Here is a 72089-nt window from a genome sequence, read left to right as displayed (position 1 = left end):
GGAACATCTGCCTCTTCAACACATACATGTGGGAACATCTGACCCTTCAACACATACATGTGGGAACATCGGACCCTTCAACACATACATGTGGGAACATCGGACTCTTCAGCTCATACATGTGGGAACATCTGACTCTTCAACACATACATGTGGGAACATCCGACTCTTCAACACATACATGTGGGAACATCTGACTCTTCAACACATACATGTGGGAACATCTGACTCTTCAACACATACATGTGGAAACATCTGACCCTTCAACACATACATGTTGGAACATCTGACTCTTCAACACATACATGTTGGAACATCTGACTCTTCAACACATACATGTTGGAACATCTGACTCTTCAACACATACATGTGGGAACATCTGACCATTCAACACATACATGTTGGAACATCTGACTCTTCAACACATACATGTGGGAACATCTGACCCTTCAACACATACATGTTGGAACATCTGACTCTTCAACACATACATGTGGGAACATCTGACTCTTCAACACATACATGTTGGAACATCTGACTCTTCAACACATACATGTGGGAACATCTGACCCTTCAACACATACATGTTGGAACATCTGACTCTTCAACACATACATGTTGGAACATCTGACTCTTCAACACATACATGTGGGAACATCTGACCCTTCAACACATACATGTTGGAACATCTGACCCTTCAACACATACATGTTGGAACATCTGACTCTTCAACACATACATGTTGGAACATCTGACTCTTCAACACATGCATGTGGGAACATCTGAAACTTCAACACATACATGTTGGAACATCTGACCCTTCAACACATACATGTGGGAACATCTGACTCTTCAACACATACATGTGGGAACATCCGACTCTTCAACACATACATGTGGGAACATCTGACCATTCACGCATACATGTGGGAACATCTGACCCTTCAACACATACATGTGGGAACATCTGACCCTTCAACACATACATGTGGGAACATCTGACTCTTCAACACATACATGTGGGAACATCTGACTCTTCAACAAATACATGTGGGAACATCTGACCCTTCAACACATACATGTGGGAACATCTGACTCTTCAACACATACATGTTGGAACATCTGACTCTTCAACACATACATGTTGGAACATCTGACCCTTCAACACATACATGTGGGAACATCTGGCTCTTCAACACATACATGTGGGAACATCTGACCCTTCAACACATACATGTGGGAACATCGGACTCTTCAGCTCATACATGTGGGAACATCTGACTCTTCAACACATACATGTGGGAACATCCGACTCTTCAACACATACATGTGGGAACATCTGACCATTCACGCATACATGTGGGAACATCTGACCCTTCAACACATACATGTGGGAACATCTGACCCTTCAACACATACATGTGGGAACATCTGACTCTTCAACACATACATGTGGGAACATCTGACTCTTCAACAAATACATGTGGGAACATCTGACCCTTCAACACATACATGTGGGAACATCTGACTCTTCAACACATACATGTTGGAACATCTGACCCTTCAACACATACATGTTGGAACATCTGACCCTTCAACACATACATGTGGGAACATCTGACCCTTCAACACATACATGTGGGAACATCTGACCCTTCAACACATACATGTGGGAACATATGACCCTTCAACACATACATGTGGGAACATCTGACTCTTCAACACATACATGTGGGAACATCTGACCCTTCAACACATACATGTGGGAACATCTGACCCTTCAACACATACATGTGGGAACATCTGACCCTTCAACACATACATGTGGGAACATCTGCCTCTTCAACACATACATGTGGGAACATCTGACCCTTCAACACATACATGTGGGAACATCGGACCCTTCAACACATACATGTGGGAACATCGGACTCTTCAGCTCATACATGTGGGAACATCTGACTCTTCAACACATACATGTGGGAACATCCGACTCTTCAACACATACATGTGGGAACATCTGACTCTTCAACACATACATGTGGGAACATCTGACTCTTCAACACATACATGTGGAAACATCTGACCCTTCAACACATACATGTTGGAACATCTGACTCTTCAACACATACATGTTGGAACATCTGACTCTTCAACACATACATGTTGGAACATCTGACTCTTCAACACATACATGTGGGAACATCTGACCATTCAACACATACATGTTGGAACATCTGACTCTTCAACACATACATGTGGGAACATCTGACCCTTCAACACATACATGTTGGAACATCTGACTCTTCAACACATACATGTGGGAACATCTGACTCTTCAACACATACATGTTGGAACATCTGACTCTTCAACACATACATGTGGGAACATCTGACCCTTCAACACATACATGTTGGAACATCTGACTCTTCAACACATACATGTTGGAACATCTGACTCTTCAACACATACATGTGGGAACATCTGACCCTTCAACACATACATGTTGGAACATCTGACCCTTCAACACATACATGTTGGAACATCTGACTCTTCAACACATACATGTTGGAACATCTGACTCTTCAACACATACATGTTGGAACATCTGACTCTTCAATACATACATGTGGGAACATCTGAAACTTCAACACATACATGTTGGAACATCTGACTCTTCAACACATACATGTTGGAACATCTGACTCTTCAACACATACATGTTGGAACATCTGACCCTTCAACACATACATGTTGGAACATCCGACTCTTCAACACATACATGTTGGAACATCTGACTCTTCAACACATACATGTTGGAACATCTGACTCTTCAACACATACATGTGGGAACATCTGACCCTTCAACACATGCATGTTGGAACATCTGACTCTTCAACACATACATGTTGGAACATCCGACTCTTCAACACATACATGTGGGAACATCTGACCCTTCAACACATACATGTTGGAACATCTGACTCTTCAACACATACATGTTGGAACATCTGACTCTTCAACACATACATGTGGGAACATCTGACCCTTCAACACATACATGTGGGAACATCTGACCCTTCAACACATACATGTGGGAACATCTGACCCTTCAACACATACATGTGGGAACATCTGACCCTTCAACACATACATGTTGGAACATCTGACTCTTCAGCTCATTGTTGCTACAAAGTTCTCAGTCACGTGTGGAATAACTTCACTTTGACTGTCACTACTTTACTTTTACTTCACTTTGACTGTCACTACTTTACTTGTACTTCACTTCTACTGTCACTACTTTACTTTTACTTCACTTTGACTGTCACTACTTTACTTTTACTTCACTTTGACTGTCACTACTTTACTTTTACTTCACTTCTACTGTCACTACTTTAATTTAACTTCACTTCTACTGTCACTACTTTACTTTTACTTCACTTTGACTGTCACTACTTAACTTGTACTTCCCTTCTACTATAACTACTTTAATTTAACTTCACTTCTACTGTCACTACTTTACTTTTACTTCACTTTGACTGTCACTACTTTACTTGTACTTCACTTTGACTGTCACTACTTTACTTGTACTTCCCTTCTACTATAACAACTTTAATTTAACTTAACTTCTACTGACACTACTTTACTTTTACTTCACTTCTACTGTCACTACTTTACTTTTACTTCACTTTGACTGTCACTACTTTACTTTTACTTCACTTTGACTGTCACTACTTTACTTTTACTTCACTTTGACTGTCACTACTTTACTTTTACTTCACTTCTACTGTCACTACTTTAATTTAACTTCACTTCTACTGTCACTACTTTACTTTTACTTCACTTCTACTGTCACTACTTTAATTTAACTTCACTTCTACTGTCACTACTTTACTTTTACTTCACTTTGACTGTCACTACTTTACTTGTACTTCCCTTCTACTATAACTACTTTAATTTAACTTCACTTCTACTGTCACTACTTTACTTTTACTTCACTTTGACTGTCACTACTTTACTTGTACTTCACTTTGACTGTCACTACTTTACTTGTACTTCCCTTCTACTATAACAACTTTAATTTAACTTAACTTCTACTGTCACTACTTTACTTTTACTTCACTTCTACTGTCACTACTTTACTTTTACTTCACTTTGACTGTCACTACTTTACTTTTACTTCACTTTGACTGTCACTACTTTACTTTTACTTCACTTTGACTGTCACTACTTTACTTTTACTTCACTTCTACTGTCACTACTTTAGTTTAACTTCACTTCTACTGTCACTACTTTAATTTAACTTCACTTCTACTGTCACTACTTTAATTTAACTTCACTTCTACTGTCACTACTTTACTTTAACTTCACTTCTACTGTCACTACTTTACTTTAACTTCACTTCTACTGTCACTACTTTACTTTTACTTCACTTTGACTGTCACTACTTTACTTGTACTTCCCTTCTACTATAACTACTTTAATTTAACTTCACTTCTACTGTCACTACTTTACTTTTACTTTACTTCTAATGTCACTACTTTACTTTTACTTCACTTCTACTGTCACTACTTTACTTTTACTCCACTTTGACTGTCACTACTTTACTTTTACTTCACTTTGACTGTCACTACTTCACTTTTACTGTCACTACTTTAATTTAACTTCACTTCTACTGTCACTACTTTACTTTAACTTCACTTCTACTGTCACTACTTTACTTTTACTTCACTTCTACTGTCACTACTTTACTTTTGCTTCACTTTTACTGTCATTACTTTATTTTTACCTCACTTCTACTGTCACTACTTTACTTTAACTTCACTTCTACTGTCACTACTTTACTTTAACTTCACTTCTACTGTCACTACTTTACTTTAACTTCACTTCTACTGTCACTACTTTACTTTAACTTCACTTCTACTGTCACTACTTTACTTTAACTTCACTTCTACTGTCACTACTTTACTTTTAACTTCACTTCTACTGTCACTACTTTACTTTAACTTCACTTCTACTGTCACTAGTTTACTTTAACTTCACTTCTACTGTCACTACTTTACTTTAACTTCACTTCTACTGTCACTACTTTACTTTAACTTCACTTCTACTGTCACTACTTTAATTTAACTTCACTTCTACTGTCACTACTTTACTTTAACTTCACTTCTACTGTCACTACTTTACTTTAACTTCACTTCTACTGTCACTACTTTACTTTAACTTCACTTCTACTGTCATTACTTTATTTTTACCTCACTTCTACTGTCACTACTTTACTTTAACTTCACTTCTACTGTCACTACTTTACTTTAACTTCACTTCTACTGTCACTACTTTACTTTAACTTCACTTCTACTGTCACTACTTTACTTTAACTTCACTTCTACTGTCACTACTTTACTTTAACTTCACTTCTACTGTCACTACTTTACTTTAACTTCACTTCTACTGTCACTACTTTACTTTAACTTCACTTCTACTGTCACTACTTTACTTTAACTTCACTTCTACTGTCACTACTTTACTTTAACTTCACTTCTACTGTCACTACTTTAGTTTAACTTCACTTCTACTGTCACTACTTTACTTTAACTTCACTTCTACTGTCACTACTTTAGTTTAACTTCACTTCTACTGTCACTACTTTACTTTAACTTCACTTCTACTGTCACTACTTTACTTTTACTTCACTTCTACCGTCACTACTTTAGTTTTGAAGAGCCATCCATCATCTCAATGGAAGAATAACAAGCGTGATGTGCGAGCGAGTCACTCACTGGTCTTGGGGTCGGGGTAGGCACAGCTGGTGAGTTTGCGGAGATCCGGAGACTCAAATTTCTTCCTGATGGGATCCAGAAGTTGGTTGAGAGCGACTTCCACGGAGGCCTTCAGGTCTCCAGGATGGATGGACTGTGAGAGAAGACAAGTGAGTCCAAACACGTGTCTTCTACACATGTTTGCTGATGACATCCAGCTCTACTGTTGATCAACTGATCAGAGGCTGAACTTAGTCAATTGTTGCTAGAAATCAAACAATGAGTGAAACCACTTTGAAGCTAAATGTGGACAAAACTGAAACTCTGGTGATTGTTGATGATAAAGTTCAGGGTTGAGTTCATACAAAACTCTGAATTCTGAGCCGCTCTAGTAGAAGAACTCACATTTCTCCTTCAAACTCTTCACTAGTTTCTTTCAGGATCATTTTAAAATTCTGATTCTTACTTTCAGATCTTTTCATGGTCAGACCTTCATGATCTGATCCAGACCTACAACATCTGTGTTTGATGATCTACTGACTCCTTCAAGAAACATCTGTGTTTGATGATCTACTGACTCCTTCAAGAAACATCTGTGTTTGATGATCTACTGACTCCTACAAGAAACATCTGTGTTTGATGATCTACTGACTCCTTCAAGAAACATCTGTGTTTGATGATCTACTCACTCCTTTAAGAAACATCTGTGTTTGATGATCTACTGACTCCTTCAAGAAACATGTGTGTTTGATGATCTACTGACTCCTTCAAGAAACATCTGTGTTTGATGATCTACTGACTCCTTCAAGAAACATCTGTGTTTGATGATCTACTGACTCCTACAAGAAACATCTGTGTTTGATGATCTACTGACTCCTTCAAGAAACATCTGTGTTTGATGATCTACTGACTCCTTCAAGAAACATCTGTGTTTGATGATCTACTGACTCCTTCAAGAAACATGTGTGTTTGATGATCTACTGACTCCTTCAAGAAACATCTGTGTTTGATGATCTATTGACTCCTTCAAGAAACATCTGTGTTTGATGATCTACTGACTCCTTCAAGAAACATCTGTGTTTGATGATCTACTGACTCCTTCAAGAAACATCTGTGTTTGATGATCTTCTGACTCCTACAAGAAACATCTGTGTTTGATGATCTACTGACTCCTTCAAGAAACATCTGTGTTTGATGATCTACTGACTCCTTCAAGAAACATGTGTGTTTGATGATCTACTGACTCCTTCAAGAAACATGTGTGTTTGATGATCTACTGACTCCTTTAAGAAACATCTCAACACACTTTGATTATTTTTCTTGATTCTCTGAGACTCATGTGTTGTTCTCTGTTTTGACCTCTAAAGTTTATATTCTATTGTGTATTGTTTTGATTGTTTAAGTGTTTGTGACCCTGGTCTATAAATATTTCTTACTTACCTCCTCAGCAAAGTCTTTCTCCACCTCCTCAAACACAGTGTAGACCTTCTCTCCGCCCCACTTAGCGTCTCTCTTGACACAGAACTCTGGAACACATCAGTGCTTTATTGAGACTCACTTGGACCATCAAGACATTTAGTTGTTGACTCAGCACTTTCTACTGATGTTCTCAGCATGAGTTTACTGTGGTTGACTGTGGTTTACTGTGGTTGACTGTGGTTTACTGTGGTTTACTGTGGTTTACTGTGGTTTACTCTGGTGTACTGTGGTTTACTGTGGTTGACTGTGGTTGACTGTGGTTTACTGTGGTTAACTGTGGTTTACTGTGGTTTATAGAATAGAATAGAAAAGCTTTATTAACTGTGGTTTACTGTGGTTAACTGTGGTTAACTGTGGTTAACTGTGGTTTACTGTGGTTTACTGTGGTTTACTGTGGTTTACTGTGGTTTACTGTGGTTTACTGTGGTTTACTGTGGTTTACTGTGGTTTACTGTGGTTTACTGTGGTTAACTGTGGTTTACTGTGGTTTACTGTGGTTTACTGTGGTTTACTGTGGTTAACTGTGGTTAACTGTGGTTAACTGTGGTTTACTGTGGTTAATAGAATAGAATAGAAAAGCTTTATTAACTGCGATTTACTGTGGTTAACTGTGGTTTACTGTGGTTTACTGTGGTTAACTGTGGTTAACTGTGGTTTACTGTGGTTTACTGTGGTTTACTGTGGTTAACTGTGGTTAACTGTGGTTAACTGTGGTTTACTGTGGTTTACTGTGGTTTACTGTGGTTTACTGTGGTTTACTGTGGTTAACTGTGGTTAACTGTGGTTTACTGTGGTTTACTGTGGTTAACTGTGGTTAACTGTGGTTTACTGTGGTTTACTGTGGTTAACTGTGGTTAACTGTGGTTAACTGTGGTTAACTGTGGTTTACTGTGGTTTACTGTGGTTTACTGTGGTTTACTGTGGTTTACTGTGGTTAACTGTGGTTAACTGTGGTTTACTGTGGTTTACTGTGGTTAACTGTGGTTTACTGTGGTTTACTGTGGTTTACTGTGGTTTACTGTGGTTAACTGTGGTTAACTGTGGTTAACTGTGGTTTACTGTGGTTTACTGTGGTTAATAGAATAGAATAGAAAAGCTTTATTAACTGTGGTTTACTGTGGTTAACTGTGGTTAACTGTGGTTTACTGTGGTTTACTGTGGTTAATAGAATAGAAAAGCTTTATTAACTGTGGTTTACTGTGGTTAACTGTGGTTTACTGTGGTTTACTGTGGTTTACTGTGGTTTACTGTGGTTTACTGTGGTTAACTGTGGTTAACTGTGGTTTACTGTGGTTTACTGTGGTTTACTGTGGTTTACTGTGGTTTACTGTGGTTTACTGTGGTTTACTGTGGTTTACTGTGGTTTACTGTGGTTTACTGTGGTTAACTGTGGTTAACTGTGGTTAACTGTGGTTTACTGTGGTTTACTGTGGTTTACTGTGGTTTACTGTGGTTTACTGTGGTTTACTGTGGTTTACTGTGGTTTACTGTGGTTTACTGTGGTTTACTGTGGTTTACTGTGGTTTACTGTGGTTTACTGTGGTTTACTGTGGTTTACTGTGGTTTACTGTGGTTAACTGTGGTTTACTGTGGTTTACTGTGGTTTACTGTGGTTTACTGTGGTTTACTGTGGTTTACTGTGGTTTACTGTGGTTTACTGTGGTTAACTGTGGTTAACTGTGGTTTACTGTGGTTTACTGTGGTTTACTGTGGTTTACTGTGGTTTACTGTGGTTTACTGTGGTTTACTGTGGTTTACTGTGGTTTACTGTGGTTAACTGTGGTTTACTGTGGTTTACTGTGGTTTACTGTGGTTTACTGTGGTTTACTGTGGTTAACTGTGGTTTACTGTGGTTTACTGTGGTTTACTGTGGTTTACTGTGGTTAACTGTGGTTAACTGTGGTTTACTGTGGTTTACTGTGGTTTACTGTGGTTAACTGTGGTTAACTGTGGTTTACTGTGGTTTACTGTGGTTTACTGTGGTTAACTGTGGTTTACTGTGGTTTACTGTGGTTTACTGTGGTTAACTGTGGTTTACTGTGGTTTACTGTGGTTTACTGTGGTTTACTGTGGTTTACTGTGGTTTACTGTGGTTTACTGTGGTTTACTGTGGTTTACTGTGGTTTACTGTGGTTAACTGTGGTTAACTGTGGTTAACTGTGGTTAACTGTGGTTTACTGTGGTTTACTGTGGTTTACTGTGGTTTACTGTGGTTTACTGTGGTTTACTGTGGTTTACTGTGGTTAACTGTGGTTTACTGTGGTTTACTGTGGTTTACTGTGGTTTACTGTGGTTTACTGTGGTTAACTGTGGTTTACTGTGGTTTACTGTGGTTTACTGTGGTTAACTGTGGTTAACTGTGGTTAACTGTGGTTAACTGTGGTTTACTGTGGTTTACTGTGGTTTACTGTGGTTAACTGTGGTTAACTGTGGTTTACTGTGGTTAACTGTGGTTTACTGTGGTTAACTGTGGTTTACTGTGGTTTACTGTGGTTAACTGTGGTTTACTGTGGTTTACTGTGGTTTACTGTGGTTAACTGTGGTTTACTGTGGTTTACTGTGGTTTACTGTGGTTTACTGTGGTTTACTGTGGTTAACTGTGGTTTACTGTGGTTTACTGTGGTTTACTGTGGTTTACTCTGGTGTACTCTGGTGTACTCTGGTGTACTCTGGTGTACTCTGGTGTACTCTGGTGTACTCTGGTGTACTCTGGTGTACTCTGGTTTACTCTGTAGTACTCTGTAGTACTCTGTAGTACTCTGGTGTACTCTGGTGTACTCTGGTGTACTGTGGTGTACTGTGGTGTACTCTGGTGTACTCTGGTGTACTCTGGTGTACTCTGGTGTACTCTGGTGTACTCTGGTGTACTGTGGTGTACTCTGGTGTACTCTGGTTTACTCTGGTTTACTCTGGTGTACTCTGGTGTACTCTGGTGTACTCTGGTGTACTCTGGTGTACTCTGGTGTACTGTGGTTTACTGTGGTTTACTGTGGTTTACTGTGGTGTACTGTGGTTTACTCTGGTTTACTCTGGTTTACTCTGGTTTACTCTGGTTAACTCTGGTTAACTCTGGTTAACTCTGGTTTCCTCCCACAGTCAAGTGTCGGGCAGAAGAATGTTTGAGTCGACATCGAGATATAAAGTTTGAAATCGAAGCTTACGCTGACCTGCCAGCAGGGGGCGACACAAACAAAATAATATTTAAAAGGGTTTCATTCAAAGTAAATATTTCTTCTTGACAAAAGGTTTTCATTTGATGTCATGTTTTCATATTTACTTTTATATTTATTGTAAATCTCATGTATAACTTATATAACTATAATACTGTCAGGTGTTTTTATTGTAAATCTCATGTATAACTTATAGAACTATAATACTGTCAGGTGTTTTTATTGTAAATCTCATGTATAACTTATAGAACTATAATACTGTCAGGTGTTTTTATTGTAAATCTCATGTATAACTTATAGAACTATAATACTGTCCAGGTGTTTTTATTGTAAATCTCATGTATAACTTATAGAACTATAATACTGTCAGGTGTTTTTATTGTAAATCTCATGTATAACTTATAGAACTATAATACTGTCAGGTGTTTTTATTGTAAATCTCATGTATAACCTATAGAACTATAATACTGTCCAGGTGTTTTTATTGTAAATCTCATGTATAACTTATAGAACTATAATACTGTCCAGGTGTTTTTATTGTAAATCTCATGTATAACTTATAGAACTATAATACTGTCCAGGTGTTTTTATTGTAAATCTCATGTATAACCTATAGAACTATAATACTGTCCAGGTGTTTTTATTGTAAATCTCATGTATAACTTATAGAACTATAATACTGTCCAGGTGTTTTTATTGTAAATCTCATGTATAACTTATAGAACTATAATACTGTCAGGTGTTTTTATTGTAAATCTCATGTATAACTTATAGAACTATAATACTGTCAGGTGTTTTTATTGTAAATCTCATGTATAACTTATATAACTATAATACTGTCAGGTGTTTTTATTGTAAATCTCATGTATAACTTATATAACTATAATACTGTCAGGTGTTTTTATTGTAAATCTCATGTATAACTTATAGAACTATAATACTGTCCAGGTGTTTTTATTGTAAATCTCATGTATAACTTATAGAACTATAATACTGTCCAGGTATTTTTATTGTAAATCTCATGTATAACTTATAGAACTATAATACTGTCAGGTGTTTTTATTGTAAATCTCATGTATAACTTATAGAACTATAATACTGTCAGGTGTTTTTATTGTAAATCTCATGTATAACTTATAGAACTATAATACTGTCAGGTGTTTTTATTGTAAATCTCATGTATAACTTATAGAACTATAATACTGTCAGGTGTTTTTATTGTAAATCTCATGTATAACTTATAGAACTATAATACTGTCAGGTGTTTTTATTGTAAATCTCATGTATAACTTATAGAACTATAATACTGTCAGGTGTTTTTATTGTAAATCTCATGTATAACTTATAGAACTATAATACTGTCAGGTGTTTTTATTGTAAATCTCATGTATAACTTATAGAACTATAATACTGTCAGGTGTTTTTATTGTAAATCTCATGTATAACTTATAGAACTATAATACTGTCAGGTGTTTTTATTGTAAATCTCATGTATAACTTATAGAACTATAATACTGTCAGGTGTTTTTATTGTAAATCTCATGTATAACTTATAGAACTATAATACTGTCAGGTGTTTTTATTGTAAATCTCATGTATAACTTATAGAACTATAATACTTTCCAGGTGTTTTTATTGTAAATCTCATGTATAACTTATAGAACTATAATACTGTCCAGGTGTTTTTATTGTAAATCTCATGTATAACTTATAGAACTATAATACTGTCAGGTGTTTTTATTGTAAATCTCATGTATAACTTATAGAACTATAATACTGTCAGGTGTTTTTATTGTAAATCTCATGTATAACTTATAGAACTATAATACCGTCAGGTGTTTTTATTGTAAATCTCATGTATAACTTATAGAACTATAATACCGTCAGGTGTTTTTATTGTAAATCTCATGTATAACTTATAGAACTATAATACTGTCCAGGTGTTTTTATTGTAAATCTCATGTATAACTTATAGAACTATAATACTGTCAGGTGTTTTTATTGTAAATCTCATGTATAACTTATAGAACTATAATACTGTCAGGTGTTTTTATTGTAAATCTCATGTATAACTTATAGAACTATAATACTGTCAGGTGTTTTTATTGTAAATCTCATGTATAACTTATAGAACTATAATACTGTCAGGTGTTTTTATTGTAAATCTCATGTATAACTTATAGAACTATAATACTGTCCAGGTGTTTTTATTGTAAATCTCATGTATAACTTATAGAACTATAATACTGTCCAGGTGTTTTTATTGTAAATCTCATGTATAACTTATAGAACTATAATACCGTCAGGTGTTTTTATTGTAAATCTCATGTATAACTTATAGAACTATAATACTGTCAGGTGTTTTTATTGTAAATCTCATGTATAACTTATAGAACTATAATACTGTCCAGGTGTTTTTATTGTAAATCTCATGTATAACTTATAGAACTATAATACTGTCAGGTGTTTTTATTGTAAATCTCATGTATAACTTATAGAACTATAATACTGTCAGGTGTTTTTATTGTAAATCTCATGTATAACTTATAGAACTATAATACTGTCAGGTGTTTTTATTGTAAATCTCATGTATAACTTATAGAACTATAATACTGTCCAGGTGTTTTTATTGTAAATCTCATGTATAACTTATAGAACTATAATACTGTCAGGTGTTTTTATTGTAAATCTCATGTATAACTTATAGAACTATAATACTGTCAGGTGTTTTTATTGTAAATCTCATGTATAACTTATAGAACTATAATACTGTCAGGTGTTTTTATTGTAAATCTCATGTATAACTTATAGAACTATAATACTGTCAGGTGTTTTTATTGTAAATCTCATGTATAACTTATAGAACTATAATACTGTCAGGTGTTTTTATTGTAAATCTCATGTATAACTTATAGAACTATAATACTGTCAGGTGTTTTTATTGTAAATCTCATGTATAACTTATAGAACTATAATACTGTCAGGTGTTTTTATTGTAAATCTCATGTATAACTTATAGAACTATAATACTGTCAGGTGTTTTTATTGTAAATCTCATGTATAACTTATATAACTATAATACTGTCAGGTGTTTTTATTGTAAATCTCATGTATAACTTATATAACTATAATACTGTCAGGTGTTTTTATTGTAAATCTCATGTATAACTTATATAATTATAATACTGTCAGGTGTTTTTATTGTAAATCTCATGTATAACTTATATAACTATAATACTGTCAGGTGTTTTTATTGTAAATCTCATGTATAACTTATATAACTATAATACTGTCCTGGTGTTTTTATTGTAAATCTCATGTATAACTTATAGAACTATAATACTGTCAGGTGTTTTTATTGTAAATCTCATGTATAACTTATAGAACTATAATACTGTCAGGTGTTTTTATTGTAAATCTCATGTATAACTTATAGAACTATAATACTGTCCAGGTGTTTTTATTGTAAATCTCATGTATAACTTATAGAACTATAATACTGTCCAGGTGTTTTTATTATAAATCTCATGTATAACTTATAGAACTATAATACTGTCAGGTGTTTTTATTATAAATCTCATGTATAACTTATAGAACTATAATACTGTCCAGGTGTTTTTATTGTAAATCTCATGTATAACTTATAGAACTATAATACCGTCAGGTGTTTTTATTGTAAATCTCATGTATAACTTATAGAACTATAATACTGTCCAGGTGTTTTTATTGTAAATCTCATGTATAACTTATAGAACTATAATACTGTCCAGGTGTTTTTATTATAAATCTCATGTATAACTTATAGAACTATAATACTGTCCAGGTGTTTTTATTGTAAATCTCATGTATAACTTATAGAACTATAATACTGTCAGGTGTTTTTATTATAAATCTCATGTATAACTTATAGAACTATAATACTGTCCAGGTGTTTTTATTATAAATCTCATGTATAACTTATAGAACTATAATACTGTCCAGGTGTTTTTATTGTAAATCTCATGTATAACTTATAGAACTATAATACTGTCAGGTGTTTTTATTGTAAATCTCATGTATAACTTATATAACTATAATACTGTCAGGTGTTTTTATTATAAATCTCATGTTTAACTTATAGAACTATAATACTGTCCAGGTGTTTTTATTGTAAATCTCATGTATAACTTATAGAACTATAATACTGTCAGGTGTTTTTATTATAAATCTCATGTATAACTTATAGAACTATAATACTGTCAGGTGTTTTTATTATAAATCTCATGTATAACTTATAGAACTATAATACTGTCAGGTGTTTTTATTATAAATCTCATGTATAACTTATAGAACTATAATACTGTCCAGGTGTTTTTATTATAAATCTCATGTATAACTTATAGAACTATAATACTGTCCAGGTGTTTTTATTGTAAATCTCATGTATAACTTATAGAACTATAATACTGTCAGGTGTTTTTATTGTAAATCTCATGTATAACTTATAGAACTATAATACTGTCAGGTGTTTTTATTATAAATCTCATGTATAACTTATAGAACTATAATACTGTCAGGTGTTTTTATTGTAAATCTCATGTATAACTTATAGAACTATAATACTGTCAGGTGTTTTTATTGTAAATCTCATGTATAACTTATAGAACTATAATACTGTCAGGTGTTTTTATTGTAAATCTCATGTATAACTTATAGAACTATAATACTGTCAGGTGTTTTTATTGTAAATCTCATGTATAACTTATAGAACTATAATACTGTCAGGTGTTTTTATTGTAAATCTCATGTATAACTTATAGAACTATAATACTGTCAGGTGTTTTTATTGTAAATCTCATGTATAACTTATAGAACTATAATACTGTCAGGTGTTTTTATTGTAAATCTCATGTATAACTTATAGAACTATAATACTGTCAGGTGTTTTTATTGTAAATCTCATGTATAACTTATAGAACTATAATACTGTCCAGGTGTTTTTATTGTAAATCTCATGTATAACTTATAGAACTATAATACTGTCAGGAGTTTTTATTGTAAATCTCATGTATAACTTGTATAACTATAATACTGTCAGGTGTTTTTATTGTAAATCTCATGTATAACTTATAGAACTATAATACTGTCAGGTGTTTTTATTGTAAATCTCATGTATAACTTATAGAACTATAATACTGTCCAGGTGTTTTTATTGTAAATCTCATGTATAACTTATAGAACTATAATACTGTCAGGTGTTTTTATTGTAAATCTCATGTATAACTTATATAACTATAATACTGTCAGGTGTTTTTATTGTAAATCTCATGTATAACTTATATAACTATAATACTGTCAGGTGTTTTTTTTGTAAATCTCATGTATAACTTATAGAACTATAATACTGTCAGGTGTTTTTATTGTAAATCTCATGTATAACTTATAGAACTATAATACTGTCAGGTGTTTTTATTGTAAATCTCATGTATAACTTATATAACTATAATACTGTCAGGTGTTTTTATTGTAAATCTCATGTATAACTTATAGAACTATAATACTGTCCAGGTGTTTTTATTGTAAATCTCATGTATAACTTATAGAACTATAATACTGTCAGGTGTTTTTATTGTAAATCTCATGTATAACTTATAGAACTATAATACTGTCCAGGTGTTTTTATTGTAAATTTCATGTATAACTTATAGAACTATAATACTGTCAGGTGTTTTTTTTGTAAATCTCATGTATAACTTATAGAACTATAATACTGTCAGGTGTTTTTATTGTAAATCTCATGTATAACTTATAGAACTATAATACTGTCAGGTGTTTTTATTGTAAATCTCATGTATAACTTATAGAACTATAATACTGTCAGGTGTTTTTATTGTAAATCTCATGTATAACTTATAGAACTATAATACTGTCAGGTGTTTTTATTATAAATCTCATGTATAACTTATAGAACTATAATACTGTCAGGTGTTTTTATTGTAAATCTCATGTATAACTTATAGAACTATAATACTGTCAGGTGTTTTTATTGTAAATCTCATGTATAACTTATATAACTATAATACTGTCAGGTGTTTTTATTGTAAATCTCATGTATAACTTATAGAACTATAATACTGTCAGGTGTTTTTATTATAAATCTCATGTATAACTTATAGAACTATAATACTGTCAGGTGTTTTTATTGTAAATCTCATGTATAACGTATAGAACTATAATACTGTCAGGTGTTTTTATTGTAAATCTCATGTATAACTTATAGAACTATAATACTGTCAGGTGTTTTTATTGTAAATCTCATGTATAACTTATAGAACTATAATACTGTCCAGGTGTTTTTATTGTAAATCTCATGTATAACTTATAGAACTATAATACTGTCAGGTGTTTTTATTGTAAATCTCATGTATAACTTATAGAACTATAATACTGTCAGGTTTTTTTATTGTAAATCTCATGTATAACTTATAGAACTATAATACTGTCCAGGTGTTTTTATTGTAAATCTCATGTATAACTTATAGAACTATAATACTGTCAGGTGTTTTTATTGTAAATCTCATGTATAACTTATAGAACTATAATACTGTCCAGGTGTTTTTATTGTAAATCTCATGTATAACTTATAGAACTATAATACTGTCCAGGTGTTTTTATTGTAAATCTCATGTATAACTTATAGAACTATAATACTGTCAGGTGTTTTTATTGTAAATCTCATGTATAACTTATAGAACTATAATACTGTCCAGGTGTTTTTATTATAAATCTCATGTATAACTTATAGAACTATAATACTGTCAGGTGTTTTTATTGTAAATCTCATGTATAACTTATAGAACTATAATACTGTCCAGGTGTTTTTATTATAAATCTCATGTATAACTTATAGAACTATAATACTGTCAGGTGTTTTTATTGTAAATCTCATGTATAACTTATAGAACTATAATACTGTCAGGTGTTTTTATTATAAATCTCATGTATAACTTATAGAACTATAATACTGTCAGGTGTTTTTATTGTAAATCTCATGTATAACTTATAGAACTATAATACTGTCAGGTGTTTTTATTATAAATCTCATGTATAACTTATAGAACTATAATACTGTCAGGTGTTTTTATTGTAAATCTCATGTATAACTTATAGAACTATAATACTGTCAGGTGTTTTTATTGTAAATCTCATGTATAACTTATAGAACTATAATACTGTCAGGTGTTTTTATTGTAAATCTCATGTATAACTTATAGAACTATAATACTGTCAGGTGTTTTTATTGTAAATCTAATGTATAACTTATAGAACTATAATACTGTCAGGTGTTTTTATTGTAAATCTCATGTATAACTTATAGAACTATAATACTGTCAGGTGTTTTTATTGTAAATCTCATGTATAACTTATAGAACTATAATACTGTCAGGTGTTTTTATTGTAAATCTCATGTATAACTTATAGAACTATAATACTGTCAGGAGTTTTTATTGTAAATCTCATGTATAACTTGTATAACTATAATACTGTCAGGTGTTTTTATTGTAAATCTCATGTATAACTTATAGAACTATAATACTGTCAGGTGTTTTTATTGTAAATCTCATGTATAACTTATAGAACTATAATACTGTCCAGGTGTTTTTATTGTAAATCTCATGTATAACTTATAGAACTATAATACTGTCAGGTGTTTTTATTGTAAATCTCATGTATAACTTATAGAACTATAATACTGTCAGGTGTTTTTATTATAAATCTCATGTATAACTTATAGAACTATAATACTGTCAGGTGTTTTTATTGTAAATCTCATGTATAACTTATAGAACTATAATACTGTCAGGTGTTTTTATTGTAAATCTCATGTATAACTTATATAACTATAATACTGTCAGGTGTTTTTATTGTAAATCTCATGTATAACTTATAGAACTATAATACTGTCAGGTGTTTTTTTTGTAAATCTCATGTATAACTTATAGAACTATAATACTGTCAGGTGTTTTTATTGTAAATCTCATGTATAACTTATAGAACTATAATACTGTCAGGTGTTTTTATTGTAAATCTCATGTATAACTTATAGAACTATAATACTGTCAGGTGTTTTTATTGTAAATCTCATGTATAACTTATAGAACTATAATACTGTCCAGGTGTTTTTATTGTAAATCTCATGTATAACTTATAGAACTATAATACTGTCAGGTGTTTTTTTTGTAAATCTCATGTATAACTTATAGAACTATAATACTGTCAGGTGTTTTTATTGTAAATCTCATGTATAACTTATAGAACTATAATACTGTCAGGTGTTTTTATTGTAAATCTCATGTATAACTTATAGAACTATAATACTGTCAGGTGTTTTTATTGTAAATCTCATGTATAACTTATAGAACTATAATACTGTCAGGTGTTTTTATTATAAATCTCATGTATAACTTATAGAACTATAATACTGTCAGGTGTTTTTATTGTAAATCTCATGTATAACTTATAGAACTATAATACTGTCAGGTGTTTTTATTGTAAATCTCATGTATAACTTATAGAACTATAATACTGTCAGGTGTTTTTATTGTAAATCTCATGTATAACTTATAGAACTATAATACTGTCAGGTGTTTTTATTGTAAATCTCATGTATAACTTATAGAACTATAATACTGTCAGGTGTTTTTATTGTAAATCTCATGTATAACGTATAGAACTATAATACTGTCAGGTGTTTTTATTGTAAATCTCATGTATAACTTATAGAACTATAATACTGTCAGGTGTTTTTATTGTAAATCTCATGTATAACTTATAGAACTATAATACTGTCCAGGTGTTTTTATTGTAAATCTCATGTATAACTTATAGAACTATAATACTGTCAGGTGTTTTTATTGTAAATCTCATGTATAACTTATAGAACTATAATACTGTCAGGTGTTTTTATTGTAAATCTCATGTATAACTTATAGAACTATAATACTGTCCAGGTGTTTTTATTGTAAATCTCATGTATAACTTATAGAACTATAATACTGTCAGGTGTTTTTATTGTAAATCTCATGTATAACTTATAGAACTATAATACTGTCCAGGTGTTTTTATTGTAAATCTCATGTATAACTTATAGAACTATAATACTGTCCAGGTGTTTTTATTGTAAATCTCATGTATAACTTATAGAACTATAATACTGTCAGGTGTTTTTATTGTAAATCTCATGTATAACTTATAGAACTATAATACTGTCCAGGTGTTTTTATTATAAATCTCATGTATAACTTATAGAACTATAATACTGTCAGGTGTTTTTATTGTAAATCTCATGTATAACTTATAGAACTATAATACTGTCCAGGTGTTTTTATTATAAATCTCATGTATAACTTATAGAACTATAATACTGTCAGGTGTTTTTATTGTAAATCTCATGTATAACTTATAGAACTATAATACTGTCAGGTGTTTTTATTATAAATCTCATGTATAACTTATAGAACTATAATACTGTCAGGTGTTTTTATTGTAAATCTCATGTATAACTTATAGAACTATAATACTGTCAGGTGTTTTTATTGTAAATCTCATGTATAACTTATAGAACTATAATACTGTCAGGTGTTTTTATTGTAAATCTCATGTATAACTTATAGAACTATAATACTGTCAGGTGTTTTTATTATAAATCTCATGTATAACTTATAGAACTATAATACTGTCAGGTGTTTTTACTATAAATCTCATGTATAACTTATAGAACTATAATACTGTCCAGGTGTTTTTATTGTAAATCTCATGTATAACTTATAGAACTATAATACTGTCAGGTGTTTTTATTTGTACAGTTCAGCATCAGGGGTCAAAGGTCAGATTCAATCAGAGGAATTAAACGCTATTTTCTTCAAACCATTATTTTTGTCAGCAAATACTTTCTTATACTGTGGGAGTAATAATATGTCCTTTTTGTAACCAGGTACTCATTTAAATACTGCTTAACCATCCATGACATCATTGATTAATAAAGTATTGATCATTAACCATCCATGACATCATTGATTAATAAAGTATTGATCATTAACCATCCATGACATCATTGATTAATAAAGTATTGATCATTAACCATCCATGACATCATTAATTAATAAAGTAGTTGATCATTAACCATCCATGACATCATTGATTAATAAAGTATTGATCATTAACCATCCATGACATCATTAATTAATAAAGTAGTTGATCATTAACCATCCATGACATCATTGATTAATAAAGTATTGATCATTAACCATCCATGACATCATTAATTAATAAAGTAGTTGATCATTAACCATCCATGACATCATTGATTAATAAAGTATTGATCATTAACCATCCATGACATCATTGATTAATAAAGTATTGATCATTAACCATCCATGACATCATTGATTAATAAAGTATTGATCATTAACCATCCATGACATCATTGATTAATAAAGTATTGATCATTAACAATCCATGACATCATTGTTTAATAAAGTATTGATCATTAACCATCCATGACATCATTGATTAATAAAGTATTGATCATTAACCATCCATGACATCATTGATTAATAAAGTATTGATCATTAACCATCCATGACATCATTGATTAATAAAGTATTGATCATTAACCATCCATGACATCATTGATTAATAAAGTATTGATCATTAACCATCCATGACATCATTGATTAATAAAGTATTGATCATTAACCATCCATGACATCATTGATTAATAAAGTATTGATCATTAACCATCCATGACATCATTGATTAATAAAGTATTGATCATTAACCATCCATGACATCATTGATTAATAAAGTATTAATCATTAACCATCCATGACATCATTGATTAATAAAGTATTGATCATTAACCATCCATGACATCATTGATTAATAAAGTATTGATCATTAACCATCCATGACATCATTGATTAATAAAGTATTGATCATTAACCATCCATGACATCATTGATTAATAAAGTATTGATCATTAACCATCCGTGACATCATTGATTAATAAAGTATTGATCATTAACCATCCATGACATCATTGTTTAATAAAGTATTGATCATTAACCATCCATGACATCATTGATTAATAAAGTATTGATCATTAACCATCCATGACATCATTGATTAATAAAGTATTGATCATTAACCATCCGTGACATCATTGATTAATAAAGTATTGATCATTAACCATCCGTGACATCATTGATTAATAAAGTATTGATCATTAACCATCCATGACATCATTGTTTAATAAAGTATTGATCATTAACCATCCATGACATCGTTGTTTAATAAAGTATTGATCATTAACCATCCATGACATCATTGATTAATAAAGTATTGATCATTAACCATCCATGACATCATTGATTAATAAAGTATTGATCATTAACCATCCATGACATCATTGATTAATAAAGTATTGATCATTAACCATCCATGACATCATTGATTAATAAAGTATTGATCATTAACCATCCATGACATCATTGATTAATAAAGTATTGATCATTAACCATCCATGACATCATTGATTAATAAAGTATTGATCATTAACCATCCATGACATCATTGATTAATAAAGTATTGATCATTAACCATCCATGACATCATTGATTAACAAAGTATTGATCATTAACCATCCATGACATCATTGATTAATAAAGTATTGATCATTAACCATCCATGACATCATTGATTAATAAAGTATTGATCATTAACCATCCATGACATCATTGATTAATAAAGTATCGATCATTAACCATCCATGACATCATTGATTAATAAAGTATCGATCATTAACCATCCATGACATCATTGATTAATAAAGTATTGATCATTAACCATCCATGAAATCATTGATTAATAAAGTATTTGATCATGACATCATTGATTAATAAAGTATTAATCATTAATCATTAATCATCCATGACATCATTGATTAATAAAGTATTGATCATTAACCATCCATGACATCATTGATTAATAAAGTATTGATCATTAACCATCCATGACATCATTGATTAATAAAGTATCGATCATTAACCATCCATGACATCATTGATTTATCTAACAATCCATGACATCATTGATTAATAAAGTATTTATCATTAACCATCCATGACATCATTGATTAATAAAGTATTGATCATTAACCATCCATGACATCATTGATTAATAAAGTATTAATCATTAACCATCCATGACATCATTGATTAATAAAGTATTGATCATTAACCATCCATGACATCATTGATTAATAAAGTATTGATCATTAACAATCCATGACATCATTGATTAATAAAGTATTGATCATTAACCATCCATGACATCATTGATTAATAAAGTATTGATCATTAATTAATAAAGTAGTTGATCATTAACCATCCATGACATCATTGATTAATAAAGTATTAATCATTAACCATCCATGACATCATTGATTAATAAAGTATTTGATCATTAACCATCCATGACATCATTGATTAATAAAGTATTGATCATTAACCATCCATGACATCATTGATTAATAAAGTATTGATCATTAACCATCCATGACATCATTGATTAATAAAGTATTGATCATTAACCATCCATGACATCATTGATTAATAAAGTATTAATCATTAACCATCCATGACATCATTGATTAATAAAGTATTGATCATTAACCATCCATGACATCATTGATTAATAAAGTATTGATCATTAACCATCCATGACATCATTGATTAATAAAGTATTGATCATTAACAATCCATGACATCATTGATTAATAAAGTATTGATCATTAACCATCCATGACATCATTGATTAATAAAGTATTGATCATTAACCATCCATGACATCATTGATTAATAAAGTATTGATCATTAACCATCCATGACATCATTGATTGATAAAGTATTAATCATTAACCATCCATGACATCATTGATTAATAAAGTATTGATCATTAACCATCCATGACATCATTGATTGATAAAGTATAATAACATCATAATCAAGGATAATAACATCATAATAACATCATAATCAAGGATTATAACATCATAATAACATCATTATCAAGGATAATAACATCATTATCAAGGATAATAACATGATAATAACACCAACTCACCTCCTCGCAGTGGGAACAGCACGTACTGCACGAAGGACAAGACTCCGTTGTTCTGGACGTTTCCAGGCTCACAGAACGCTTTCTTCAGCTTCTTCTTCACGTCCTCTCTGGAGTCCAGCAGGTCGATCTTGGACTCCTGTGGGAGAGGTCAGTAGGTCAGGTTAGGTTAGTTGAGGTTATGTTAGGTCAGTAGGTCAGGTTAGGTTAGCTTATGTTAGTTGAGGTTATGTTAGGTTGGGTTAGGTCATGTCAGGTCGGGTCAGGTCGGGTGAGGTTGGGTTGTGTTGGGTTAGGTGAGGTTGGGTGAGGTCGTTTTAGGTGAGGTTGGGTGAGGTCGGGTCGGGTCAGATCGGGTCAGGTCGGGTCGGGTCGGGGCAGGTCGGGTCAGGTCAGGTCGGGTCGGGTTAGGTTAGGTTGGGTTGGGTTGGGTTAGGTTAAGTAGGTTAAGTAGGGTAGGTTAAGTAGGGTAGGTTAAGTAGGTTAGGTTAGGTCAGGTCAGGTCAGGTTAGGTTAGGTCAGGTTAATTAGGTTAGGTTAGGTGAGGTCAGGTTAGATCAGGTTATGTTAGGTTAGGTCAGGTTAAGTAGGTTAGGTGAGGTTAAGTTAGGTCAGGTCAGGGTAGATCAGGTTATGTTAGGGCAGGTCAGGTTAAGTAGGTTAGGTGAGATTAGGTTAGGTGAGGTTAGGTCATGTCAGGTCAGGTTAGGTTATGTTAGGTTAGGTTATGTTAGGTTAGGTTAGGTCAGGTTAGGTGAGGTTAGGTTATGTCAGGTCGGGTCGGGTCGGGTCATGTTATGTTATGTTAGGTTAGGTTGGGTCAGGTTAGGTGAGGTTAGGTGAGGTTAGGTGAGGTTAGGTCAGGTTAGGTGAGGTTAGGTGAGGTTAGGTGAGGTTAGGTGAGGTTAGGTGAGGTTAGGTGAGGTTAGGTGAGGTGAGGTAGATCTTTACTGACAACAGTAGAAGAAGAGACTGAGGTTCAGACTCACTTCCTCAGACGAGCTCATCTTGGCTCCGGTCAGTCCCGGAACCATGGGGTTCATCAGATGCGATCGTTTGTTGTAGCCCAGAGACGGAAGGTACTGGAGCAGAGAGAACGTCACACGAGAAGATCAACATGTTCACCAGAAGGTACCTTCTCTGCCAGCGTGAAGATCTTCCTCTGGTCCACTCCTCCAAACTGAGCGTCCACCTTCAGGTACTCCTCGTCCAGAGCCTTCAAACCATCCAGTTACTTCCGTCCAAACATCTTCCACAGGTGAGTCGTACCTGCAGGCCTGGGTACAGCAGACCGCTCAGCAGCGGGTGGTCCACCTGCTTGACCACTTCGGCTCCAGCCTTCTTCGCGTCGTGTTCCGTGACCATGGAGGAGAGTCGGTACACGTCCAATGTGTACTCTCTGAGGGCAGAGGTCAAAGTTCAACTCGTGACCTCACAGGTGCCCAGGTGGAGCGCGAGACCTGCTCAGCTGATAATCCGTTCCTTTGACGAACTTGAGCTTGTCCAGCGGCACGGAGATGCTCTCCAGCATGGCCTTGATCACCTGCTCGTAGTACTTCACCCGCAGCTCCAGCAGCTCCCAGGGAGCCTTCATGTTGTCCAGGTAAGCATGAAGGTCTGCGAACAGAATGGTCACCTGGAAATAAAGTGACTTAATATCAGCGCCAGTCGAACCGTCGCCAGTAAACAAACCCGGGACTCCAGACGTAAAGAGTTGATGTAACACATGACGGAAGCGTTACACACCAGATCCTCTCTATCGCAGTCGCTCCATGTCACCACTAGAGGGTTCTGTCAAACGCCTTCAATCCCATTACATCAAAGCCCTTCCTGTAGTTATCAGACACAACCGTGTAGACAAACTTCAAATCAAAGTCAACAGTTGAACCTGAAGAATGTTGTCGTATCTTTTACAATCGTTTGTGTGACACAACTTGAAACTTTATCAACACAACCCTCATCACGTGACACACAGTGAGAGAAGAACATCTGAAATGCCAATCAAAACGTACATGATGTTGATCCGTCAAAACAGTGACATTGAAGAAGGTTTCATGTCAACAAACTGCAGGAGAAACGACTTCAATCTTTTGTCAAACAAACTAAAACCTCAAAGACTTTTGTTCAAAACAAACATTTAACAGTTAAAAACATAATGTTTGTACGTTTGACTGCATGTCACCTTGTCGTCGCTATAGCAACCACTGCGAGGAGAACACACAGTGTGTAGTTGCACACACAGTTGTACACACAGTTGTACACACAGTTGTACACACAGTTGTACACACAGTTGTACACACAGTTGTACACACAGTTGTACACACACCTCACACCCAGCCTTGAGGAAGTCTGCAATCTTGGACATGGGCACGAAGTAGGCGACGTGAGGCTTCCCGGTGGTGGCCGTCCCCCAGTAGACCTTCACCTCTCGCTCCTGGAGAACCTGCTTCAGCTTCTCCTCTCCAAGCACCTCCTGGAGACACAAGCAAGACTCGTGATCGTGTCAGGAGACGTCACCTGAGCTGTCAATCACCTGGAGGTTCCTTGTGATGAGGTGGAACTTCTCCTCTGGACTCTGAGCTTTCATGGCACACATGAGTCTGAACACAACATTATTATAGTTAATTATAGTTAAAACAAACATTATTATAGTTAATTATAGTTAAAACAAACATTATTATAGTTAATTAGAGTTAAAACAAACATTATTATAGTTAATTATATTTATAACAAATCATTATATAGTTATAGTTGTAATGAAGGGTTTGTTAAATAAACACAAACTAATAATTATTATAGTTATAGTCATGATGAAGTGTTTGTTAAATAAACACAAACTAATAATTATTATAGTTATATTATAGTTATAGTCGTGATGAAGTGTTTGTTAAATAAACACAAACTAATAATTATTATAGTTATATTAAAGTTATAGTCGTGATGAAGTGTTTGTTAAATAAACACAAACTAATAATTATTATAGTTATATTATAGTTATAGTCGTGATGAAGTGTTTGTTAAATAAACACAAACTAATAATTATTATAGTTATATTATAGTTATAGTCGTGATGAAGTGTTTGTTAAATAAACACAAACTAATAATTATTATAGTTATATTATAGTTATAGTCGTGATGAAGTGTTTGTTAAATAAACACAAACTAATAATTATTATAGTTATATTATAGTTATAGTCGTGATGAAGTGTTTGTTAAATAAACACAAACTAATAATTATTATAGTTATATTATAGTTATAGTCGTGATGAAGTGTTTGTTAAATAAACACAAACTAATAATTATTATAGTTATATTATAGTTATAGTCGTGATGAAGTGTTTGTTAAATAAACACAAACTAATAATTATTATAGTTATATTATAGTTATAGTCGTGATGAAGTGTTTGTTAAATAAACATAAACACACGTTAAGAAGCTTCTGTTGGTTCATCTTCATTTAGATTTGCTTCATATAATAAACACATTTATAAACAGATAATAAACACAAAAGTTAAAACTAAACGCGATGAATGAAGAGAATGAACGTGACGTCAGTGAACGAGGCGTGTTAGCATGTTAGCATGTTAGCATGTCGGCTTCAGGCTCAGAAAGTCAACATAGTTGATCAAAAATCGTCATTTGTTCACAGTTCGAGTCAAACCTTCGCTGAGAATCTGTCGAGAGTCTAGAGTTGAACCTACTGTAGTGGTTAGTGTTGAGTTAGGGTTACTAGTTACTAGTGAGTCAACGTTTCTTTACCTGCTGCAGTGACGCGAGTGTCAGCGACGTCGTTGCATCAGCACTGGTCAGACTGAAGCAATCGAACACGAGCTCAGGATCGACTGGGCAGACTGAAGCAATCGAACACGAGCTCAGGATCGACTGGTCAGACTGAAGCAATCAAACACGAGATCATTGATCGACTAGTCTGCCTGAGGCAATCGAACACGAGCTCAGGATCGACTGTTCAGACTGAAGCAATCGAATACGAGCTCAGGATTGACTGGTCAGACTGAAGCAATCGAACACACAAGCTCAGGATCGACTGGTCAGACTGAAGCAATCGAACACATGAGCTCAGGATCGACTGGTCAGACTGAAGCAATCGAACACGAGCTCAGGATCGACTGGTCAGACTGAAGCAATCGAACACATGAGCTCAGGATCGACTAGTCAGACTGAAGCAATCGAATACACAAGCTCAGGGATCGACTAGTCAGACTGAAGCAATCGAACATGAGCTCAGAGATCGACTAGTCAGACTGAAGCAATCGAACACATGAGCTCAGGGATCGACTAGCCAGACTGAAGCAATCGAACACATGAGCTCAGGGATCGACAAGTCAGACTGTAGCAATCAAACACATGAGCTCAGGGATCGACTAGTCAGACTGAAGCAATCGAACACATGAGCTCAAGTATCGACTGGTCAGACTGAAGCAATCGAACACATGAGTTCAGGATCGACTGGGCAGATTGAAGCGATCGAACACGAGCTCAGGATCGACTGGTCAGACTGAAGCAATCGAACATGAGCTCAGGGATCGACTAGTCAGACTGAAGCAATCGAACACATGACCTCAGGGATCGACTAGCCAGACTGAAGCAATCGAACACATGAGCTCAGGGATCGACTAGTCAGACTGAAGCAATCGAACACATGAGCTCAGGGATCGACTAGTTAGACTGAAGCAATCGAACACATGAGCTCAGGGATCGAAGAGTCAGACTGAAGCAATCGAACATGAGCTCAGGGATCGACTAGTCAGATTGAAGCAATCGAACATGAGCTCAGGGATCGACTAGTCAGACTAAAGCAATCGAACACATGAGCTCAGGGATCGACTAGTCAGACTAAAGCAATCGAACATGAGCTCAGGGATCGACTAGTCAGACTAAAGCAATCGAACACATGACCTCAGGGATCGACTAGTCAGACTGAAGCAATCGAACACATGAGTTCAGGATCGACTGGGCAGACTGAAGCAATCGAACACGAGTTCAGGATCGACTGGGCAGACTGAAGCAATCGAACACGAGCTCAGGATCGACTGGGCAGACTGAAGCAATCGAACACGAGTTCAGGATCGACTGGGCAGACTGAAGCAATCGAACACGAGCTCAGGGATCGACTAGTCAGACTAAAGCAATCGAACATGAGCTCAGGGATCGACTAGTCAGACTAAAGCAATCGAACACATGACCTCAGGGATCGACAGTCAGACTGAAGCAATCGAACACATGAGCTCAGGGATCGACTGGTCAGACTGAAGCAATCGAACACATGAGCTCAGGGATCGACTAGTCAGACTGAAGCAATCGAACACATGAGTTCAGGATCGACTGGGCAGACTGAAGCAATCGAACACATGAGCTCAGAGATCGACTAGTCAGACTAAAGCAATCGAACACATGACCTCAGGGATCGACTGGGCAGACTGAAGCAATCGAACACATGAGCTCAGGGATCGACTAGTCAGACTAAAGCAATCGAACACATGACCTCAGGGATCGACTAGCCAGACTGAAGCAATCGAACACATGAGCTCAGGGATCGACTAGTCAGACTGAAGCAATCGAACACATGAGCTCAGGGATCGACTAGTCAGACTGAAGCAATCGAACACATGAGTTCAGGATCGACTGGTCAGACTGAAGCAATCAAACACGAGCTCAGGATCGACTGGTCAGACTGAAGCAATCAAACATGAGCTCAGGATCGACTAGTCAGACTGAAGCAATTGAACACATGAGTTCAGGGATCGAAGAGTCAGACTGAAGCAATCGAACACATGAGCTCAAGGATCGACTGGTCAGACTGAAGCAATCGAACACATGAGTTCAGGATCGACTGGTCAGACTGAAGCAATCAAACACGAGCTCAGGATCGACTGGTCAGACTGAAGCAATCGAACATGAGCTCAGGATCGACTGGTCAGACTGAAGCAATCGAACACATGAGTTCAGTATCGACTGGTCAGACTGAAGCAATCAAACACGAGCTCAGGATCGACTGGTCAGACTGAAGCAATCGAACATGAGCTCAGGATCGACTAGTCAGACTGAAGCAATTGAACATGAGCTCAGGAATCGACTAGTCAGACTGAAGCAATCGAACATGAGCTCAGGGATCGACTAGACAGACTAAAGCAATCGAACACATGACCTCAGGGATCAACTAGCCAGACTGAAGCAATCGAACACATGAGCTCAGGGATCGACTAGTCAGACTGAAGCAATCAAACACATGAGCTCAGGGATCGACTAGTCAGACTGAAGCAATCGAACACATGAGCTCAGGGATCGACTAGTCAGACTGAAGCAATCGAACACATGAGCTCAGGGATCGACTGGTCAGACTGAAGCAATCGAACACATGAGCTCAGGGATCGACTAGTCAGACTGAAGCAATCGAACACATGAGCTCAAGGATCGACTGGTCAGACTGAAGCAATCGAACTCATGAGTTCAGGATCGACTGGGCAGACTGAAGCAATCGAACACAAGCTCAGGATCGACTGGTCAGACTGAAGCAATCGAACACGAGCTCAGGGATCGACTAGTCAGACTGAAGCAATCGAACACATGAGTTCAGGATCGACTGGGCAGACTGAAGCAATCGAACACGAGTTCAGGATCGACTGGGCAGACTGAAGCAATCGAACACGAGCTCAGGATCGACTGGGCAGACTGAAGCAATCGAACACGAGTTCAGGATCGACTGGGCAGACTGAAGCAATCGAACACGAGCTCAGGGATGGACTAGTCAGACTAAAGCAATCGAACATGAGCTCAGGGATCGACTAGTCAGACTAAAGCAATCGAACACATGACCTCAGGGATCGACAGTCAGACTGAAGCAATCGAACACATGAGCTCAGGGATCGACTGGTCAGACTGAAGCAATCGAACACATGAGCTCAGGGATCGACTAGTCAGACTGAAGCAATCGAACACATGAGTTCAGGATCGACTGGGCAGACTGAAGCAATCGAACACATGAGCTCAGGGATCGACTAGTCAGACTAAAGCAATCGAACACATGACCTCAGGGATCGACTAGCCAGACTGAAGCAATCGAACACATGAGCTCAGGGATCGACTAGTCAGACTGAAGCAATCGAACACATGAGCTCAGGGATCGACTAGTCAGACTGAAGCAATCGAACACATGAGCTCAAGGATCGACTGGTCAGACTGAAGCAATCGAACACATGAGTTCAGGATCGACTGGTCAGACTGAAGCAATCAAACACGAGCTCAGGATCGACTGGTCAGACTGAAGCAATCGAACATGAGCTCAGGATCGACTAGTCAGACTGAAGCAATTGAACACATGAGTTCAGGGATCGAAGAGTCAGACTGAAGCAATCGAACACATGAGCTCAAGGATCAACTGGTCAGACTGAAGCAATCGAACACATGAGTTCAGGATCGACTGGTCAGACTGAAGCAATCAAACACGAGCTCAGGATCGACTGGTCAGACTGAAGCAATCGAACATGAGCTCAGGATCGACTGGTCAGACTGAAGCAATCGAACACATGAGTTCAGTATCGACTGGTCAGACTGAAGCAATCAAACACGAGCTCAGGATCGACTGGTCAGACTGAAGCAATCGAACATGAGCTCAGGATCGACTAGTCAGACTGAAGCAATTGAACATGAGCTCAGGAATCGACTAGTTAGACTGAAGCAATCGAACATGAGCTCAGGGATCGACTAGACAGACTAAAGCAATCGAACACATGACCTCAGGGATCGACTAGCCAGACTGAAGCAATCGAACACATGAGCTCAGGGATCGACTGGTCAGACTGAAGCAATCAAACACATGAGCTCAGGGATCGACTAGTCAGACTGAAGCAATCGAACACATGAGCTCAGGGATCGACTAGTCAGACTGAAGCAATCGAACACATGAGCTCAGGGATCGACTAGTCAGACTGAAGCAATCGAACACATGAGCTCAGGGATCGACTAGTCAGACTGAAGCAATCGAACACATGAGCTCAGGATCGACTGGTCAGACTGAAGCAATCGAACACATGAGCTCAGGATCGACTAGTCAGACTGAAGCAATCGAACACATGAGCTCAGGATCGACTAGTCAGACTGAAGCAATCGAACACATGAGCTCAGGGATCGACTAGTCAGACTGAAGCAATCGAACACATGAGCTCAAGGATTGACTAGTCAGACTGAAGCAATCGAACACATGAGCTCAGAATCGACTGGTTAAAAAAAGATTCTTGAATCTTTGTTTCATTAACTGACAAGAAATAAAAGTGTGAATTAATTAACACCAGCCCCACCCCCTCCTACTGAACTCAGCTTTGCACCATTCTTAGAACCTGAGGTTATGAAGCCAATGACTCGGAGGTTCTCAGGTAGCAGAAGTCTGCTCACAACCAGACGTTTACAGCACTGACACAGCTGGAGGTGAAGCAGGAAGTCATGAAACTGCAGGTGTAGGTCTGACCCGGGCTCCTCCCCAGCCTGTCCGTGAACATTTAGTGAGAACACATGCCTGAGGTCCAACTGAGGTGGTCCAGAGACTCTCAGAGGTCCAACTGAGGTGGTCCAGAGACTCCCAGAGGTCCAACTGAGGTGGTCCAGAGACTCTCAGAGGTCCAACTGAGGTGGTCCAGAGACTCTCAGAGGTCCAACTGAGGTGGTCCAGAGACTCCCAGAGGTCCAACTGAGGTGGTCCAGAGACTCCCAGAGGTCCAGCTGAGGTGGTCCAGAGACTCCCAGAGGTCCAGCTGAGGTGGTCCAGAGACTCCCAGAGGTCCAACTGAGGTGGTCCAGAGACTCTGAGAGGTCCAGCTGAGGTGGTCCAGAGACTCTCAGAGGTCCAACTGAGGTGGTCCAGAGACTCTCAGAGGTCATACTGAGGTGGTCCAGAGACTCTCAGAGGTCCAACTGAGGTGGTCCAGAGACTCTGAGAGGTCCAGCTGAGGTGGTCCAGAGACTCTCAGAGGTCCAACTGAGGTGGTCCAGAGACTCTCAGAGGTCATACTGAGGTGGTCCAGAGACTCTCAGAGGTCCAACTGAGGTGGTCCAGAGACTCTCAGAGGTCCAACTGAGGTGGTCCAGAGACTCTCAGAGGTCCAACTGAGGTGGTCCAGAGACTCTGAGGTCCAACTGAGGTGGTCCAGAGACTCTCAGAGGTCCAACTGAGGTGGTCCAGAGACTCTCAGAGGTCCAACTGAGGTGGTCCAGAGACTCTGAGGTCCAACTGAGGTGGTCCAGAGACTCTCAGAGGTCCAACTGAGGTGGTCCGGAGACTCTGAGGTCCAACTGAGGTGGTCCAGAGACTCTCAGAGGTCCAACTGAGGTGGTCCAGAGACTCTGAGGTCCAACTGAGGTGGTCCAGAGACTCTCAGAGGTCCAACTGAGGTGGTCCAGAGACTCCCTCCTTTCATCACAATAAAGACGACGAACATCAAGAAGACATTTTTATTTGACGATTATCCTCCGACTAGAGAATAGATTCACAGTATTTGTGTGAATTAACTTTGACGAAGTTTCATTTCATCTCATCTGATGTTTCAAGACATTATAACTAGTCCTAGTTAGTCCTAGTTAGTCCTAGTCTTGTTTATATGTTTATAAACTCGTGTCGACCTCTGAAGCTGCTTCGGTTTCATTTTGTGTCGTTTTTAGTTGAAGCTGCTTCTTCTCAGGAAGTAAAGGTCACCAGGACATGGAGGCTAAAGGTCGTGACCCCACCATCACTCAGGACTGAGATCCAAACGGACCAGAACACAAGAATCTTTCTGGTCTGGATCTTATTCTTTCATTACTTATGTGGTTTTCTGTCGACAGCAATGAAACGACAATGAAAGCAGAAAAAAGGAAACAATACGTCAGGAAACATACAGTCGATCAATGATTCAATCATTATTTATACAGTCGATCAATGATTGAATGATTAGTTCTTTATTATTCAATCATTTTGTTTCCAAATACTTTATTTTTGATTGAATAAAAAATAAATCCTTCATTAAATGAAACGTGACGTCAAAGTCATGAAAAACACTTTCAGTTAGAATTTATTAACAATCAGCTGTTTCTCCTTAAATAACCAGACACACGCTTTCACCTCAACACCAGCAATATTTACACACGTATGTACAAGGGAACACGCATGTACAAGTGAACACGCATGTACAAGGGAACACGCATGTACAAGGGAACACGCATGTACAAGTGAACACGCATGTACAAGTGAACACGCATGTACAAGTGAACACGTATGTACAAGTGAACATGTATGTACAAGTGAACACGCATGTACAAGTGAACACGCATGTACAAGTGAACACGTATGTACAAGTGAACACGTATGTACAAGTGAACACGCATGTACAAGTGAACACGCATGTACAAGTGAACACGTATGTACAAGTGAACACGTATGTACAAGTGAACACGTATGTACAAGTGAACATGTATGTACAAGTGAACACGTATGTACAAGTGAACACGTCACAGTCGTCAATTCAAGTTGGTTTTTCTCTCTCCTCGGAAAATAAAGTCAAAAAACAATTTACAGGACGAAGGTTTGTCGTGGCACAGACGCACACAGACGCACACAGACACACACATGTAGTAAAGGTTTGTCGTGGCACAGACGCACACAGACGCACACAGACACACACATGTAGTAAAGGTTTGTCGTGGCACAGACGCACACAGACACACACATGTAGTAAAGGTTTGTCGTGGCACAGACGCACACAGACGCACACATGTAGTAAAGGTTTGTCGTGGCACAGACGCACACAGACGCACACAGACACACACATGTAGTAAAGGTTTGTCGTGGCACAGACACACACGTAGTAAAGGTTTGTCGTGGCACAGACGCACACAGACACACACATGTAGTAAAGGTTTGTCGTGGCACAGACACACACAGACACACACAGGTGGTCAAAAGGGTGAAATAAAAAAGTTAATCTGATGTTGTAGCAACAACACGTGAACACGTATGTATAACATAAGATGTTTCCATATCAACAGATATCAACAGATATCAACAGGTATGAACAGGTATGAACAGGTATGAACAGATATCAACAGGTATGAACAGATATCAACAGGTATGAACAGGTCGAACCAGTCACCAGTCTTTCAGAATCAAGCGTAAACTTTCAGAATCAAGCGTAAACTTTCAGAATCAAGCGTAAACTTTCAGAATCAAGCGTAAACTTTCAGAATCAAGCGTAAACCCTCACCTGGTTTAAACTCACGTGTTTCCCTTTAAGACGAACAAAGACAAACATTAACAGAAGAACCGAAGCAATGACGTGAAAATCTCTTTCGAAACAGAAACGGATGACAAACATGTTTAGGATCAAACAACTTGACTCATGTTGAGGTCAACTGAAGGTCAACTGAAGGTCGACTGAAGCTCGGCTGAAGGTCGACTGAAGCTCGGCTGAAGGTCGACTGAAGCTCGGCTGAAGGTCGACTGAAGCTCGGCTGAAGGTCGGCTGAAGGTCGGCTGAAGGTCGACTGAAGGTCGACTGAAGGTCGACTGAAGGTCGACTGAAGGTCAACTGTTGCTCTTCGTACCTTCAGGGTTTGTTCTCTGGTCGTTTCGCTCCAAAAACGTTGGTTTAAAAGAATAAAAAGAATAAATAGTTAAATATTCGTGACTCGTTGTCGCACCACTGCAGAGGGCCACATGGTGGCGCCAGACTTAAGGCAAAGTGCAGGTTCAAGTAGAGCGGTCCTAGAGGTCAGGGCTGGTGACCTTCAGAGGTGAAGAAGCACCAGGAGAGACTCGTGGAGCAGCAGAGACTCAAGGATCAGATCCTTCCAGTGCAAAACATCCTGGATCACCCGAGGCTGGTTCTAGACCATGTTCTAGACCATGTTCTTCATCTCGCTGGAGTCGGAGTCAGAGTCCGGGTCGTCCCTGCAACACAACACGTGGTCAGCCCTGAGAACGTCCGAGTCCACCTGCAGACTCACCTCTGGTCCTCCAGGAACTTGCGGTTCTGCTGCCGCCGCTCCTCGTCCACGGGGTACGAGGTGAGCAGGAGCAGACCCACGATGATGAGGAGCACAGGAGCCGCCGACACCAGGACCTTCAGCGTCACGTTCACCGCCTCGGGCTGAGAGCAGCCTCTGGAGATGTAGCCGGCGAAACTGCAAGAAGATCCACGTTAGAGTGAGTGAGAAGATGTTTAAGAGTTCTTTAAGATCTTCGAGTCAGGACTCGTTTGTTCTTCTACAGCTTAAGTCTTAGATTCTCGTCCTTCTCTAGATGTTCATCTCCTGTTTAAACACGTTCTTCTCCCAAAGCTTGAAGATCCTTGAAGACAAACTCTTGGCTGCGATCCCCAGCGTCAGCAGCAGGGGGCGTCATTAGCAAGTACACGAAAGTCATTCTGACGTGAACCACGTGATTCTCGACATATAGTCTTTGATGCCAGATTTATGGGATTAGGATTATCCTCATTAGTGGTTCATGTTTCTGTGGGAGCATGTGGAGGAGATCACATGATCTCACCTGTGGACCTGCCAGAGATCACATGATCACACCTGTGGACCTGCCAGAGATCACATGATCTCACCTGTGGACGTGCCAGAGATCACATGATCACACCTGTGGACCTGCCAGAGATCATATGATCACACCTGTGGACCTGCCAGAGATCACACCTGTGGACCTGCCAGAGATCACATGATCACACCTGTGGACCTGCCAGAGATCATATGATCACACCTGTGGACCTGCCAGAGATCACATGATCACACCTGTGGACCTGCCAGAGATCACACCTGTGGACCTGCCAGAGATCACATGATCACACCTGTGGACCTGCCAGAGATCACACCTGTGGACCTGCCAGAGATCACACCTGTGGACCTGCCAGAGATCCCATGATCTCACCTGTGGAACTACCTTCTAGTTTCTCTTGACGTCTCATTTCTTGCTTGTGACTAGATTTGAAAAACGGACTCAACAACGTTTGTCTGACACTTGTTGTTGTCGTTGTCGTGTCATGTGTTAAGACGAAGCTACAGCAACAGGCGCTTCTTCTCAGCGAGCTTCAGAGACTCACTCGAGGCTGAGCGTGGAGATGCCCAGAGAGATGCCAGAAGCAAACTTGGTGAAGAAGACGAAGAAGGAATAGAAGAGAGCTTCGTGGCCGGTGGACTTCAGGTTGTTGACTTGGAAGTCGTCCACCACGTCGGGCAGCATGGACCTGCAGGAGAGTCAGGGTTAGGTTAGGTAGAACTTTATTGATCCCTCAGGAGGCTCAGAGACTCCGAGGACAACCTTCTCACCAGGGCAGCAGGAAGGCAGAGGCCACACCCACTCCAGCAGCGAAGGAGGTGATGTAGGTGACGATCAAGTTGCTCTTCACACAGACCACCATGATCATGAAGGGAACCACGGACTGAGGAGACAAACACAAGTTCAGGATCTACAGGTGGAACATTTGATCCAAGTCAGAAGTAGAACATGAAGCGACATCATGTCGTCGTGAAGGTCAGAGGTGTGTGTGACTTCATGTTCCTCACCAGGCTGCCGACATAAACCGCCGTAGCAATCGAACATGAGCTCAGGGATCGACTAGTCAGATTGAAGCAATCGAACATGAGCTCAGGGATCGACTAGTCAGACTAAAGCAATCGAACACATGAGCTCAGGGATCGACTAGTCAGACTAAAGCAATCGAACATGAGCTCAGGGATCGACTAGTCAGACTAAAGCAATCGAACACATGACCTCAGGGATCGACTAGTCAGACTGAAGCAATCGAACACATGAGTTCAGGATCGACTGGGCAGACTGAAGCAATCGAACACGAGTTCAGGATCGACTGGGCAGACTGAAGCAATCGAACACGAGCTCAGGATCGACTGGGCAGACTGAAGCAATCGAACACGAGTTCAGGATCGACTGGGCAGACTGAAGCAATCGAACACGAGCTCAGGGATCGACTAGTCAGACTAAAGCAATCGAACATGAGCTCAGGGATCGACTAGTCAGACTAAAGCAATCGAACACATGACCTCAGGGATCGACAGTCAGACTGAAGCAATCGAACACATGAGCTCAGGGATCGACTGGTCAGACTGAAGCAATCGAACACATGAGCTCAGGGATCGACTAGTCAGACTGAAGCAATCGAACACATGAGTTCAGGATCGACTGGGCAGACTGAAGCAATCGAACACATGAGCTCAGAGATCGACTAGTCAGACTAAAGCAATCGAACACATGACCTCAGGGATCGACTGGGCAGACTGAAGCAATCGAACACATGAGCTCAGGGATCGACTAGTCAGACTAAAGCAATCGAACACATGACCTCAGGGATCGACTAGCCAGACTGAAGCAATCGAACACATGAGCTCAGGGATCGACTAGTCAGACTGAAGCAATCGAACACATGAGCTCAGGGATCGACTAGTCAGACTGAAGCAATCGAACACATGAGTTCAGGATCGACTGGTCAGACTGAAGCAATCAAACACGAGCTCAGGATCGACTGGTCAGACTGAAGCAATCAAACATGAGCTCAGGATCGACTAGTCAGACTGAAGCAATTGAACACATGAGTTCAGGGATCGAAGAGTCAGACTGAAGCAATCGAACACATGAGCTCAAGGATCGACTGGTCAGACTGAAGCAATCGAACACATGAGTTCAGGATCGACTGGTCAGACTGAAGCAATCAAACATGAGCTCAGGATCGACTGGTCAGACTGAAGCAATCGAACATGAGCTCAGGATCGACTGGTCAGACTGAAGCAATCGAACACATGAGTTCAGTATCGACTGGTCAGACTGAAGCAATCAAACACGAGCTCAGGATCGACTGGTCAGACTGAAGCAATCGAACATGAGCTCAGGATCGACTAGTCAGACTGAAGCAATTGAACATGAGCTCAGGAATCGACTAGTCAGACTGAAGCAATCGAACATGAGCTCAGGGATCGACTAGACAGACTAAAGCAATCGAACACATGACCTCAGGGATCAACTAGCCAGACTGAAGCAATCGAACACATGAGCTCAGGGATCGACTAGTCAGACTGAAGCAATCAAACACATGAGCTCAGGGATCGACTAGTCAGACTGAAGCAATCGAACACATGAGCTCAGGGATCGACTAGTCAGACTGAAGCAATCGAACACATGAGCTCAGGGATCGACTGGTCAGACTGAAGCAATCGAACACATGAGCTCAGGGATCGACTAGTCAGACTGAAGCAATCGAACACATGAGCTCAAGGATCGACTGGTCAGACTGAAGCAATCGAACTCATGAGTTCAGGATCGACTGGGCAGACTGAAGCAATCGAACACAAGCTCAGGATCGACTGGTCAGACTGAAGCAATCGAACACGAGCTCAGGGATCGACTAGTCAGACTGAAGCAATCGAACACATGAGTTCAGGATCGACTGGGCAGACTGAAGCAATCGAACACGAGTTCAGGATCGACTGGGCAGACTGAAGCAATCGAACACGAGCTCAGGATCGACTGGGCAGACTGAAGCAATCGAACACGAGTTCAGGATCGACTGGGCAGACTGAAGCAATCGAACACGAGCTCAGGGATGGACTAGTCAGACTAAAGCAATCGAACATGAGCTCAGGGATCGACTAGTCAGACTAAAGCAATCGAACACATGACCTCAGGGATCGACAGTCAGACTGAAGCAATCGAACACATGAGCTCAGGGATCGACTGGTCAGACTGAAGCAATCGAACACATGAGCTCAGGGATCGACTAGTCAGACTGAAGCAATCGAACACATGAGTTCAGGATCGACTGGGCAGACTGAAGCAATCGAACACATGAGCTCAGGGATCGACTAGTCAGACTAAAGCAATCGAACACATGACCTCAGGGATCGACTAGCCAGACTGAAGCAATCGAACACATGAGCTCAGGGATCGACTAGTCAGACTGAAGCAATCGAACACATGAGCTCAGGGATCGACTAGTCAGACTGAAGCAATCGAACACATGAGCTCAAGGATCGACTGGTCAGACTGAAGCAATCGGACACATGAGTTCAGGATCGACTGGTCAGACTGAAGCAATCAAACACGAGCTCAGGATCGACTGGTCAGACTGAAGCAATCGAACATGAGCTCAGGATCGACTAGTCAGACTGAAGCAATTGAACACATGAGTTCAGGGATCGAAGAGTCAGACTGAAGCAATCGAACACATGAGCTCAAGGATCAACTGGTCAGACTGAAGCAATCGAACACATGAGTTCAGGATCGACTGGTCAGACTGAAGCAATCAAACACGAGCTCAGGATCGACTGGTCAGACTGAAGCAATCGAACATGAGCTCAGGATCGACTGGTCAGACTGAAGCAATCGAACACATGAGTTCAGTATCGACTGGTCAGACTGAAGCAATCAAACACGAGCTCAGGATCGACTGGTCAGACTGAAGCAATCGAACATGAGCTCAGGATCGACTAGTCAGACTGAAGCAATTGAACATGAGCTCAGGAATCGACTAGTTAGACTGAAGCAATCGAACATGAGCTCAGGGATCGACTAGACAGACTAAAGCAATCGAACACATGACCTCAGGGATCGACTAGCCAGACTGAAGCAATCGAACACATGAGCTCAGGGATCGACTGGTCAGACTGAAGCAATCAAACACATGAGCTCAGGGATCGACTAGTCAGACTGAAGCAATCGAACACATGAGCTCAGGGATCGACTAGTCAGACTGAAGCAATCGAACACATGAGCTCAGGGATCGACTAGTCAGACTGAAGCAATCGAACACATGAGCTCAGGGATCGACTAGTCAGACTGAAGCAATCGAACACATGAGCTCAGGATCGACTGGTCAGACTGAAGCAATCGAACACATGAGCTCAGGATCGACTAGTCAGACTGAAGCAATCGAACACATGAGCTCAGGATCGACTAGTCAGACTGAAGCAATCGAACACATGAGCTCAGGGATCGACTAGTCAGACTGAAGCAATCGAACACATGAGCTCAAGGATTGACTAGTCAGACTGAAGCAATCGAACACATGAGCTCAGAATCGACTGGTTAAAAAAAGATTCTTGAATCTTTGTTTCATTAACTGACAAGAAATAAAAGTGTGAATTAATTAACACCAGCCCCACCCCCTCCTACTGAACTCAGCTTTGCACCATTCTTAGAACCTGAGGTTATGAAGCCAATGACTCGGAGGTTCTCAGGTAGCAGAAGTCTGCTCACAACCAGACGTTTACAGCACTGACACAGCTGGAGGTGAAGCAGGAAGTCATGAAACTGCAGGTGTAGGTCTGACCCGGGCTCCTCCCCAGCCTGTCCGTGAACATTTAGTGAGAACACATGCCTGAGGTCCAACTGAGGTGGTCCAGAGACTCTCAGAGGTCCAACTGAGGTGGTCCAGAGACTCCCAGAGGTCCAACTGAGGTGGTCCAGAGACTCTCAGAGGTCCAACTGAGGTGGTCCAGAGACTCTCAGAGGTCCAACTGAGGTGGTCCAGAGACTCCCAGAGGTCCAACTGAGGTGGTCCAGAGACTCCCAGAGGTCCAGCTGAGGTGGTCCAGAGACTCCCAGAGGTCCAGCTGAGGTGGTCCAGAGACTCCCAGAGGTCCAACTGAGGTGGTCCAGAGACTCTGAGAGGTCCAGCTGAGGTGGTCCAGAGACTCTCAGAGGTCCAACTGAGGTGGTCCAGAGACTCTCAGAGGTCATACTGAGGTGGTCCAGAGACTCTCAGAGGTCCAACTGAGGTGGTCCAGAGACTCTGAGAGGTCCAGCTGAGGTGGTCCAGAGACTCTCAGAGGTCCAACTGAGGTGGTCCAGAGACTCTCAGAGGTCATACTGAGGTGGTCCAGAGACTCTCAGAGGTCCAACTGAGGTGGTCCAGAGACTCTCAGAGGTCCAACTGAGGTGGTCCAGAGACTCTCAGAGGTCCAACTGAGGTGGTCCAGAGACTCTGAGGTCCAACTGAGGTGGTCCAGAGACTCTCAGAGGTCCAACTGAGGTGGTCCAGAGACTCTCAGAGGTCCAACTGAGGTGGTCCAGAGACTCTGAGGTCCAACTGAGGTGGTCCAGAGACTCTCAGAGGTCCAACTGAGGTGGTCCGGAGACTCTGAGGTCCAACTGAGGTGGTCCAGAGACTCTCAGAGGTCCAACTGAGGTGGTCCAGAGACTCTGAGGTCCAACTGAGGTGGTCCAGAGACTCCCTCCTTTCATCACAATAAAGACGACGAACATCAAGAAGACATTTTTATTTGACGATTATCCTCCGACTAGAGAATAGATTCACAGTATTTGTGTGAATTAACTTTGACGAAGTTTCATTTCATCTCATCTGATGTTTCAAGACATTATAACTAGTCCTAGTTAGTCCTAGTTAGTCCTAGTCTTGTTTATATGTTTATAAACTCGTGTCGACCTCTGAAGCTGCTTCGGTTTCATTTTGTGTCGTTTTTAGTTGAAGCTGCTTCTTCTCAGGAAGTAAAGGTCACCAGGACATGGAGGCTAAAGGTCGTGACCCCACCATCACTCAGGACTGAGATCCAAACGGACCAGAACACAAGAATCTTTCTGGTCTGGATCTTATTCTTTCATTACTTATGTGGTTTTCTGTCGACAGCAATGAAACGACAATGAAAGCAGAAAAAAGGAAACAATACGTCAGGAAACATACAGTCGATCAATGATTCAATCATTATTTATACAGTCGATCAATGATTGAATGATTAGTTCTTTATTATTCAATCATTTTGTTTCCAAATACTTTATTTTTGATTGAATAAAAAATAAATCCTTCATTAAATGAAACGTGACGTCAAAGTCATGAAAAACACTTTCAGTTAGAATTTATTAACAATCAGCTGTTTCTCCTTAAATAACCAGACACACGCTTTCACCTCAACACCAGCAATATTTACACACGTATGTACAAGTGAACACGCATGTACAAGTGAACATGTATGTACAAGTGAACACGCATGTACAAGTGAACATGTATGTACAAGTGAACACGTATGTACAAGTGAACACGCATGTACAAGTGAACACGCATGTACAAGTGAACACGTATGTACAAGTGAACACGTATGTACAAGTGAACACGCATGTACAAGTGAACACGCATGTACAAGTGAACACGTATGTACAAGTGAACACGTATGTACAAGTGAACACGTATGTACAAGTGAACATGTATGTACAAGTGAACACGTATGTACAAGTGAACACGTCACAGTCGTCAATTCAAGTTGGTTTTTCTCTCTCCTCGGAAAATAAAGTCAAAAAACAATTTACAGGACGAAGGTTTGTCGTGGCACAGACGCACACAGACGCACACAGACACACACATGTAGTAAAGGTTTGTCGTGGCACAGACGCACACAGACGCACACAGACACACACATGTAGTAAAGGTTTGTCGTGGCACAGACGCACACAGACACACACATGTAGTAAAGGTTTGTCGTGGCACAGACGCACACAGACGCACACATGTAGTAAAGGTTTGTCGTGGCACAGACGCACACAGACGCACACAGACACACACATGTAGTAAAGGTTTGTCGTGGCACAGACACACACGTAGTAAAGGTTTGTCGTGGCACAGACGCACACAGACACACACATGTAGTAAAGGTTTGTCGTGGCACAGACACACACAGACACACACAGGTGGTCAAAAGGGTGAAATAAAAAAGTTAATCTGATGTTGTAGCAACAACACGTGAACACGTATGTATAACATAAGATGTTTCCATATCAACAGATATCAACAGATATCAACAGGTATGAACAGGTATGAACAGGTATGAACAGATATCAACAGGTATGAACAGATATCAACAGGTATGAACAGGTCGAACCAGTCACCAGTCTTTCAGAATCAAGCGTAAACTTTCAGAATCAAGCGTAAACTTTCAGAATCAAGCGTAAACTTTCAGAATCAAGCGTAAACTTTCAGAATCAAGCGTAAACTTTCAGAATCAAGCGTAAACTTTCAGAATCAAGCGTAAACCCTCACCTGGTTTAAACTCACGTGTTTCCCTTTAAGACGAACAAAGACAAACATTAACAGAAGAACCGAAGCAATGACGTGAAAATCTCTTTCGAAACAGAAACGGATGACAAACATGTTTAGGATCAAACAACTTGACTCATGTTGAGGTCAACTGAAGGTCAACTGAAGGTCGACTGAAGCTCGGCTGAAGGTCGACTGAAGCTCGGCTGAAGGTCGACTGAAGCTCGGCTGAAGGTCGACTGAAGCTCGGCTGAAGGTCGACTGAAGCTCGGCTGAAGGTCGGCTGAAGGTCGGCTGAAGGTCGACTGAAGGTCGACTGAAGGTCGACTGAAGGTCGACTGAAGGTCAACTGTTGCTCTTCGTACCTTCAGGGTTTGTTCTCTGGTCGTTTCGCTCCAAAAACGTTGGTTTAAAAGAATAAAAAGAATAAATAGTTAAATATTCGTGACTCGTTGTCGCACCACTGCAGAGGGCCACATGGTGGCGCCAGACTTAAGGCAAAGTGCAGGTTCAAGTAGAGCGGTCCTAGAGGTCAGGGCTGGTGACCTTCAGAGGTGAAGAAGCACCAGGAGAGACTCGTGGAGCAGCAGAGACTCAAGGATCAGATCCTTCCAGTGCAAAACATCCTGGATCACCCGAGGCTGGTTCTAGACCATGTTCTAGACCATGTTCTTCATCTCGCTGGAGTCGGAGTCAGAGTCCGGGTCGTCCCTGCAACACAACACGTGGTCAGCCCTGAGAACGTCCGAGTCCACCTGCAGACTCACCTCTGGTCCTCCAGGAACTTGCGGTTCTGCTGCCGCCGCTCCTCGTCCACGGGGTACGAGGTGAGCAGGAGCAGACCCACGATGATGAGGAGCACAGGAGCCGCCGACACCAGGACCTTCAGCGTCACGTTCACCGCCTCGGGCTGAGAGCAGCCTCTGGAGATGTAGCCGGCGAAACTGCAAGAAGATCCACGTTAGAGTGAGTGAGAAGATGTTTAAGAGTTCTTTAAGATCTTCGAGTCAGGACTCGTTTGTTCTTCTACAGCTTAAGTCTTAGATTCTCGTCCTTCTCTAGATGTTCATCTCCTGTTTAAACACGTTCTTCTCCCAAAGCTTGAAGATCCTTGAAGACAAACTCTTGGCTGCGATCCCCAGCGTCAGCAGCAGGGGGCGTCATTAGCAAGTACACGAAAGTCATTCTGACGTGAACCACGTGATTCTCGACATATAGTCTTTGATGCCAGATTTATGGGAATAGGATTATCCTCATTAGTGGTTCATGTTTCTGTGGGAGCATGTGGAGGAGATCACATGATCTCACCTGTGGACCTGCCAGAGATCACATGATCACACCTGTGGACCTGCCAGAGATCACATGATCTCACCTGTGGACGTGCCAGAGATCACATGATCACACCTGTGGACCTGCCAGAGATCATATGATCACACCTGTGGACCTGCCAGAGATCACACCTGTGGACCTGCCAGAGATCACATGATCACACCTGTGGACCTGCCAGAGATCATATGATCACACCTGTGGACCTGCCAGAGATCACATGATCACACCTGTGGACCTGCCAGAGATCACACCTGTGGACCTGCCAGAGATCACATGATCACACCTGTGGACCTGCCAGAGATCACACCTGTGGACCTGCCAGAGATCACACCTGTGGACCTGCCAGAGATCCCATGATCTCACCTGTGGAACTACCTTCTAGTTTCTCTTGACGTCTCATTTCTTGCTTGTGACTAGATTTGAAAAACGGACTCAACAACGTTTGTCTGACACTTGTTGTTGTCGTTGTCGTGTCATGTGTTAAGACGAAGCTACAGCAACAGGCGCTTCTTCTCAGCGAGCTTCAGAGACTCACTCGAGGCTGAGCGTGGAGATGCCCAGAGAGATGCCAGAAGCAAACTTGGTGAAGAAGACGAAGAAGGAATAGAAGAGAGCTTCGTGGCCGGTGGACTTCAGGTTGTTGACTTGGAAGTCGTCCACCACGTCGGGCAGCATGGACCTGCAGGAGAGTCAGGGTTAGGTTAGGTAGAACTTTATTGATCCCTCAGGAGGCTCAGAGACTCCGAGGACAACCTTCTCACCAGGGCAGCAGGAAGGCAGAGGCCACACCCACTCCAGCAGCGAAGGAGGTGATGTAGGTGACGATCAAGTTGCTCTTCACACAGACCACCATGATCATGAAGGGAACCACGGACTGAGGAGACAAACACAAGTTCAGGATCTACAGGTGGAACATTTGATCCAAGTCAGAAGTAGAACATGAAGCGACATCATGTCGTCGTGAAGGTCAGAGGTGTGTGTGACTTCATGTTCCTCACCAGGCTGCCGACATAAACCGCCGTCTTCTTGCCGAAGCGGTTGAGGAACCACTGCCAGAAGGGAATGGCCAACGTGGCGGAGAGCTGAGGACACAACAACACACATGTCAATCACAAGTTAACACAAAGGTTTTCTTCGTTTGTGTGTGACTCGGCTGATGAACCTGATGTTCAGGACTAGTTCAGTGTGACTGATGGTCAGGTGACACCAGCCTGAAGCGACTCAGCTCCACTAATCCTCTCCATGATGTGGAGGATCATAAGATAATCTCTTGAGTCCAACTGTACTTCAGGTGAGTTATGGTCCTCAGACGTGTGTGAGAACACACTGACATTAGAAGAACACGTCGACCACACAAGTCTTTGAGGAACAAAGAAGTGGAGACATTCATGGGTTCACCAAGATGGAGCGCTTGTGTCTATAGCAACGCTTGACCTTCCAGTGTGTGTGTTTGTGTGTGTGTGTAAGTAAGTAAGTAATTTTTATTTGTATAGAGCTTTTTCAGACCAGGGTCACAAAGAACTTAAACAATCAAAACAATATTCAATAAAGTATATATTTTAAAGTTCAAGATAAAACTGAGAACACAACAGGAGTTCCAGAAAATCAAGGAAAAGCCTAAACAAAGTTTTAAGTTTTAAGGATCGGAGAAATGTGAGTTCTTCTACTAGAGCGGCTCAGAGTTCTGAATCAACTGCAGACGAGACGATCCTTCTCGTTAAGACATGAAAACAAACTGTTACAATAGTCCAGACGAGAAGAAACAAACACATGGATTATAAGATCCAGATCATGTTCCGACAACATTTTCCTAAGTTTAGAGATTTTTCTCAGTAGAAGGAAACAGTTTTTGGTCAGTTTTCTACAGTGTCGAACAAGAGACATGTCTTTATCAGGCTCAGTTTGACAGACTGACCTAAGTCACTCAAGTACTGACTCAACCCTGAACTTTATCATCAACAATCACCAGAGTTTGACTTTTGCCCACATTTAGCTTCAAAGTGTTTTCACTCATTGTTTGATTTCTAGCAACAATTGACAAGTTCAGCCTCTGGGGCTCAGTTGGATCAACAGTAGAGCTGGATTTCATCAGCAAACATGTGATAAGAAACATCAGGAAATCTCTGAATGATTTTACCGAGGGGAATCAAGTACAAACAATAAAGGACCCAGAACAGAACCTTGAGGGACTCCACACAACAGATCTGCCGATTCAGACCTCATTTGATTGACAGATACACTAAAACTGCGCCCAGAAAGGTATGATGAGAACCATTCTAACACAGACCCAGACAGTCTTCATCCCTCAGTCTTCAGGATCTGGTTCAACTGTGTCAAAGGCTGACGACAGATCCAACAGAACCAGAACATCATGATGTCACTGGACACTTTCAGTAAGACTGTCTCCGTAGATGTTTGTGGAAGCCAGACTGAAACTTCTCATGGATGTCGCTCTGATCCAGGAACAGCTGCTCAGACACAACCTTCTCCAAGATCTTGAACAAGAAAGGGAGCTTAGAAATAGGCCTGAAATTACTGAGGTCAGTTGGGTCTAAGACTGGCTTTTTGAGCAGAGGCTCCACAATGGTTTAAATGCATTGTTAAAAACCCCTGTGGAAAGGGAGAGGTTCACCATATTGGTAACTCAGGGGCCAATTACATCAAATACTTTGATAAAATGCCTACAAGGAAGGACGTCATCTGAGCAAGAGGAGGGTTTCATCTTGTTCACTAGTGCCAAAATATCACCCAAAGATACAGCAGTGAAGGAAGACCAAGAGGAGGAGAGGGGCTCAGAGACAGTAGGGGTTCCACACAAAAGTGAGATTTTTTCTTTGATCAATTTAATTTTGTCAGTAAAAACCTCAACAATGCATTGCTGTCAGCTTCACAGAAGACACGCGTGATTTGAGGAGCAGGAGAGTGTGTGCGTGTGCGTGTGCGTGTGCGTGTGCGTGTGCGTGTGCGTGTGCGTGTGGGTGCGTACCATGATGACAAGAAGAATGTTCTGGAAGTCGTTTCTAAAGCCCAGTGTGTAGGTGCAGAAGAGAGCGAAGTTGCCTTCCAGTAGCTGAGGAGTAGAAACAACAAGTGTTGGTGAATCTTCTTCTACACAACAGACCAGTTGTTTGTGACGCACCATAAAAGCCAGGGAGGTGAAGAGAAAGACTCCGATGAGTTTGGCGTATGGTTTGTATCCGAGCACCAGCTTGATGCCTCCGAAGAAGGACATGGGCTGAGAGGCTGGACAGCATGACTCTAGAAGAAGAAGACCTGGTTAACTGAGGAGACTCGTTCAAGGACAACACGTATGAAGTAACTTAACAAAACACTTTGAATCAAAGTCAAACGTTGAACATGTGTCCATATGATCCAACCTTTGTGTTCCTTCACACCGAAGAACAGCACGACCGCACACAACACGTAGATGGCGCTGATGACTCCCGAGGCGATCATGTATGCAGCTCTCTGTTGGAGGAGACCACAGGTCAGTGCCGGTGCTGGTCTGGAGGACGCTCAGATGTTACCGTGTGGTCCAGTGAGATGGGAGAGAAGGTCTGGTTCACTGCAGGGAGGCTGATGTTGCTCCAGTTCCCCAGCAGGTCTTCAGTTCGGGGCACGCAGGGGGCCGTGGCCATGCCCACGATCTGACCCTGGATGGCGGTTCCAATCAGAGTTCCCAGAACCTCCACCGTCATCCCTGAGTGAGGAGGAGGAACGTTAGGGAGGTGGAGAAGAACCTCAGGACCTCGTGAAGAAACACCGACTGTAAGCTGTTGCCGAGTCTCTCTCCTTCTGATCCGAGCTGATGAACATGGTCAGAGCCGAGTAAGGGACGTGGAAACACTGAGGGTAGAAGAAACATGTTGAAGAACCTGAGAAGATCAGAGACCGGTAGAAGTTTGTTCACAAGACGTCAAGCAGGCGAAAACAAAAGTCGACACAAAGAGCTACAACATGAACATCTGACCTAAAATAACAAATACGTTATAAACACAAAGATAAAACAAATCAAACGATGCTGTTAATGACATCATTTGTGTCGGGTTCAGGTGAAAGCAGGTGTGAAAGCAGGTGTGAAAGCAGGTGTTCTACTCACGGTCTGCAGTGACTGGAACAGGCAGTAGAACAGCAGGTACCAAACCACTTTGCCGCTGCTGAACGGCGGCACATACCAGATGAGGAAGTAGGAAATGACAGCCAGTGGAGTCGAGATCAGGATCCTTCAGGAAGAACAGATTAGAAAACGTTAGAAAAACACTCATGAGCGAGAAAGATGTCGAGTTAATGTCAATGAATCTATTGTGTCATTCCATCTGAGCTCCAGTGATCAGCTGCACATGTGTCGCATCAGAATGTTTACAGTAACGTTGACACTAACACGTCACTTCCTGAAACCATCAGAATGTTTACAGTAACGTTGACACTAACACGTCACTTCCTGAAACCATCAGAATGTTCACAGTAACGTTGACACTAACACGTCACTTCCTGAAACCATCAGAATGTTCACAGTAACGTTGACACTAACACGTCACTTCCTGAAACCATCAGAATGTTTACAGTAACGTTGACACTAACACGTCACTTCCTGAAACCATCAGAATGTTCACAGTAACGTTGACACTAACACGTCACTTCCTGAAACCATCATAGTTTTTACAGTAACGTTGACACTAACGCGTCACTTCCTGAAACCATCAGAATGTTCACAGTAACGTTGACACTAACACGTCACTTCCTGAAACCATCAGAGTTTTTACAGTAACGTTGACACTAACACGTCACTTCCTGAAACCATCAGAATGTTTACAGTAACGTTGACACTAACACGTCACTTCCTGAAACCATCAGAGTTTTTACAGTAACGTTGACACTAACACGTCACTTCCTGAAACCATCAGAATGTTTACAGTAACGTTGACACTAACACGTCACTTCCTGAAACCATCAGAATGTTTACAGTAACGTTGACATTAACACGTCACTTCCTGAAACCATCAGAATGTTCACAGTAACGTTGACACTAACACGTCACTTCCTGAAACCATCAGAATGTTCACAGTAACGTTGACACTAACACGTCACTTCCTGAAACCAGAGTTTTTACAGTAACGTTGACACTAACACGTCACTTCCTGAAACCATCAGAGTTTTTACAGTAACGTTGACACTAACACGTCACTTCCTGAAACCATCAGAATGTTTACAGAAAGTTGACACTAACACGTCACTTCCTGAAACCATCAGAATGTTTACAGTAACGTTGACACTAACACGTCACTTCCTGAAACCATCAGAATGTTTACAGTAACGTTGACACTAACACGTCACTTCCTGAAACCATCAGAATGTTTACAGTAACGTTGACACTAACACGTCACTTCCTGAAACCATCAGAATGTTTACAGTAACGTTGACATTAACACGTCACTTCCTGAAACCATCAGAATGTTTACAGTAACGTTGACACTAACAGGTCACTTCCTGAAACCATCAGAATGTTTACAGTAATGTTGACACTAACACGTCACTTCCTGAAACCATCAGAATGTTTACAGTAATGTTGACACTAACACGTCACTTCCTGAAACCATCAGAATGTTTACAGTAATGTTGACACTAACACGTCACTTCCTGCAACCAACAGAATGTTTACAGTAACGTTGACATTAACACGTCACTTCCTGAAACCATCAGAATGTTTACAGTAACGTTGACATTAACACGTCACTTCCTGAAACCATCAGAATGTTCACAGTAACGTTGACACTAACACGTCACTTCCTGAAACCATCAGAGTTTTTACAGTAACGTTGACACTAACACGTCACTTCCTGAAACCATCAGAATGTTTACAGTAACGTTGACATTAACACGTCACTTCCTGAAAACATCAGAATGTTTACAGTAACGTTGACACTAACACGTCACTTCCTGAAACCATCAGAATGTTTACAGTAACGTTGACACTAACATGTCACTTCCTGAAACAATCAGAATGTTTACAGTAACGTTGACACTAACACGTCACTTCCTGAAACCATCAGAATGTTTACAGTAACGTTGACACTAACACGTCACTTCCTGAAACCATCAGAATGTTTACAGTAATGTTGACATTAACACGTCACTTCCTGAAACCATCAGAATGTTAACAGTAATGTTGACACTAACACGTCACTTCCTGAAACCATCAGAATGTTTACAGTAATGTTGACACTAACACGTCACTTCCTGAAACCATCAGAATGTTTACAGTAATGTTGACACTAACACGTCACTTCCTGAAACCATCAGAATTTTTACAGTAATGTTGACACTAACACGTCACTTCCTGAAACCATCAGAATGTTCACAGTAACGTTGACACTAACACGTCACTTCCTGAAACCATCAGAATGTTCACAGTAACGTTGACACTAACACGTCACTTCCTGAAACCATCAGAATGTTTACAGTAACGTTGACACTAACATGTCACTTCCTGAAACCATCAGAATGTTTACAGTAACGTTGACATTAACACGTCACTTCCTGAAACCATCAGAATGTTTACAGTAACGTTGACACTTACACGTCACTTCCTGAAACCATCAGAATGTTTACAGTAACGTTGACATTAACACATCACTTCCTGAAACCATCAGAATGTTTACAGTAATGTTGACACTAACACGTCACTTCCTGAAACCATCAGAATGTTTACAGTAATGTTGACACTAACACGTCACTTCCTGAAACCATCAGAATGTTTACAGTAACGTTGACACTAACACGTCACTTCCTGAAACCATCAGAATGTTTACAGTAACGTTGACATTAACACGTCACTTCCTGAAACCATCAGAATGTTCACAGTAACGTTGACACTAACACGTCACTTCCTGAAACCATCAGAGTTTTTACAGTAACGTTGACACTAACACGTCACTTCCTGAAACCATCAGAGTTTTTACAGTAACGTTGACACTAACACGTCACTTCCTGAAACCATCAGAATGTTTACAGTAACGTTGACACTAACACGTCACTTCCTGAAACCATCAGAATGTTTAAGGTAACGTTGACACTAACACGTCACTTCCTGAAACCATCAGAATGTTTACAGTAATGTTGACACTAACACGTCACTTCCTGAAACCATCAGAATGTTTACAGTAACGTTGACACTAACATGCCACTTCCTGAAACCAACAGAATGTTTACAGTAACGTTGACATTAACACGTCACTTCCTGAAACCATCAGAATGTTTACAGTAACGTTGACACTAACACGTCACTTCCTGAAACCATCAGAATGTTTACAGTAACGTTGACACTAACACGTCACTTCCTGAAACCAACAGAATGTTTACAGCAACGTTGACAATAACACGTCACTTCCTGAAACCATCAGAGTGTTTACAGTAACGTTGACACTAACACTTCACTTCCTGAAACCATCAGAATGTTTACACTAACGTTGACATTAACACTTCACTTCCTGAAACCATCAGAATGTTTACAGTAACGTTGACATTAACACTTCACTTCCTGAAACCATCAGAATGTTTACAGTAACGTTGAGACTAACACGTCACTTCCTGAAACCATCAGAATGTTTACAGTAACGTTGACACTAACACTTCACTTCCTGAAACCATCAGAATGTTTACACTAACGTTGACATTAACACTTCACTTCCTGAAACCATCAGAATGTTTACAGTAACGTTGACATTAACACTTCACTTCCTGAAACCATCAGAATGTTTACAGTAACGTTGAGACTAACACGTCACTTCCTGAAACCATCAGAATGTTCACAGTAACGTTGACATTAACATGTCACTTCCTGAAACCATCAGAATGTTTACAGTAACGTTGACACTAACATGTCACTTCCTGAAACCATCAGAATGTTTACAGTAACGTTGACATTAACAAGTCACTTCCTGAAATCATCAGAATGTTTACAGTAACGTTGACACTAACACGTCACTTCCTGAAAACATCAGAATGTTTACAGTAACGTTGACATTAACACGTCACTTCCTGAAACCAACAGAATGTTTACAGTAACGTTGACACTTACACGTCACTTCCTGAAACCATCAGAATGTTTACAGTAACGTTGACATTAACACATCACTTCCTGAAACCATCAGAATGTTCACAGTAACGTTGACACTAACACGTCACTTCCTGAAACCATCAGAGTTTTTACAGTAACGTTGACACTAACACGTCACTTCCTGAAACCATCAGAGTTTTTACAGTAACGTTGACACTAACACGTCACTTCCTGAAACCATCAGAATGTTTACAGTAACGTTGACACTAACACGTCACTTCCTGAAACCATCAGAATGTTTAAGGTAACGTTGACACTAACACGTCACTTCCTGAAACCATCAGAATGTTTACAGTAATGTTGACACTAACACGTCACTTCCTGAAACCATCAGAATGTTTACAGTAACGTTGACACTAACATGCCACTTCCTGAAACCAACAGAATGTTTACAGTAACGTTGACATTAACACGTCACTTCCTGAAACCATCAGAATGTTTACAGTAACGTTGACACTAACACGTCACTTCCTGAAACCATCAGAATGTTTACAGTAACGTTGACACTAACACGTCACTTCCTGAAACCAACAGAATGTTTACAGCAACGTTGACAATAACACGTCACTTCCTGAAACCATCAGAGTGTTTACAGTAACGTTGACACTAACATGCCACTTCCTGAAACCAACAGAATGTTTACAGTAACGTTGACATTAACACTTCACTTCCTGAAACCATCAGAATGTTTACAGTAACGTTGACACTAACACGTCACTTCCTGAAACCATCAGAATGTTTACAGTAACGTTGACACTAACATGTCACTTCCTGAAACCATCAGAATGTTTACAGTAACGTTGACACTAACACGTCACTTCCTGAAACCATCAGAATGTTTACAGTAACGTTGACACTAACATGTCACTTCCTGAAACCATCAGAATGTTTACAGTAACGTTGACACTAACATGTCACTTCCTGAAACCATCAGAATGTTTACAGTAACGTTGACACTAACACGTCACTTCCTGAAATCATCAGAATGTTTACAGTAACGTTGACACTAACACGTCACTTCCTGAAACCATCAGAATGTTTACAGTAACGTTGACACTAACACGTCACTTCCTGAAACCATCAGAATGTTTACAGTAACGTTGACATTAACACGTCACTTCCTGAAACCATCAGAATGTTTACAGTAACGTTGACACTAACACGTCACTTCCTGAAATCATCAGAATGTTTACAGTAACGTTGACACTAACATGTCACTTCCTGAAACCATCAGAATGTTTACAGTAACGTTGACACTAACACGTCACTTCCTGAAACCATCAGAATGTTTACAGTAACGTTGACACTAACATGTCACTTCCTGAAACCATCAGAATGTTTACAGTAACGTTGACACTAACATGTCACTTCCTGAAACCATCAGAATGTTTACAGTAACGTTGACACTAACACGTCACTTCCTGAAATCATCACCTGACATCGAAGCACATGTTCTTCATGAAGTGACAACATCAGGCGACTGCTGCCAGGCGTGTGATCTCATTAAACTGACCCTGTTGCTGAAGCAGCTGCACACAAACCCACAGACGTTTGTGGACACATGAACTTTTACTCGTCCATAATGATCGTGTGCATTTATGTGGTTTCACCAGAAGACGAGTCAAAGTAGTTCATGAATAAGAACTTTATTGAAGAACCTGGATAGAAATGAAAGACTATTATAACTATTCACTATACTACTATATACTAGTTGACTCAAGGATTCACACTATATACTAGTTGACTCAAGGATTCACACTATATACTAGTTGACTCAAGGATTCACACTATATACTAGTTGACTCAAGGATTCACACTATATACTAGTTCACTCAAGGATTCACACTATATACTAGTTCACTCAAGGATTCACACTATATACTAGTTGACTCAAGGATTCACACTATATACTAGTTGACTCAAGGATTCGCACTATATACTAGTTCACTCAAGGATTCACACTATATACTAGTTCACTCAAGGATTCACACTATATACTAGTTCACTCAAGGATTCACACTATATACTAGTTCACTCAAGGATTCACACTATATACTAGTTCACTCAAGGATTCACACTATATACTAGTTCACTCAAGGATTCACACTATATACTAGTTCACTCAGTTATATTTTTAACTTTATTATATAAAAGTTATATATCTATATTATTATATTATTATATACACAAACACACCATCATGTGTGTTCAATGATAGAAGATAAACATCTACATTATATACAAGTTATATATCTACAGGTATATTATAATATATATCTATATTATATTATTATATTATTATATACACAAACACGCCATCATGTGTTCAATGATAGAAGTTATACATCTATATAATATACAAGTTATACATCTATATTATATTATTATATCATTATATTATATATCTATATTATATTATTGTATTATTATATTATTATATTATATCTATATTGTATTATCATATTATTATATTCACAAACACACCATCATGTGTGTTCAATGATAGAAGATATATATCTATATTATGTATAAGTTAGATATCTATATTATATATGTATATTATTATCATATACACAAACACACCATCATGTGTGTTCAATGATAGAAGATATACATCTATATTATATACAAGTTATATATCTATATTATAGTATTATATTATTATTATATTATATTATTATTATATACACAAACACACCATCATGTGTGTTCAATGATAGAAGATATATATCTATATTATATTATTGTATTATTATATGTATATTATATGTATATTATATTATATATCTATATTGTATAATATTATTATATTATTATTATTATATTATATTATATATCTATATTATATACAAGTTATATATCTATATTATAGTATTATATTATTATTATATTATATTATAATTATATACACAAACTAACCATCATGTGTGTTCAATGATAGAAGATATACTGTATATCTATATTATATATAAGTTATATATCTATATTACAGTATTATATTATATTATTATTATATACACAAACACACCATCATGCGTGTTCAATGATAGAAGATATACTGTATATCTATATTATATTATTATTATTATAGTATTATTATATTATTATTATATTATAATTATATTATAATTATATTATAATTATATTATCATTATATTATCATTATATTATCATCATATTTTTATTATATTATTATTATAATTATTATTATATTATTATTATACACACAAACACACCATCATGACGTGAGAAGAAAGTCCTGAACTGCTGCAACGTTGAACTCAAATAACCTCCTGGATTTCTCAGGAATTCCTGCTGCTGCGCTGCCATTGGTTGGTGACGGTGGTGTGTTGAAGGTTGGACCAATCAGAGGCTGCTCTTGCCCTGCCGGTCTACACCCGCCTGCCCCACCCCCTCCTCACAGAAGTCTGAGGTATGGAGTCATTCATGTTCCTGCCCAGTTATCAACGTCACATGACCTGATGAAGGAGCGAAGGAGTGAAGGAATGAATATGAAGGAGTGAAGGAGTGGATATGAAGGAGTGAAGATGAAGGAGTGAAGGAGTGAATATGAAGGAGTGAAGATGAAGGAGTGAAGATGAAGGAGTGAAGGAGTGAAGATGAAGGAGTGAAGATGAAGGAGTGAAGGAGTGAAGATGAAGGAGTGAAGATCAAGGAGTGAAGGAGTGAATATGAAGGAGTGAAGATGAAGGAGTGAAGGAGTGAAGATGAAGGAGTGAAGATGAGTCCTCCATGAACAACGTTCCAGGTCAAGAGTGATTGTTGAGATGTTAGTGTTCATGTGAACACCTTCAATGTGGTCACTTTCTGTGATAGACTAGTGTTCATGTGTTCACCTTCAATGTGGTCACTTTCTGTGATAGACTAGTGTTCATGTGTTCACCTTCAATGTGGTCACTTTCTGTGATAGACTAGTGTTCATGTGTTCATGTGTTCACCTTCAATGTGGTCACTTTCTGTGATAGACTAGTGTTCATGTGTTCATGTGTTCACCTTCAATGTGGTCACTTTCTGTGATAGACTAGTGTTCATGTGTTCATGTGTTCACCTTCAATGTGGTCACTTTCTGTGATAGACTGGTGTTCATGTGTTCATGTGTTCACCTTCAATGTGGTCACTTTCTGTGATAGACTAGTGTTCATGTGTTCACCTTCAATGTGGTCACTTCCTGTGATAGACTAGTGTTCATGTGTTCATGTGTTCACCTTCAATGTGGTCACTTTCTGTGATAGACTAGTGTTCATGTGTTCATGTGTTCACCTTCAATGTGGTCACTTTCTGTGATAGACTAGTGTTCATGTGTTCATGTGTTCACCTTCAATGTGGTCACTTTCTGTGATAGACTAGTGTTCATGTGTTCACCTTCAATGTGGTCACTTCCTGTGATAGACTAGTGTTCATGTGTTCATGTGTTCACCTTCAATGTGGTCACTTTCTGTGATAGACTAGTGTTCATGTGTTCATGTGAACACCTTCAATGTGGTCACTTTCTGTGATAGACTAGTGTTCATGTGTTCACCTTCAATGTGGTCACTTTCTGTGATAGACTAGTGTTCATGTGTTCATGTGTTCACCTTCAATGTGGTCACTTCCTGTGATAGACTAGTGTTCATGTGTTCATGTGTTCACCTTCAATGTGGTCACTTTCTGTGATAGACTAGTGTTCATGTGTTCATGTGAACACCTTCAATGTGGTCACTTCCTGTGATAGACTAGTGTTCATGTGTTCATGTGTTCACCTTCAATGTGGTCACTTTCTGTGATAGACTAGTGTTCATGTGTTCACCTTCAATGTGGTCACTTTCTGTGATAGACTAGTGTTCATGTGTTCATGTGAACACCTTCAATGTGGTCACTTTCTGTGATAGACTAGTGTTCATGTGTTCACCTTCAATGTGGTCACTTTCTGTGATAGACTAGTGTTCATGTGAACACCTTCAATGTGGTCACTTTCTGTGATAGACTAGTGTTCATGTGTTCACCTTCAATGTGGTCACTTTCTGTGATAGACTAGTGTTCATGTGTTCATGTGAACACCTTCAATGTGGTCACTTTCTGTGATAGACTAGTGTTCATGTGTTCACCTTCAATGTGGTCACTTTCTGTGATAGACTAGTGTTCATGTGTTCATGTGAACACCTTCAATGTGGTCACTTTCTGTGATAGACTAGTGTTCATGTGTTCATGTGTTCACCTTCAATGTGGTCACTTTCTGTGATAGACTAGTGTTCATGTGTTCACCTTCAATGTGGTCACTTTCTGTGATAGACTAGTGTTCATGTGTTCATGTGAACACCTTCAATGTGGTCACTTTCTGTGATAGACTAGTGTTCATGTGAACACCTTCAATGTGGTCACTTTCTGTGATAGACTAGTGTTCATGTGTTCATGTGTTCACCTTCAATGTGGTCACTTTCTGTGATAGACTAGTGTTCATGTGTTCATGTGTTCACCTTCAATGTGGTCACTTTCTGTGATAGACTAGTGTTCATGTGTTCATGTGTTCACCTTCAATGTGGTCACTTTCTGTGATAGACTAGTGTTCATGCGTTCATGTGTTCACCTTCAATGTGGTCACTTTCTGTGATAGACTAGTGTTCATGTGTTCACCTTCAATGTGGTCACTTTCTGTGATAGACTAGTGTTCATGTGTTCACCTTCAATGTGGTCACTTTCTGTGATAGACTAGTGTTCATGTGTTCATGTGTTCACCTTCAATGTGGTCACTTTCTGTGATAGACTAGTGTTCATGTGTTCATGTGTTCACCTTCAATGTGGTCACTTTCTGTGATAGACTAGTGTTCATGTGTTCACCTTCAATGTGGTCACTTTCTGTGATAGACTAGTGTTCATGTGTTCACCTTCAATGTGGTCACTTCCTGTGATAGACTAGTGTTCATGTGTTCATGTGTTCACCTGTCCTCTGAGCAGCAACACATATTCACTGTAACAGTTCAAAGGTCAGCTTCACTGCTTCACCTGCAGACGTGTCTCTTCTACGCAGCTATTAAAAGGTCAGAAGCTCAGAAACCTGATGACATTTCTACTCATGTTGGAAGAACTTCTATATATAAAGAACTTCTATGTATAAAGAACTTCTATATATAAAGAACTTCTACTGTATATATAAAGAACTTCTATGTATAAAGAACTTCTATACATAAAGAACTTCTACTGTATATATAAAGAACTTCTACTGTATATATAAAGAACTTCTATGTATAAAGAACTTCTATATATAAAGAACTTCTATGTATAAAGAACTTCTATATATAAAGAACTTCTACTGTATATATAAAGAACTTCTACTGTATATATAAAGAACTTCTATGTATAAAGAACTTCTATATATAAAGAACTTCTATGTATAAAGAACTTCTATATATAAAGAACTTCTATGTATAAAGAACTTCTATATATAAAGAACTTCTATATATATAAAGAACTTCTATATATAAAGAACTTCTATGTATAAAGAACTTCTATATATATAAAGAACTTCTATATAAAGCAGCTCCACTGAGAAGCTGGTGGTCTGTGGGGGAGGTAGAGGGTCTAGAGGGTCTAGAGGGTCTAGAGAAGAAGAACCTTCACAAGAAAATAAATGAATGTAAAGAAGCGAAGTGCGTGCGTGTGTGCGTGCGTGTGTGCGTGCGTGCGTGCGTGCGTGTGTGCGTGCGTGTGTGCGTGAGTGTGTGCGTGCGTGCGTGCGTGCGTGTGTGCGTGCGTGTGTGCGTGCGTGCGTGTGTGCGTGTGTGCGTGCGTGCGTGCGTGCGTGTGTGCGTGCGTGTGCGTCTCCTCCTGAACTCTCTACATCTTTGAAAGATATTTGAGATAGTTGGTGAAAACTCTTGTCATTAAGGGTTAGTAAGTATATAAGTAAGTGAGTTAATAATAGTTATTAGTGAAGATGTTTCTAGTCCAGACTCACGAAGAACTTTTAACAAAACAACAAGATCAACATAAGACGCTCAAACAAGAAGGTCAGGGTGAGGCGCACGAGTCTGACCCGAGGTCACCCAGAGACTCCACCCCTCGTGCTACACTAGACATCTGAGAGGGTCCAGGTGGACCTTCTCCAGACCTTCTCCAGACCTCCTGAGGCACCAGCAGAGATGGTTCAACACGAGAACACGTACCACGGCATCATGCGTCCAACACGGGTCCAGGGGCTCCGTGAGACCAGGAATCCCACGGTGGGGTCGGTGACGGCGTCCCAGGCTCGGCCCACGAACAGAATGATGGAGGCGTTGAAGGGATCCAACTGCCAAACAAGAACCAGGGTCAGCTCCAACAGAACCTTGGACCTCACAGCAGAATCAAAACACTCGACAGACGATGACACGGTTTTGAATTCAAGGTCAAACGATGAACCCGAACAATCACGTGATCCACGGCAACACAGAAGCATCACCTCCAGGATGGAAGGACCAGGTGAACATCACACACTCCTGGTCCATCATCCATCAACTGGGAGTAACTCGGTCTATGATTCAAACTCACTTGAGCAACGTCCAGGAGGAAGATCTGCAGGAAGAAGCCCAGAGCACATCCTGTCATCTGGTACGGAGCTCCACCCACAGCAAAGCAGACCTTCTGGTACCAGGTCAGCTTGGTCTTCACCTGAAGGTGCGACAGGAGTCGAAGACAAGTTGATCATTTATGACTCGTCTGTGGTTTAGAAACGATTACATTATTACTGGATAAAAACATATATTATTTCATCGAATCATCAAATATACACTTAGATGATTAGCTGCTCATTTAATTAAACATATTCCATAATGTCCAGAACATTCATGAGCGCAAAAGAAAATAAACTGTAACATGAAATTAACTTTTTGATCCCAAACACATTTACACTTGTTTGAGGGGGTTTAGCTTATGAAGAGTTTACTTTAGTTACTAGTTTAGTAGACTTTGGTGCTTCAGGAACCAGTTACTACTTGAATGTTCTGCAAATACGTTATATCTGGGGCCATATACGTTATATCTTGGACCATATACGTTATATCTGGAGCCATATACGTTATATCTTGGACCATATACGTTATATCTTGGACCATATACGTTATATCTGGAGCCATATACGTTATATCTTGGACCATATACGTTATATCTTGGACCATATACGTTATATCTGGAGCCATATACGTTATATCTTGGACCATATACGTTATATCTTGGACCATATACGTTATATCTGGAGCCATATACGTTATATCTCGGACCATATACGTTATATCTTGGACCATATACGTTATATCTGGAGCCATATACGTTATATCTTGGACCATATACGTTATATCTTGGACCATATACATTATATCTTGGACCATATACGTTATATCTGGAGCCATATACGTTATATCTTGGACCATATACGTTATATCTTGGACCATATATGTTATATCTTGGACCATATACGTTATATCTGGGGCCATATACGTTATATCTGGGGCCATATACGTTATATCTTGGACCATATACGTTATATCTCGGACCATATACACGTTATATCTCGGACCATACACGTTATATCTCGGACCATACACTTTATATCTCGGACCATATACGTTATATCTCGGACCATACACGTTATATCTCGGACCATACGCGTTATATCTCGGACCATACGCGTTATATCTCGGACCATATACGTTATATCTCGGACCATATACGTTATATCTCGGACCATACACGTTATATCTCGGACCATACACGTTATATCTCGGACCATACACGTTATATCTCGGACCATACACGTTATATCTCGGACCATACACGTTATATCTCGGACCATACACGTTATATATCGGACCATACACGTTATATCTGGGACCATACACGTTATATCTCGGAACATACACGTTATATCTCGGAACATACACGTTATATCTCGGAACATACACGTTATATCTCGGAACATACACGTTATATCTGGGACCATACACGTTATATCTGGGACCATACACGTTATATCTGGGACCATACACGTTATATCTGGGACCATACACGTTATATCTGGGACCATACACGTTATATCTCGGACCATACACGTTATATCTGGGACCATACACGTTATATCTCGGACCATACACGTTATATATCGGACCATACACGTTATATCTGGGACCATACACGTTATATCTCGGACCATACACGTTATATCTGGGACCATACACGTTATATCTGGGACCATACACGTTATATCTCGGACCATACACGTTATATATCGGACCATACACGTTATATCTGGGACCATACACGTTATATCTCGGAACATACACGTTATATCTCGGAACATACACGTTATATCTCGGAACATACACGTTATATCTGGGACCATACACGTTATATCTGGGACCATACACGTTATATCTGGGACCATACACGTTATATCTGGGACCATACACGTTATATCTGGGACCATACACGTTATATCTCGGACCATACACGTTATATCTGGGACCATACACGTTATATCTCGGACCATACACGTTATATATCGGACCATACACGTTATATCTGGGACCATACACGTTATATCTCGGACCATACACGTTATATCTGGGACCATACACGTTATATCTGGGACCATACACGTTATATCTCGGACCATACACGTTATATATCGGACCATACACGTTATATCTGGGACCATACACGTTATATCTCGGAACATACACGTTATATCTCGGAACATACACGTTATATCTCGGAACATACACGTTATATCTGGGACCATACACGTTATATCTCGGACCATATACGTTATATCTCGGAACATACACGTTATATCTCGGACCATGTATGTTATATCTCGGACCATACACGTTATATCTCGGACCATACACGTTATATCTCGGACCATACACGTTATATCTCGGACCATACACGTTATATCTCGGACCATACACGTTATATCTCGGACCATACACGTTATATCTCGGACCATACACGTTATATCTCGGACCATATACGTTATATCTCGGACCATGTATGTTATATCTCGGACCATATACGTTATATCTCGGACCATGTATGTTATATCTCGGACCATACACGTTATATCTCGGACCATGTATGTTATATCTCGGACCATATACGTTATATCTCGGACCATGTATGTTATATCTCGGACCATACACGTTATATCTCGGACCATACACGTTATATCTCGGACCATGTATGTTATATCTCGGACCATATACGTTATATCTCGGACCATACACGTTATATCTCGGACCATACACGTTATATCTCGGACCATACACGTTATATCTCGGACCATACACGTTATATCTCGGACCATACACGTTATATCTCGGACCATATACGTTATATCTCGGACCATATACGTTATATCTCGGACCATGTATGTTATATCTCGGACCATACACGTTATATCTCGGACCATACACGTTATATCTCGGACCATACACGTTATATCTCGGACCATACACGTTATATCTCGGACCATACACGTTATATCTCGGACCATGTATGTTATATCTCGGACCATATACGTTATATCTCGGACCATACACGTTATATCTCGGACCATACACGTTATATCTCGGACCATACACGTTATATCTCGGACCATACACGTTATATCTCGGACCATACACGTTATATCTCGGACCATATACGTTATATCTCGGAACATACACGTTATATCTCGGACCATGTATGTTATATCTCGGACCATACACGTTATATCTCGGACCATACACGTTATATCTCGGACCATACACGTTATATCTCGGACCATACACGTTATATCTCGGACCATACACGTTATATCTCGGACCATACACGTTATATCTCGGACCATACACGTTATATCTCGGACCATATACGTTATATCTCGGACCATGTATGTTATATCTCGGACCATATACGTTATATCTCGGACCATGTATGTTATATCTCGGACCATACACGTTATATCTCGGACCATGTATGTTATATCTCGGACCATATACGTTATATCTCGGACCATGTATGTTATATCTCGGACCATACACGTTATATCTCGGACCATGTATGTTATATCTCGGACCATATACGTTATATCTCGGACTACATACATTAAATCACAAGGTCATATACATTAAATCTCAGACTATGTACATTAAATCACGAGGTCATATACGTTAAATCACGAGGTCATATACGTTAAATCACGAGGTCATATACGTTAAATCACGAGGTCATATACGTTAAATCACGAGGTCATATACGTTAAATCACGAGGTCATATACGTTAAATCACGAGGTCATATACGTTAAATCACGAGGTCATATACGTTAAATCACTGGAACATTCTTGCAGACTCGTGACTGAACTCTTGGCACTAACTTGGCAGCGACTAAATAGCAACACATTCCTTCCACGACCACAGAAATACTCTCCACAGACCTGGAGTCAGTTCCTAAAGTTTAAATAGTCGTGTACGAGAGTAAATAAACATGTTTATCCAACGATACCTTCAATGACACAATATGTTGTTGAAGACTTAACTCGCCGTGTTACCAGAAATAAAATCATTCACTGGTTCAACGATGACCTTTGATGCAGGAATGAAGAGAATATTATTTATGTTTTACAATCACTTGATTCAGTGACAAACAATATATTTACATTTAACTTCCTATTGATGTTTACATGTCATTACATTAGTTTTACTTCAACTGTGAAGTATCTTGAGATAACGTTGTTAGGATAACACACTTGAATTACATTTCAACTTCTATTGATGTTTACATTGTGCGCTTGTGTTATCTTAGCACTATCAACACTCACACAGATGCGCACGCACACACACACACACACACACACTCACTCACACACACATATAAACTCACTCATACACACACATATAAACTCACTCATACACACACATATAAACTCACTCATACACACACACATATAAACTCACTCATACACACACATATAAACTCACTCATACACACACATATAAACTCACTCATACACACACACATATAAACTCACTCATACACACACATATAAACTCACTCATACACACACATATAAACTCACTCATACACACACACATATAAACTCACTCATACACACACATATAAACTCACTCATACACACACATATACACTCACTCATACACACACATATAAACTCACTCATACACACACATATAAACTCACTCACACACACATAAACTCACTCACACACACATAAACTCACTCATACACACACATATACACTCACTCATACACACACATATACACTCACTCATACACACACACATATAAACTCACTCACACACACATAAACTCACTCATACACACACATATAAACTCAGTCACACACACACACACACACACATATACACTCACACACACACATATACACACATATACACACACACACATACACTCACTCAAACAGGTGCACATATACACACACACACATATATACACACACATATAAACTCACTCATACACACACATATAAACTCACTCATACACACACATATAAACTCACTCATACACACACATATACACTCACTCATACACACACACATATAAACTCACTCATACACACACATATACACTCACTCATACACACACATATACACTCACTCATACACACACATATACACTCACTCATACACACACATATAAACTCACTCATACACACACATAAACTCACTCACACACACATAAACTCACTCATACACACACATAAACTCACTCATACACACACATATAAACTCACTCATACACACACATATAAACTCACTCATACACACACATATACACTCACTCATACACACACATATAAACCCACTCATACACACACATATAAACTCACTCATACACACACATATACACTCACTCATACACACACATATACACTCACTCATACACACACATATAAACTCACTCATACACACACATATACACACACATATAAACTCACTCATACACACACATATAAACTCACTCATACACACACATATACACTCACTCATACACACACATATAAACTCACTCATACACACACATATACACTCACTCATACACACACATATACACTCACTCATACACACACATATAAACTCACTCATACACACACACATATAAACTCACTCACACACACATAAACTCACTCATACACACACATATACACTCACTCATACACACACATATACACTCACTCATACACACACATATACACTCACTCATACACACACATATACACTCACTCATACACACATATAAACTCACTCATACACACACATATAAACTCACTCATACACACACACATATAAACTCACTCACACACACATAAACTCACTCATACACACACATATACACTCACTCATACACACACATATACACTCACTCATACACACACACATATAAACTCACTCATACACACACATATAAACTCAGTCACACACACACACACGCACACATATACACTCACACACACACATATACACACACACACATACACTCACTCAAACAGGTGCACATATACACACACACACATATATACACACACATATAAACTCACTCATACACACACATATAAACTCACTCATATACACTCACTCATACACACACATATACACTCACTCATACACACACATATACACTCACTCATACACACACATATACACTCACTCATACACACACATATAAACTCACTCATACACACACATATAAACTCACTCACACACACATAAACTCACTCATACACACACATAAACTCACTCATACACACACATATACACTCACTCATACACACACATATACACTCACTCATACACACACACATATAAACTCACTCACACACACATATAAACTCACTCATACACACACATATAAACTCAGTCACACACACACACACGCACACATATACACTCACACTCACACACACACATATACACACATATACACACACACATACACACATACACTCACTCAAACAGGTGCACACACACACACACACACACACACATATACACACACAAACAAGAACTCACCCTAACGCCCATTAACGCACGCATTCACACACTAGCGCACGCACGCGGGGACACGTCACGTCAGAGGGTGTGTGTCTCTGACACATCGACACGGTATGAAAAACTAAATCGCGACAAATGCATTAAAACATCTTTGTTAAACTTAAACTTGAACTGAAGGAAGTCATTTTGTTTGAGATTCAGAGTAAAAGACGTTATTTAGGTTTTATGTTTGCAGAGTAAAGAAGATTCATTCATTCACACGAGATTCATTCATTCACGAGCTTCTCAAACAGAATCTTACCGTCTTCGTCTGGACCTCGGAACCATTGTCTGGTTTATTCAACAAACTGATGTTGGAATATTGTTCCGAACCTTCGCCTTTAGCCATGTTAGCTTAGCTTCCCGTGACGTCAGGAGCGATAACCTGCTAATATCTGCTAATATCTGCTAATATCTACTAATATCTACTAATATCTACTATCTTTGGCTAGAAACGCAGAGCAAACACTGCTCGTGTCTCTTCACTGGTCGGTTGTAAAAAAGCTTCTCCGCCCATTTTTATGCTTCGACATGTTTAAACTTTCCACGTCACACCGGCTGACTCACTACGTCAGCGCTCTGGCCACGCCCCCTTCCAGTCCAGACTAATCGATTTGAACTTTTGAAGATTTTCTCTTGATCGAAATCTTTCATCAGTTTGAACGAGATTGAAGCGAAACAAACAATACTGTGTTCTTGACAAGAACGTGTTTGAAATAACTTTGATTATCATCTTAAATTAATATAATAATTATATATTTATAGAGTTGATTCCTCAGAATACAAAAGTTCAGTGAAGTACAGAGTATTCTATAAACATAAATACAAATAAACAAACGTCAAAATAACATAAATAATTAAAAATAAGTAAGTAAGTCATTTTTATTTGTATAGAGCTTTTCCAGACCAGGGTCACAAAGAACTTAAACAATCAAAACAATATTCAATAAAGTATATATTTTAAAGATCAAGATAAAACTGATAACACAACAGGAGTTCCAGAAAATCAAAGAAAAGCCTGAAAAAATAAAAACGTCTTAAGATGTTTCTTGAAGGAGTCAGTAGATCATCAAACACAGATGTTTCTTGAAGGAGTCAGTAGATCATCAAACACAGATGTTTCTTGAAGGAGTCAGTAGATCATCAAACACAGATGTTTCTTGAAGGAGTCAGTAGATCATCAAACACACATGTTTCTTGAAGGAGTCAGTAGATCATCAAACACAGATGTTTCTTGAAGGAGTCAGTAGATCATCAAACACAGATGTTTCTTGAAGGAGTCAGTAGATCATCAAACACAGATGTTTCTAGAAGGAGTCAGTAGATCATCAAACACAGATGTTTCTTGAAGGAGTCAGTAGATCATCAAACACAGATGTTTCTTAAAGGAGTCAGTAGATCATCAAACACAGATGTTTCTTGAAGGAGTCAGTAGATCATCAAACACAGATGTTTCTTGAAGGAGTCAGTAGATCATCAAACACAGATGTTTCTTGAAGGAGTCAGTAGATCATCAAACACAGATGTTTCTTGAAGGAGTCAGTAGATCATCAAACACAGATGTTTCTTGAAGGAGTCAGTAGATCATCAAACACAGATGTTTCTTGAAGGAGTCAGTAGATCATCAAACACAGATGTTTCTTGAAGGAGTCAGTAGATCATCAAACACAGATGTTTCTTGAAGGAGTCAGTAGATCATCAAACACAGATGTTTCTTAAAGGAGTCAGTAGATCATCAAACACAGATGTTTCTTGAAGGAGTCAGTAGATCATAAAACACAGATGTTTCTTGAAGGAGTCAGTAGATCATCAAACACAGATGTTTCTTGAAGGAGTCAGTAGATCATCAAACACAGATGTTTCTTGAAGGAGTCAGTAGATCATCAAACACAGATGTTCTTGAAGGAGTCAGTAGATCATCAAACACAGATGTTTCTTGAAGGAGTCAGTAGATCATCAAACACAGATGTTTCTTGAAGGAGTCAGTAGATCATCAAAAACAGATGTTCTTGAAGGAGTCAGTAGATCATCAAACACAGATGTTTCTTGAAGGAGTCAGTAGATCATCAAACACAGATGTTTCTTGAAGGAGTCAGTAGATCATCAAACACAGATGTTTCTTGAAGGAGTCAGTAGATCATCAAACACAGATGTTTCTAGAAGGAGTCAGTAGATCATCAAACACAGATGTTTCTTAAAGGAGTCAGTAGATCATCAAACACAGATGTTTCTTGAAGGAGTCAGTAGATCATCAAACACAGATGTTTCTTAAAGGAGTCAGTAGATCATCAAACACAGATGTTTCTTGAAGGAGTCAGTAGATCATCAAACACAGATGTTTCTTGAAGGAGTCAGTAGATCATCAAACACAGATGTTTCTTGAAGGAGTCAGTAGATCATCAAACACAGATGTTTCTTGAAGGAGTCAGTAGATCATCAAACACAGATGTTTCTTGAAGGAGTCAGTAGATCATCAAACACAGATGTTTCTTGAAGGAGTCAGTAGATCATCAAACTCAGATGTTTCTTGAAGGAGTCAGTAGATCATCAAACACAGATGTTTCTAGAAGGAGTCAGTAGATCATCAAACACAGATGTTTCTTAAAGGAGTCAGTAGATCATCAAACACAGAGATGGTTCCAAAGCTTAGGAGCAACAGTCTGGAAGGATTTCTCTCCTCTGGTCCTGAAGTTCAGGAACCATCAGTAGATTCTGATCCACAGACCTCAGAGCCCGAGCTGGGGTGTAAGTCTGGATCAGATCATGAAGGTCTGACCATGAATAGATCTGAAAGTTAGAACCAGAATTTTAAAATGATCCTGAAAGAAACTAGTGAAGAGTTTGAAGGAGAAATGTGAGTTCTTCTACTAGAGTGGCTCAGAGTTCTGAATCAACTGCAGGCGAAACATCAGGAAATCTCTGAATGATTTTACCGAGGGGAATCAAGTACAGCAAAAACAATAAAGGACCCAGAACAGAACCTTGAGGGACTCCACACAACAGATCTGCCGATTCAGACCTCATTTGATTGACAGATGCACTAAAACTGCGCCCAGAAAGGTATGATGATCCATGATTGTAACACAGACCCAGACAGTCTTCATCCCTCAGTCTACTTAGCAGGATCTGGTTCAACTGTGTCAAAGGCTGACGACAGATCCAAGAGAACCAGAACAGTGAATGGACCCGAGTCAGCCGACATCATGATGTCACTGGACACTTTCAATAAAGCTGTCTCCGTAGATGTTTCTTGAAGCCAGACTGAAACTTCTCATGGATGTCGCTCTGATCCAGGAACAAAGACAGCTGCTCAGACACCACCTTCTCCAACATCTTGGACAAGAAAGGGAGCTTAGAAATAGGCCTGAAATTACTGAGGTCAGTTGGGTCTAAGCCTGGTTTTTTGAGCAGAGGCTCCACAATGGTTTAAATGCATTAAAAACCCCTGTGGAAAGGGAGAGGTTCACCATATTGGTAACTCAGGGGCCAATTACATCAAATACTTTGATAAAAAGCCTACAAGGAAGGACGTCATCTGAGCAAGAGGAGGGTTTTATCTTGTTCACTAGTGCTGAAATATCACCCAAAGATACAGCAGTGAAGGAGGACCAAGAGGAGGAGAGGGGCTCAGAGACAGTAGGGGTTTCAAACAAAGGGGGAGAGATTTTCTCTTTGATCAATTTAATTTTGTCAGTAAAAATCTCAACAATCATTGCTGTCAGCTTCACAGAAGACAGGCGTGATTTGAGGAGCAGGAGACACGAGAGAATTAATCGTGTCAAACAAAACTTTGGGGTTTTTCTTATTTGCTGCTACCAGTTTTCTGATGTAATCAGATCTAGCAGTTTCTACCATCTCATTGTAAGAAGTCATCAGATCCCTGAGGTGAAGTCTATGCACCTCAAGTTTAGTAGACTTCCAGAGACGCTCAGTCTTTCGACAAAGTCTCTTCAGACTCAGGAGATCTTCATTTGTCCAAGGGCACCGTTTTTTCTGAACTTTCAAGTTCAACAGGTTTGATCCAGTATTTCAACACAAATATAATAACATAAACATGAAATAAACATCATCATCATCATCATCATCATCATCATCATCATCTTCATCATCATCATCATCATCATCATCATCATCATCATCATCTTCATCATCTTCATCATCATCTTCATCTTCATCTTCATCTTCATCTTCATCATCATCTTCATCTTCATCTTCATCATCATCTTCATCTTCATCTTCATCTTCATCTTCATCTTCATCATCATCTTCATCTTCATCATCATCTTCATCTTCATCTTCATCATCATCTTCATCTTCATCTTCATCATCATCATCTTCATCTTCATCTTCATCATCATCTTCATCTTCATCATCATCTTCATCTTCATCTTCATCTTCATCTTCATCTTCATCTTCATCTTCATCTTCATCATCATCTTCATCTTCATCTTCATCTTCATCTTCATCATCATCTTCATCTTCATCAACATCTTCATCATCTTCATCTTCATCTTCATCTTCACCTTTCTAAGTTAAGTTAAAAATAGAAAATAGAAAATAGAAAAGCTTTATTCATCCAGAGGGAAACACACTTTCACAACAGCGCAGATTAAAAAATAAAGTGCAAGGAAAAAGAAATAATAAAAGAGATAATACAAAATAAAATAAAAACGATCTTAAGAATATACAATTATTTACAAAAATTAGAAATTTAACACTATTAACAAAATAAAATAGAATAAAATAAAATAAAATAGAAATAAAAACGGGAAAAAATAAAAATAAAAAGCACACGAGAAGAAAAACACACTACGGATTAGCATCAGGATATTTAAAGTAGAGAGTTAAATATCCTGACACCAGTTGGGATGAAGGACCTTCTATAACGCTCCGTCCTACACTGGGGGGCCTGAGCCACTGAAGGAGCTGCTCCTCCACGGTCAGGTGCAGTGGG

The 72089-nt window shown here is 39.1% G+C and overlaps 3 protein-coding genes across 5 annotated transcripts in view; all 3 read right to left on the bottom strand.

Annotated features, from left to right (window-relative positions):
- Positions 1 to 27399, bottom strand: part of yars1 (tyrosyl-tRNA synthetase 1) — a 35642-nt gene extending 8243 nt beyond the window's left edge. Inside the window, exons 1-10 of one of the 3 annotated variants that reach the window (XM_087786096.1) lie at positions 27330 to 27399; positions 26104 to 26170; positions 25897 to 26043; positions 25031 to 25206; positions 24840 to 24969; positions 24706 to 24786; positions 24560 to 24652; positions 23574 to 23709; positions 7201 to 7286; positions 5782 to 5914 (exon numbers count right to left, since the gene is read on the bottom strand). In XM_087786096.1, the coding sequence (XP_087642222.1) occupies positions 5782 to 5914; positions 7201 to 7286; positions 23574 to 23709; positions 24560 to 24652; positions 24706 to 24786; positions 24840 to 24969; positions 25031 to 25206; positions 25897 to 26043; positions 26104 to 26166 (1045 nt within the window). In that variant the 5' untranslated portion in view covers positions 26167 to 26170; positions 27330 to 27399. The other 2 variants (XM_087786097.1, XM_087786098.1) reach the window with 2 other exon arrangements.
- A 5799-nt stretch (positions 27400 to 33198) lies between these two features.
- Positions 33199 to 37136, bottom strand: LOC148082951 (sodium-dependent lysophosphatidylcholine symporter 1-B-like). Its single transcript, XM_087786095.1, has 5 exons — positions 37119 to 37136; positions 36882 to 36994; positions 36656 to 36799; positions 35559 to 35735; positions 33199 to 35502 (listed from the first exon to the last, which is right to left on the bottom strand). Exons 2-5 carry the CDS (start codon positions 36977 to 36979, stop codon positions 35451 to 35453), a joined length of 471 nt encoding a protein of 156 aa, XP_087642221.1. The 5' UTR covers positions 36980 to 36994; positions 37119 to 37136; the 3' UTR covers positions 33199 to 35450.
- Positions 37137 to 43221: 6085 nt separating this feature from the next.
- On the bottom strand, positions 43222 to 67653 carry LOC148082950 (sodium-dependent lysophosphatidylcholine symporter 1-B-like). Its single transcript, XM_087786094.1, has 14 exons — positions 67398 to 67653; positions 60576 to 60695; positions 60212 to 60336; positions 49035 to 49158; positions 48703 to 48781; positions 48463 to 48635; positions 48313 to 48403; positions 48075 to 48193; positions 47922 to 48005; positions 45934 to 46017; positions 45697 to 45809; positions 45471 to 45614; positions 44374 to 44550; positions 43222 to 44317 (listed from the first exon to the last, which is right to left on the bottom strand). Exons 1-14 carry the CDS (start codon positions 67482 to 67484, stop codon positions 44266 to 44268), a joined length of 1572 nt encoding a protein of 523 aa, XP_087642220.1. The 5' UTR covers positions 67485 to 67653; the 3' UTR covers positions 43222 to 44265.
- Between the last annotated feature and the right edge of the window lie 4436 nt (positions 67654 to 72089).

This window comes from Callionymus lyra, chromosome 3 (assembly GCF_982586985.1).
Source record: "Callionymus lyra chromosome 3, fCalLyr1.hap1.1, whole genome shotgun sequence".
In the NCBI taxonomy this organism is placed as follows: domain Eukaryota; kingdom Metazoa; phylum Chordata; class Actinopteri; order Syngnathiformes; family Callionymidae; genus Callionymus; species Callionymus lyra.
Note: the sequence above shows the minus strand (reverse complement) of the source record. Positions and strands in the feature narration are given on the sequence as shown.

Coding starts and splice junctions, on each gene's coding strand:
- LOC148082950 (XM_087786094.1), bottom strand. CDS start 67,484: ATGGCTAAAGGCGAAGGTTCGGAACAATATTCCAACATCAGTTTGTTG. Junction 48,194..48,312: donor CGGTGTGAAGGAACACAAAG/GTTGGATCATAT, acceptor TTCTTCTTCTAG/AGTCATGCTGTCCAGCCTCT. Junction 46,018..47,921: donor ACATTCTTCTTGTCATCATG/GTACGCACCCAC, acceptor TTGTGTCCTCAG/CTCTCCGCCACGTTGGCCAT.
- LOC148082951 (XM_087786095.1), bottom strand. CDS start 36,979: ATGATCATGGTGGTCTGTGTGAAGAGCAACTTGATCGTCACCTACATC. Junction 36,800..36,881: donor TCTGCCTTCCTGCTGCCCTG/GTGAGAAGGTTG, acceptor ACTCTCCTGCAG/GTCCATGCTGCCCGACGTGG. Junction 35,736..36,655: donor ATCTCCACGCTCAGCCTCGA/GTGAGTCTCTGA, acceptor ATCTTCTTGCAG/TTTCGCCGGCTACATCTCCA.